Source organism: Gigantopelta aegis, chromosome 4 (assembly GCF_016097555.1).
Source record: "Gigantopelta aegis isolate Gae_Host chromosome 4, Gae_host_genome, whole genome shotgun sequence".
Lineage (NCBI taxonomy): Eukaryota > Metazoa > Mollusca > Gastropoda > Neomphalida > Peltospiridae > Gigantopelta > Gigantopelta aegis.
In genome coordinates, this window is record NC_054702.1 from 47,541,920 (window position 1) to 47,605,284 (window position 63,365).

The 63,365-nt window shown below is 35.9% G+C and overlaps 2 protein-coding genes across 2 annotated transcripts in view; both read right to left on the reverse strand.

The window, feature by feature from the left end:
- Nucleotides 1-1,215: 1,215 nt before the first annotated feature.
- On the reverse strand, nucleotides 1,216-34,030 carry LOC121370636 (RNA polymerase II-associated factor 1 homolog). Its single transcript, XM_041496003.1, has 13 exons — nucleotides 33,824-34,030; nucleotides 22,613-22,705; nucleotides 19,914-20,035; nucleotides 19,033-19,099; nucleotides 15,787-15,888; nucleotides 15,172-15,277; nucleotides 12,304-12,372; nucleotides 11,732-11,835; nucleotides 9,850-9,966; nucleotides 9,133-9,258; nucleotides 6,365-6,467; nucleotides 4,300-4,375; nucleotides 1,216-3,984 (listed from the first exon to the last, which is right to left on the reverse strand). Exons 1-13 carry the CDS (start codon nucleotides 33,889-33,891, stop codon nucleotides 3,623-3,625), a joined length of 1,515 nt encoding a protein of 504 aa, XP_041351937.1. The 5' UTR covers nucleotides 33,892-34,030; the 3' UTR covers nucleotides 1,216-3,622.
- A 22,760-nt stretch (nucleotides 34,031-56,790) lies between these two features.
- The window catches only part of LOC121370637, a 75,852-nt gene continuing 69,277 nt past the window's right edge, over nucleotides 56,791-63,365 (reverse strand). Inside the window, exons 8-9 of the mRNA XM_041496004.1 lie at nucleotides 62,947-63,147; nucleotides 56,791-57,918 (exon numbers count right to left, since the gene is read on the reverse strand). Of these exons, the coding sequence (XP_041351938.1) occupies nucleotides 57,757-57,918; nucleotides 62,947-63,147 (363 nt within the window). The 3' untranslated portion in view covers nucleotides 56,791-57,756. The remainder of the gene's footprint in view (nucleotides 57,919-62,946; nucleotides 63,148-63,365) is intronic.

Consider the following 63,365-nt stretch of genomic DNA (forward strand, 5'->3'; position numbering starts at 1 on the left):
TGCTGCATACAAAAAAGCTGCACTTGTACAGAAATTTATCCAGAATTGAGGATTTTGAATCATCTGTACAGTGTTTGAGATGTTTCCCCACATTCTATATCCAAACGGTATATGGTTTTTGCTGATGTTCTGAATGGGGGCCACCATTTTAAACTATTGAGCAACCCTAACCCTAGGACCAATGTCAGTACCCCGTCACCCACTTTTATCCATACGTATACAGTATGTAGAGCCAAGATGATTTCATCCAAAAAGAAGTTGTTTTACTGTGATAACAATTTGCTTGTCTGTGAAATAACACTTCTACATCTAGAGGACACTTCACAAAAATCTCTCCCCCCAACCTATATCTTGGCACTCATTTCAGAGAACAGTATGATCAACATAGATCAATTTGTAAAACATTTTTGTTTTACCTTCATAGGCTTACACTGCAGGATGAATAAAATCACAACTACTAGTTTAAAGAACAAAGAGTCATATTATTATGTCATATTTTCTTTCTCTCTTTGTGTGGAGTGAGTCTTTTTTTTTTTCTTTTTTCTTTAAAAGAATTGTGAAATGCAACTACTAAAGACAGATAAACCAGACACCAAGGGACCAAGTATTTTGTCCGGTGTTCAGAGGAGTTTGTATTGATATAAGGTCAGGTAATGCAGCCGAAGATGGCGAAATGACAATAAATGCAACAATTAATGGAGCCATAATGATTAATAACAGTGTGATCGTCCGGTTTTCTGAGGAACATTTACACTAAATAAACAGTTTGGGACTGAATTATTCGACCGGTGTTCACTTTAGAGAAGTTTCTGGTTTAGAGAAGTCAGCTTTATTGTTAAAAGATGCATAAATTACAGAACCATGAAGAGAGTCTGGTCCTGAGAGAATTCCGGTCCCGAGGGGTTTCACTGTACAAATAAAATGGGAGGTATCTCAATTAAATGGAATGTTGCCTAGTTTGTTCACTTGGAAAATTGGATTGTGATAATACAAAATAAAACTTCTGTGAGTATGCCTCGATACCCATAATTGGTTCAGCCCACATGTCAAATATCCTTCCTTAGCAAATCTATTTTCATAAAACTGAGAATTAAACAAGTGAATTAATGGGTCCGCTATCATCTCCATACCGAACACTTGGGACTTCGGCCACTAATATAGTGTGCATGCTGTTCCAGTGTAAACATTTTTATAAACACTCACTTCGAGAACAAAACATTTAAAGTTTTTTATTTTATTAATATTTACACCATATTGTGATGCAACAATGAACATGCTGAAATTAATGTTATTTTACAGACATTCAACATTAGTGATGATGCAAATGAAGGTGAAAACCATTAACATGACAGAGATGGACATGTATACAGTGTTGGCTCATTGTAAGAAAATCATACAAATTTTACACATGTAATAAATTGAGAAGTAGCAGCCATAGCTTTATTACAAGGAGAGGAATAAAGTACACCACGTAAGTCCACACATTTGTGAGCAATGGTTTCACGATGTCAAGTGGTTATACAGTTAAACCTGTTATTTCTTTGACGACATGGATCGACACTATAATACTAAACAAGATGGTGTCTTAATGTCAAATGTTCGTTTCTGGAATTGGAATTTGTCCATTATGGCAACTTGGACGTCTCATTACTAATTAGTAACTCGGTGACTTGAGACGATTTTAGGCAAAAAAGAAAAAGAAAAGACCACCATTTCGCTGAATAGATGGAGCCTGATGACCTAGAGTGCAACATAAAGTAGCTCCAGATTTAAGAAACTTCATAACGTTAACAATCACTCGTGTTCCTAAATCAACTGCATGTAGACGGCCACAGGCCAGGGTTGCCGGTGTATGCTAAAGACTGCAAGATGACTTTTTCTCTCATCCTTAGGTATATAGGACAGAGCTATCCCATGAAAGATAGTTACCCATATGGGCAGAGAGCAGTAAGGAAAGAAGAATGATCTTTCACAAAGGAAAGAAAAAAAAAATCGTCCCCTAAGTTTTGATGTCATAATCAGTGCTTCACTATAGGCTGATCAATTTAATGCGTGCAGTGGTTAATCGAGTGTCATGGTGGCAGTCATGTCAACAACTAACTTACGCCATCAGCGATATGTACTTCACAGCCATGACACAATGCTATCTCTTGTTCTCAACTTGCAAACTTATTTTCAATAACAGTATTGTTTGAAAATCTTCAATAAAATGATAAAATTGGTATTATAATGGGTAATAAATATAATACCCAACTCGCTACTCGGCAATACCGTTTATCTTACACAGGCTTGGAAAGGACAACATCAATTCATGAGTGCAAGATAAATGGTATTGCCTAGTAGCTTGTCGAGTATTCTCTAAATCTGTCGTGGGCATGATTGCAACTAACAAGTATGACGACTTTGGTAATATAAAAAGTGATATTAATGCAAGTTCGTGATCTAAGGTCACCACACAAGTTTTAGATTGATATTGTGTTATTAAAACCTTCATTATAAAAGCTGTCTTGTTAATTTGTGGTGTTATATTATATTTAACACATGAAACAAACACAGCAAATATAATAGTGTAGTTTATTTATGATAAAATAGTCTAATGAAAAAGTTACATTTTCAAACATTTCTGTTCATGTAAAATAAGAGATTATTTACCGAATGGATGAGAGAAACACTGCATCATATGGTCATGTGGGATAGAAAAAGTACACCCTCAGTGATAGAAATTTTGAATCAAGCCTTGTCCCAGGTCAAAATTTCCACCAGTTTTGTAATAGAACATACTTTTTGGGACAATCAAATTGTAAAGACAAGATGGAATTGCTTATCAATTTTTTAAACGCAATTTTAAATTATTAACTGCTTTAAAATATTGCAAAATGTTTAAAAACTTACACAAATGATACTTGCCCTTTCGTAAATTAATATTATTTTATTTATGTGAAAATATGTTAGTAAAAGTCAACATGAAGTTGAAACACCGCTTCACAAATATAAACTACAATCTTATCCATACGTATTGCCACAAAAATATTAACAGCAAACCATTTTGTGTGTGTGTGTATCTTGTATTACAATAAATCATGTTCAAAATAGACTACAAATACTGATAAATTTGCCATTTGCTTCACTCTCAAGTCAAGAGAAAGAAGAAATATGATGTCATACTGTTACTTACTATAAGCGTTTTCACTGAGTAAGGAGAATAGATAATTAGGTTTTTCATAAAACATAATAACATTTTTTACAGATACTCATATACTCTAGGTGTAGTATTAGAACATGGATAATATCACTGTGTTTGGTTGTTAACTATAAAGATTTAATAGTTAACAACGAAACACAGTAATAGTATCCACTAAACCCACCCATTTCATCTCTAAATTACTGAAATATGTTAACTATCTTTGTGCATTTAATTTGGTTTATTTTTTCTCAGATAAAACCATGAATTTCCAAACATATGCAATATATTCTGCTTCACTTTTATGTGTCTACTTACACTTGCTAAATTAACATCCACAAATCCAAGCACTTTCATTTACATTTCCCTAATAACAGCAGTTGTGAACACTGGCCAATGGAGGGTAAACCAGTTTTATTGCATTTGCAGAGTTTGGTTTGTTCAATCACTATCAGAACTGCTAGCCGCTCCGAAGATCTCCTCTTCTTCCTTCTTACGTTCCTTGTCTTCTGCCTCACTCTCACTGCCACTGTCTTCCTTCCCACTGCCCTTCTCACTGCCACTGCTGCTTCGACTCCTACTGCCACTTCTGCTTCTGCTGCCACTCCGACTCCGACTCCGACTTCGACTCCGACTCCGACTAGGAGAACGGCTTCCACTTGTTGAGCGACTCCGACTGCGTGATCTACTTCTGCTGCGTGAACGGCTTCGACTGCGACCACTCGCTCCAGACTTCACGCTGGCCTGGTCATCCTCCTGGTCACTCTTATCACCCTTGTCGCTAGGGGTCTTGAATTCTTGGTCTGAAAATAAGAGGTACCATTAAACAAACATTCCTTTTTCCATTTCTTTGTACAAGCCAAGTTACAAGACAGTACAACTTTACACCATTAAGACCCGACAACTCAAACAAGCACATTGCTGGGTTATGCAATGATCTGTAGCCTGGTGTTTTGCACTTAACGTTAAATTAATCTGATTTGAGAGGAACCAGTCAAAACACTTGTTATTGATTAGATGAAATGACTCCATTATAATAAATTAGTTTCACTTGACAAACTTTGTCATTTTGGTTCCTCTTAAAATTAACTTTGTAAAGTGAGCAATGTGTAAGAAACCTGAAGCAATGTTGTCAAACTGCATTTCTTCTTCCTCTTCTTCTTGTGTAGGTTCCAGCATCATTAGACGAGCATCCTGCAAAATACACACAATACAAACTTTCTTTATATCTACGATCACAATAAAACTAACAGTCAACACAGAATCTCTACGATCACAATAAAACTAACAGTCAACACAGACTTTTTTTATCTCTAAGATCACAATAAAACAGTCAACACAGACTTCCTTTATATCTACGATCACAATAAAACTAACGGTCAACATATGCTTTTTTTTATATTTCTATCCATCTGATATCATGATCAAAATAGAACAATACTCAACACAAACATAACTGCTTAACACAGTTTGATAATTTCTATCAAAATAAAGAACAACATTCAACATAAAAATAAGTCTGTACACTTCATTGTTCTGACAAAAACTAAATTTGGTATTTGCATTTGAAAGTATCCTAAATAGAAACCATACCCCCATAGAAAGCTATACCCCACTGAAAACACTACCACACTGAAAATTATACCCCATTGAAAACAGCCAATTTTACTTCCATGGTTGTTTTTAAACAAAAGCTACGAAGCATTAATTATCATATCTGTGTTGTGTTGACAAAATAAGCCTTACCAATCGGCAATTAAACAAATATTAAAATATGTTTGATCACATCGGTGAACACAAACTAAAAATATGTAAATTTAACAGGGAAAATAAAAAAGGAATAAAAATGGTTGATTTTAACTTCCATAACAAAAAAGAAAAGAAAGGAAGTTGCAACTGTTTTTAGTTTTCAAGACAGTAATATATGTTTATAATTAATGGATACACTACACTGTCAACAGTAAATACATTTCTAGATTATTTCAATACATTTTATGTCATTTCAAGTGTCAAATTACACTGAAACAGACGGTGTACATGTGTTAATTGCAACAAAACTACTGCTGAGAAAGGACAACGATTGTGACCAGATGCAAACTCTGGATCTTTTCTTTCAATTGGAGTTTAATATCTTGTAGCTTTCTCACCAAGAATAGTGTTATTGTTTACAACGGTTTTATCTCATGAACAGCTCAGCAGCTGTTATTGTGCAATGGCAGTTGATTTGTACCAGTATCATGTCAGTTTAATCGACAGGGAATATATTCTTATGGCAGACTTTATAATCATAGATGTCTCAAAGACCTACCATGTTGACTATACTTAGTTTTTACCATACATGTACTAGTATAAAATACTGATGCCAGAGCATATCCAGATTGAAAGCTATACAAATAGTGTATTCACCATTTTTATTACCATCTACTGTCCGAGAAACTAACCAACTGAGGGGGAACATTATGCAACTGAAGCAAATAAACACTTGTAAAAACACCAACAATAAATAGAGACTACTACAACAATAGATACCATTTATCTTACAAGTTGTTTTAAAATGTATCTATCAAGTGAAAGCTGATTTTTTAAATCATTGGATAGTATTGTTATTACATATATATGTGTTATTAGTACCGGGTATGTGTTATCAAAGTAACGAATGATGTTTTCACTATCAGGTGTGTAAGAAACATAATTTGTCCCAATAATAAAAACAGATGTTTCCAACTGAGAAAAATCACAGCATACACATTTAAAAAGATAGTTTTGGACTCAAAATGTGAGAACTAGTCCCTAATTGGGAAAAAATTTCTTTTCCCCAAGCCTGGCATAATCCATTCACATTTGTTTTGTTCAGAGATACCTGGGTTAATATATATAGATTAAATATAAATAATTTAAATGTTTTCAATGACATTTCTAACAAACAGTTACTTAACTTTTCTCCCAACTACCTGCAACATCCCAAATGTAATGTATGAGGAAACATTCCACAGATAGTGTGCAAAAAATGGACTTACTCTGATGCTTCAAATATTTAAAAATAAACACGTTTCTTTTGAGGTCAGTACAAATTTGATCTTTGCTCTGCGTAGATGAAATGAAAGAAGATTTAACAGTCGTCTTTCAGGCTGCATCTTTAATAAATTGTTCTTTGAGAAAGGTGTAAATAAAGAGAAAACATACCTGTGCACTGATCTCCTTCTCATTGAGATCACGGTGCTTTATCACCAGTCTCGATTTAGCTACTTGACCGCCTCCTGTCTTTCTTCTTTTGCTTAGACGCACTCTAAAAATAGAACATAGACCCTGCAAGTGATTTACATATTGCAGTATCCGAGTAGCAGGCTTTTGTACTATGCTGATTGAAGATGGATATTTCAAGATGCAATAAATCACAGTATCCATCCCAGGATAACTAGCTAGCTGCCAATCATTAACAAAATATCTGGAACAGGATTTTACAGATATGCTAAATAGAGGATTCGTTACAAGTGTCTTTTAATATGTAAAATATCAACCGAGTCAATGTTAATCAGTACTTATCAAGGCTCCACAGGGGTGTAACGATATACTTGAATAATCGGTGAACAGCGATCTGTATCGTAGTTACATTTGTCACTTACTGAACCGAATACATGTATGTAATGGGTCATTCCGTGTCAAATCACCCAATGGGTTTAACCCCACCTCCTCTGATTTGGTTTCTAGGGAGATTTTGTCTGACAAAGCTTAATTTTCAAAGATGAGCTCAATTGGACCAGCGGTTTGGGTGCTACAGCCCACCCCTTTTGGCAAAAATCACGAAAATTGGGCGAGTCGGGCCCTATATTTGAACGTCCATAAATAAGTAACCACTGGTCGGGAATGGCATCTCTGGAATGGAAATTGCCCAAGGATTCCAAATCTGCCAAATCGTGACCTTAAAATGAAAATTGGTCAAAATTATAGCCCAACATGTTTTCTACAAAATATAACAGAACTAAAGGTGTAGTCCACAAAAGCAAATTGAAAAAACGTTTTCAATGCAATTTAACTTCAATTTAGTTAGTACTACTTACCCCGTTAAGGATAATTCCTACTAACTATGAGCAGACATTGAATGTTACTGAAATTTGGCACACACATACTATTGACCATATTGAACAATAATTAAATTTGGAAATTAAAAAACTTTGAGCCATGCCCATATTCACGATTTATGGCAAATTTGTGAATATAGCAAATATTGGAATGTTCTAAGTATATACCCCAAGCCTCAACTATAGATGATATACACTATAATTACAAAATGTAGGCCCCTAACTGATCAGTTTCCATGTGTTATAATGAATGCACTCATTCTATGGAAACCTAGTCCATAGATACTGTTCTACAGTTAACTCCAGGTAGAAGTTTCTGAACCCCTTAAACCCAAAGTGTGAACCCGAAACAAGCACATGTTCATCAAGTTAAAACGATGGTGAAAATTCTGGGGTGTTTTTATTTCAAATTCACAACTTTCTGAGGCTGCTTCCAAACATGTAAGTGTACATATACTATTCTAAAACACTTGTGATACTTTAGATTGTAACTCATGCAATAAATCAGTCCTTGGTGTACTGTAACTAATTAAAACATTTTCAAATTTGTTTGTGTCCTGTCATTGATAGACTTGATACATGTAGTTTATATAGTAAGCCAAGTATTTGGAACCTTCAGAACTGAAGATTTTTTTTTCAGATCCATGGAACTGCCATGCAAAACCAAGGACTAAAACTCTACATGTTGTGAGCTCAGATATATATGACAAATGTGTTAATACTCCAAACAAGTAGTTCCTGGCAAAAAGTTCTGCTGTGAATATGTAATTAAAATTACACATGTTCAACATGATATTGAAATCGAGCCAGATATCATTGTTGAGGAGAAATATGACGAGAGATTGTGCATCAGTTCAGATGTCAATGCTGCATTAGTATGTCTAGATTATTGATAGAAGGGTGGATTCCCAAACTTGGAACTTACATTTTTGGAAGCAGCCTCAGAAAGTTGTGAATTTGAAATAAAAACACCCCAGATGTCATGTCATGTCATAGGGTTTTACGTGCACATTCAGAACAAGCTGTGGTAGCGCACACCTTTTGTGTATTTTTAATGAAATACAAGTGCCCCGAAACTGGTGGAAATGCACCAAAAGTGTTTGGTCTACCATGCCTTGCCAAATTTCTAGGGAAATCACTAGATATGTATCGTATTCGCCACTATGTGTATTTATTACACTCCTAAGACTCTGCCAAGACAAATACCGATTAACTGACAAGGTTGATATTTTACATATTAAAACAAGAGTACTGGTGAGGTACATGATACACCCATCAGGATTTTGATGCAAATCCATAGATATTAATTAATATGTTACAGGTATAGAATATAGACAAATTATTTGATTTATTTTTTATCACAGTGACCTAGTAATAGTATGCGACACACCACCATCCCAAGTTGTTTCTACATGTGAGGTTTGATGGTCCTGTATGCATATGTATGCAAGATTTTGTCTGGAGAAGGATTTACTGTTATGTGCAGTAGACCATGAAAAGTAGGTTACAGTGACCTAGTAATAGTACGCGACATCTCAAGTTGTTCCTACATGTGAGGTTTGATGGTCATGTATTCATCTGTATCCAAGATATGGTCCAGATAAGAAAAAGTTAACAGATGAACGCCATACCATAATACGACCCATCATAGACGAGTATATAAAAATTAATAGCAAATTCTAGTTATCCTATAACATTTGGCATGACATCACTAATGATAGGTTTAACGCTGAAACATCGCTTCTTTTGTTACGTCACTGGGAGAATATTGCAGGAGATATCACAAATTATAGTGCCATCGATATCTCCTACAAAAGCCTTCAATGGATGATAAACTGTAATATACATTGAATGAGATTTAAAAACAAGCACCTTGTTTCCAGTTCATCATAGTAAACACCTTTGTCTCGAATCACAAAGAAATATGTCTCTTCATATCCTTTGGAAAGTTTGTTCTTTACATTCCAGTTATACTCCCTTGCCAACATATAATCATACCTGCAAGGAAAACATTGTTAAACACTTAGCATACAGGTATATACAACACAAACTTTTAATACATTCATACATGAAACAAGTAAAATTATTGTTTTATAGTAGCCTTATCCATGTTTGTAACTGCATGATAAACATAATATGTTATAATTTAGGGGCCATCACAATTATTAGCAACATTTTCACAAACTAGGTTAATGTCAGTGTACCCTTTTAACTAAAAAAATTTTTTTATAAAAATATTCTTTAGAAAATCAATATTTTTGATGTGAGTTTTTAGGTGGGAAAGGGGGTTTCAAAAAACCCAAATTAAAATGTAAAAAAATAGAGTAAGGTTTATACACACATGCAAATGTTGTTAACTGTGAATGGCTCCTTACAAATCACACAAATCACATTGTTAAAACAGCATTAAAAATAATAAAAAGGATATTATGCTACTGTTAATATCAAATTTATGTCCTTTATGAAATAATTATCAGTGATGAAATGGAAGCTTGTTCAATATCTAATGGTTATGCTTTGGTATCTGCTTTTTTTTCAGGAATAAATAATTAGGTGATGATAATATAAATAAAATCTGAGTTGACCTACTCTTCATCTGGGACATAATCAACGTCTTCCTCTGTATCTCGTTTCCTCTTGCCGAGAGTTTCATCAGTCGGCAGGAAATATGCCACAAACTGTTCTCCACTTTCATCAACTGCACCTCTGAAGTAAAGAGAAGTTTGGGGAAATGCTGAAATACTTTATTAAATTGTTTGGTGGTCTGAATGCATGGGCGGATCCAAGGGGGGGGGGACCAGGGGGACGCGTCCCCCCCAAAATTGTTCAAGTGCCCTCAAAAATGTTCAAGTGCCCTTTTTGTTTGTAGAATTTTTTTTTTTTTAAGTAAACAATAATTATATTGTAGATAAATGAAATCAAGATTTTCGTGTACATGCGCAAGCTTGCAGATATGTGTCTGTGTTATTGAGTCTCAATGGGGCCCCATTGAGGTTCTAACGCGAGTGACGCCAATTTACTTCATTATTGCTAGTATATTATGACGTAGAACTGTAGGAATTCATATTAATTGTAAATATCAAAACTTGTAGTAAGGTGCCCTTTTGACGAGTCAATGTGCCCTTCTTTTTTGGTCCCCCCCTAAAAATATTTCCTGGATCCGCCCATGGAATGAATGAATGAATGAATAGAATGTTTAATAACACCTCAGTGCAAAGATATATCAGCTATTGGGTATCAAGAGATCTACAAGAATATATGCCTTTGTAAGTCATAATTGTATTTTGTGAGTAGTAAGTACGAAGAGAAATTATTTTAAAGCTTTTTCATATTGTACTACAGGGTTCGTACACCTTTTTCAAGTTGATTTTTCATGATCTTTTCATGACCCAAACAACATCGTTTAAATTTTAAAAATGAACTTGTACATCATGTACATGCAGATATTTGTATTAAAAACAGTAATATCACTGCTAAAATTATTTTAGGCCCAAAACAAACCCAAACAAAGCCACAATTTTTGGTATATTTTGATGTCTGGGTCTGTAACTGTTACATGTTTTCAATATATATTAACTGTGCTCATATCTTTTGATATAGTTTTTTCGGTAAACACCACCAATAATTTTCAGCATCCTACTTTGGTTAATATATATCTTTCCTGTTGTTTATTAAAAAAACAAATCATTAAAATATGGCTCACACAGGCTGCAGCTGCCATTCTGGCAATGTGAAAATATAGTGCATGTTCTATGTCGTCTGTTGCCAGATCTATAGTTCACATCAGTACATATTCGATTTAGTGTGCTTCATTTTTGACTGGTACCATATTTGCCACACCCAGACACAGTTTTGGTTTGTTTTGGGACTTAGGCAGCAAAGAACAGTTTACTGTTTTTCAGTTGTATGCATTACATGTGTAATGTAATGCCATAAAAGCATTACAATACCAGTCGTACAACCAATGCATTACGCTTGCAACATAATGCTATAATAACAAAACAAATACCAGTCAACTGACTAATGGTAACCGGAACCAGTTCAGGACTTGTGCTTCTAGACAATGATCAGATTTACTGATTTAACAATTATACATTTTATTAAAAGGTTATCTTCAGGTGACTTTTTTTTTTAGGGTGGAGTGAGAGGCAGAAACAATATTATTTTCCATGACTTTCCATGAATTGTTTTGAAAATCAGTTTTCCAGACCTGGATTTTTAAATCTCAAATTCCATAACTTTCTAAGTTTTCCATGATGTGTGCAAACCCACTATATAATCAAAATAAATTTTTTTTTGAGCTAAACAATATTTTTAATGATCACCAATTGGTCCAAAACTGTCGGCACTTCTTTAGTTCCTGTACTATTTCATTAAAATTTAATACAATGCAATAAATCGGTTACAAACCAAGTTTAAATAAAAACCACCGGTATTAACAACTAAATTAGATTTAAAAATGGATCTTTACCGAATCATAGCTTGTGACATTTCCTCATGCTGAGCTGGCAAAGGTCTTCCCTTAGGGGCTGGATCAGAATCAAACAAAACTTGGGCAAATGGATGCTTCCACAGCTACAAAAATAATGTAAATATACAATTCCATGTAATTAAATTTCTTGCCTACCATAAACTGGATTATCATCTAATTACATTGTTTTGTGTGCTATAAAATACATGACTAATTTATTTTTAAAAATTAAAAATTCATTATAATTAAAAACATTTTTAACATGGGGATAGAATTTAAAATCCACATGTAAAATGAAAATGATTTTTTTAAATAAACAAGACAATACATACCATAGCCGGTGATGTATCAATAATGTAATACTGGTTGGGACTGGAAAAACAGTCCAATTAAGGCAATCGAACCCGTGACCCTTTTCACACTGCTCAATCACAGAGCAATATCCCACCCATATTTATAAACAAGTGACATGTTATATACAGAATTAAAAAAACAGATTATAGTTAGCAATTTAATACAATTTCAAAATGTGTAAGTAAAACAGAGATTTTCAACAATGAAATATAACCAACCTCAAAGTCAGGAAACAAAGGCAACACTTCAACTGGTGTGACATTTTGCTTACTGTAGTGTTTCATGATCTAAATAGAAATGTAACAAATAATCATCTTCAAGAATAAGTAGTAATGAAGTAATAAATAAACTAGGCTTCTACTGAACTATCATACCAAAACAACACCAATTACAGTGCAGTGACAGCTCAAATCACTTTTAAATTAAAATATTTTTGTTTAAAGGAAAACAATCATTTGTTGACACCTCAACACATTAAGTGGCAACATTTGTGACCAACAGAAAAGATTGATGCCTTCAAACTACTTATTGCGATTAATAACAAGGACGTTTCATATGCAATTTACCCCTGGAAACCAAGACATGACATGACTTTTAACAGGCCTTCAGATTTCACCGTAACCATCATTTCTGGTACTGTGTTGGTAAAATCACGAAACCGAAATTTCGTTTCCCATGATTATTATATTGAGTACAACTATTCAACAAAAATAATATAAACAGTTTCCGATGGTTTCCATGATCATAAGGCATGGAACCGAAAAAATTTCTCATAAAGTTTGAAATCCTGTGGCCTGTTTTAATATTTGCTGGTTGAAATGGGAAATAACCTAATGGAATCCACCGTGGGGGGATTGATCCTATGTCCTACATGTATGTGAGCAATCTACCAATGAGCTATCGGTACATCCTGCTGCAAACACATGCAGCTATTACTTCACTAGGAATAGCATGGATAACCGGACTTTGCTGATACTGTTAACAGAAGCACCCACAACCCTCTACTAAAGAGTGAAGCCATTTAATTATAGTCATTTCTTATCATGGATAACCGGACTTTGCTGATACTGTTAACAGAAGCACCCACAACCCTCTACTAAAGAGTGAAGCCATTTAATTATAGTCATTTCTTATCATGGATAACCGGACTTTGCTGATACTGTTAACAGAAGCACCCACAACCCTCTACTAAAGACTGAAGCCATTTAATTATAGTCATTTCTTATCATGGATAACCGGACTTTGCTGATACTGTTAACAGAAGCACCCACAACCCTCTACTAAAGAGTGAAGCCATTTAATTATAGTCATTTCTTATCATGGATAACCGGACTTTGCTGATACTGTTAACAGAAGCACCCACAACCCTCTACTAAAGACTGAAGCTATTTAATTATAGTCATTTCTTATCATGGATAACCGGACTTTGCTGATACTGTTAACAGAAGCACCCACAACCCTCTACTAAAGAGTGAAGCCATTTAATTATAGTCATTTCTTATCATGGATAACCGGACTTTGCTGATACTGTTAACAGAAGCACCCACAACCCTCTACTAAAGAGTGAAGCCATTTAATTATAGTCATTTCTTATCATGGATAACCGGACTTTGCTGATACTGTTAACAGAAGCACCCACAACCCTCTACTAAAGACTGAAGCTATTTAATTATAGTCATTTCTTATCATGGATAACCGGACTTTGCTGATACTGTTAACAGAAGCACCCACAACCCTCTACTAAAGAGTGAAGCCATTTAATTATAGTCATTTCTTATCATGGATAACCGGACTTTGCTGATACTGTTAACAGAAGCACCCACAACCCTCTACTAAAGAGTGAAGCCATTTAATTATAGTCATTTCTTATCATGGATAAATGAGTGAAATCAAACACCACATTATCAAAGCATCTTTGTATAAGATCAAGACTCCTGGAAATATGAAAACCATGACTACAAAATATGGGATGTCCCAGAACTGATCACATGGGGAAGGGGGGTGGGGGAGAGGACATGAGACACCTTACTATGTAAAACAATTACGGTTTATATAAATATTTATTGAAGAATTCACTATTTGATAATACTGTTCTGGTAATATTCACATGTTGACATCTTTCCACCCTACCCCACATTCCAGTCATTGTCTTTCCAACAAGTGAACATCACTGGTGGCAATCCATACCATATACCTACCATTCCCTGAAAGCAGTGTTGTGACATAAGTGGGTCCATTATTTCTCAAACTAGATGGTAACTATCTTCTCAAGTGCCATTATTTAAATTCATGGAATGGTGAAAGTACTGGGTCTAAAAGTGAGTGTGCAATGAAGCTGCTAAAACAATGTAACAGACCGTAATAGTCTGTGTTTGTTGATTATTACAAACAATGTAACAGACTGTAATAGTCTGTGTTTGTTGATTATTACAAACAATGTAACAGACCGTAATAGTCTGTGTTTGTTGATTATTACAAACAATGTAACAGACCGTAATAGTCTGTGTTTGTTGATTATTACAACCCTTAATGCATGTTCAATGAAGTTGCTAAAACAATGTAACAGACCGTAATAGTCTGTGTTTGTTGATTATTACAACTCTTAATGAATGTTTAATGAAGTTGCTAAAACAATGTAATAGACCGTAATAGTCTGTGTTTGTTGATTATTACAAACAATGTAACAGACCGTAATAGTCTGTGTTTGTTGATTATTACAACCCTTTGATGGAAAACAAACATTTGTGATGGGGTAAGGATGCTTGGTACTAACTTATCACTGAAGAAGACCAGAACTGATCACTTGTAAAGGAGGTTATCATATTCTAATCATCTTATGCTTGGTGGGTGTGCTGCAGGTTTTTTCTTTGAATGGTTGGTTTAAATAATATTTATTTTGTGAATGATAGAATTAGAAATTTAAATAAATGGCTGCCTACCATACCCATGAGATCCATTCTCAAACAGATCTTACTATTCATCACAATTTGGGGAAAGGACTAGATCAAGAGGCACTGTTCATACAGGAAAAAACCCTGCTTAAGTATCCCACAAAGAAAAAAACACGAAAAAGAAAAAGATCTCACTTGGATGTCAGCCTTTTTGAATGTGTTCTCGATTGCACAGATCTGTGTGTCTCGGTCCTTGTAGACATCTTCTTCTTTCATATTCTGCTTCATCTTAAAGCCAACTCTTTTGGAGAAAACAAACACAGTATGTAATATGTGACAAACAACAAGTACTGCTAGAAATAAAACCAGAACCATATTACAAGAAATGTGATTACTGAAAGACCTGAACTGTCAAGACAAGGCAGAATTATTAATGAAAAACACACAAAGATATTTGTAGATTCATGCCACTTCTCTTATTATCTTATCAATTATTGAAAATGTATTAAAAGTAATTTTGATACATTTTGAAATGACAAGTTGTGAGGTAAACGGGCACAAGTGTAATACTTAATTTCTTTACTATCCTCAAAAAACATGTTTAAATTTTTTTTAAATGTTTTTTCCAACTTTAGTTACTATATATTTGTGCTTACAATTTTAACTTATATGTTATGGAGCAATAACCGTTGGTAGTGTTAATTTCACAGCTTAGGCGTTTAGGTTTTCACCATGAAACAACCAATAAGACGTCTTTAAATCTACCTCTAACATATTGATGTTTACTTGTGACATATGTTTACTGCTTACTTGATCTCAGTGCGGTCAGATTTCTGCTGGAACCTGTTGTATTCAGTGGAAATATACTCGGTTTTTCTCAGCCAGGACACATTAGCCCTGTGGTGGCGGGATCTGGAAGGAAAGGTATCATACATGTGAAAAATGATATTCAGTTATTACATGTTTAAAAGGTAAACACCACTGGCTACTGGTATTTCCTGAAAACAATGGAGTTTTCTCCAGGTGGATTTTAGCTGCCCACCCCATGTCACCATGGTGACACAAACTGGCTCACCATCCTAACAACAATATGTTTACTAACAATTCAATAAATGTGTTATTACATCAAAAGTTATTTAAATTGTTATAAATATATGTACTAATGAAACCATAGGTGAAGTAAAAAACCACAACAACAATATATTTCATCTCTGAATGACATTATTTAGGTAAATTACACTTTGGGTTGCTATACACCCTTGGATGACAATACATACATTATATATATATATATAGAATATCAGGTTACTACATATTGATATTGTGGTTATTTGGTGAGGTTTAGATAAAGGTGTAACAGGCGAGTTTCAGCGAACCTGTTACACCGTTATTGAACTGAGCCAAATAACCACGATATCAAAACATAGTAACCTGATATTTTTTTTATCATGCAACCCCTTTCAAGCTATATTTTTGTAATATGTTTCAGTCAAAGGCGGTATAGAAACTATTAGTTTTATCGTGTAGAAACTACTACCAGAAATCGGACAATAGCAGGTGCCCGAAAGCATCTTGGGAATGGCATAGCCAGCCTAAAAGTTATGTTTCCAAATTTTAAATAAAATACTTTGATTATATTTCAGTCTGTTGTGTTACAACATTACAATTTTTATACCTTCTTCTGTGAAAATAAACTCAAGTTTATGTGTGACCTGAAGAAGATCTACATCACTGGCTGTTAGTGACTGTGATGTCAGATGCTGTTCCAATGTAAACATTCTTTGCAGGAAGCTACTTGCTTTTTTGTTTCAAAATGTTTAATTCAAATGCTGGCTAGTTCCGAATGGGAGCAAATAATGGAGAATTGAAAAATAAGAGGTAATTTGATGTTACAGGAAGTGTAAATGTTACATTTATTTATGCAGTTCAACAATTATTGCTGTAAATGGATGTTTGAAAAATGAGTAAACAATCTACCTCAAAATTGAGCAAACATCCGTCATGCACACAACTCATTTCCCAGTGACACGATAACACTTCGAATTATCAGGTAGGGGTTATCAGGTCAATAGGAAGCATAGTTGCATGAGTATTTAATATGTATTTTTAATTGATGAAAACGACCTGTTAATTAAAAATATGTTGCAACAGACTCAGGATAGTCTTCTTAAAGGAGTGTCAACTCCAACAAGAGCCTTATGTGCTGGAAAGATGCATACCCGGGCCACCAACACATACTGACACTTTCACAAATGAAAAACACGTAATTTTAGAGTTAATAAAAACCCATGATTATTCCTGCTAACTGGGGGCAGCCATTTTGTTTCATTTTTGTGACGACCGGTGGTATAGCTTGGGGCGAAGTGACGTCAGCTCTGTCCATCACAGTGTAAACAAACGCTCTAATTTACGACAAGGTGCTTCGCTTTCATCAACCTGACTTGTAAAACAACATAAATGACTTGATAATATAATAAATTATTTAACAAAATATATTTGAATTTGCATCAATATAACGAAATGGAGTTATAGTATTTTTCTTTCTTTTTTTAAATCTAAAGAAAAAATGCATATTATTAGGCTTTTTGGTAGGGTACGTTCGAGCAAAAATGACCACTCACAATACCCAAGTGAAACTTTTCTTTTCTTTGGGGCGATGTAATTGGTCAATTTTGTGATTTTATATGGGAAAGTCTACTTAATCAAGGGTTTTACACAATTACTTACAGTAATAAAGCAGGAAGGCTGATAAGTCCATTACGATATCCGTGCGGTTATCACACAATACCTTGTGATCTTAATAAAAGAGGCACGTCTTTTTAGGGTGTCTAGACACAGTGTCTGGGGACTGTCTAAATATACACCTGCCAATCAGGAACCACAGGTACAGGCCATGGAAAGAAAAGACCAATTAACCAAGAAAACACTCCGATTATTATTTTAGTACATGGATTAATTTATGTACAAAATATAATGCAGTTATTTCAACACTTTGACAATGGTCGTTTATTTTGTATTGAAATATAATATATAATTGTTGCTGGCTTACTGGGATGGCTATTATTATAGAACATTGCGATGCATTCGCAATAATCAGGTATGTTTTGTTTCTTTAGGTCGAAGACTAATTCCTGACGTGACACGTTAGGTATTACGTAACCACCAGATCGCCAGAGGGCGTGTATTCACTGGGATGGTACAAAATGGCTGCACCCGATATATATAATAGCCGTCACATTTAACCGTTTTATTAATTAACTATACGATTTACTTGTTGATATTAAGCAATAATGTGCATTATATATTGTTGAATATGCATACCAGGCCAAATGCCTTAATTGTCCCCTCCTTTAATATATTAATATATGGTTCATAAACTAATCATTAACTTAACATTAGATTCCATAAGCGAAAGATTCGGCTAAATAAATATACCTGTATATTATTCCAGTAATGGCTAGTGAAATGAGACATTTAATAGTGTGACAAGTCATGGCATCTAGAATTTTTATAAAATCCACTAGCGATGGAATCAGTGATTAATTTTTGTTACTAGCCACAATTTAAAATTCACTAGCCCTACTTTACTTTAAGTTAATAAAATGCTACTGAATAATAGTAATGATCAGATATGACACCTAAAGAGGGTTATAAAGCTTAAAAACACTAACATCATGACTTGGAGTGGGGCCAGGATATTCATATTTACAAAATAGACTTAACTGTAACATTTGACCTCTTTTTGTTTTCTTCACTAGCCATCGGGCATGGCAATAGTAGCTATTTACTAGCCCAACACTGAATATCACTAGCCATGGGAGTGGGGCTACCATAATCTAGAAGCCCTGAATAAGTTAAATGCTTTTCTTCATGTCTGATAGCCAGGTGGTGGCAGCTGGTGTCTTTTCTCACTCTACATGTCTACCTAGTCTCAATGACCACGTTAAGACACCAGGTATAACCACTCACTAATGAAGGTGCTGGGATGCATTAAACAGATATTCCTTTCCTTTTCACCACTGAGCTACATATCACATGGATTTCCGTCAAACAAACCTTATGGAATCCTGCGGTGTGCTGTGGTCTTCTTCAAGCAGTTTCTCATCCTCAGGATCTGGATATGCTACAAACCAAGATTTCTTAATAAATGTGTGAATCACAGCACAAAGTCAACTATGACATGGCTTACAAATATATCTTCAAAACAAGGTTTTCAAGCACATTTTCATGCTTAATTTTTAATGTCAGAAACTGCTTAGCAAAGTTTGCATAAACAGATTAATAATATATATATTTATTACCCCAGCAGTCACTCATAAAAAGAAACATATTTTACATATTTTCTCAGTGAGAAATATTCTGCATTGGTCTAACGAACAATACTATTGGGACAATTTGATGCTTACAAACCAATGACCGTGTCGGTACTAAATATGACATCATTACTATTTGGCAAGCACACAAAATGACGTCATGTAGTTGAACAAGTTTGCGTTTACGGCTCTGTTTCTTGGTGTTAAATTTATAACAAAATGTCATTTTAATGCATTTCATTATAGATTTTGTAGCAGAATAAAAAGAACTTTTGTTTTTAAAAATTATCTATGAACGTGAATAAATTACAAAGTTATAGTAATTCTCAGAACAGTGCATAAAGTAGTATACATCGTTTCTATATGTGTTGGCCTTCATGCATGTGTGTAAAAAATAAAGGCTTTTACAGAAAAAAATAGCTGAGGTAATAAATAGAATAACAAACTCGGTACCAGTTATTATCAAATTTATGTCCCTCATGAAATTATTTTTGGTGTGGGTTTTTAGTGTAAATTTTAGCACTTTTTTGTTACTGTGACAACCATAACATAAATGAAAAGTTACAAAGGAAAATAACTTCATGTCATCTAGATTGTGCATTTTTAAATCATAAAACCAATTACCATTCAGATCAATCTTGTATGTATCAGGGTTAATGAGGTCAATAGTGACACCGAGGTCAGGCTCTGTCAAGAGGTCATATTTGTATGACCTTTCCAATGATGTAGGTTTGTACTGAATAAATCTGGAAAAACAAACACATGGTGAACTGAGATGACATCTAGCAGTCTATTAGGAGACAGAAATACACAAGTAACCAGGCCCTAATCTAGCAGTCTACTAGGAGACAGAAACAAACAAGTAACCAGGCCCTAATCTAGCAGTCTACTAGGAGACAGAAACACACAAGTAACCAGGCCCTAATCTAGAAGTCTATTAGGAGACAGAAACAAACAAGTAACCAGGCCCTAATCTAGAAGTCTATTAGGAGACAGAAACAAACAAGTAACCAGGCCTTAATCTAGCAGTCTATTAGGAGACAGAAACACACAAGTAACCAGGCCCTAATCTAGCAGTCTACTAGGAGACAGAAACAAACAAGTAACCAGGCCCTAATCTAGCAGTCTACTAGGAGACAGAAACAAACAAGTAACCAGGCCCTAATCTAGCAGTCTACTAGGAGACAGAAACAAACAAGTAACCAGGCCCTAATCTAGAAGTCTATTAGGAGACAGAAACAAACAAGTAACCAGGCCTTAATCTAGCAGTCTACTAATCTAGTAACCAGGCCCTAATCTAGAAGTCTATTAGGAGACAGAAACAAACAAGTAACCAGGCCCTAATCTAGAAGTCTATTAGGAGACAGAAACAAACAAGTAACCAGGCCTCAATCTAGCAGTCTATTAGGAGACAGAAACACACAAGTAACCAGGCCCTAATCTAGCAGTCTACTAGGAGACAGAAACAAACAAGTAACCAGGCCCTAATCTAGCAGTCTACTAGGAGACAGAAACAAACAAGTAACCAGGCCCTAATCTAGCAGTCTACTAGGAGACAGAAACAAACAAGTAACCAGGCCCTAATCTAGACGTCTATTAGGAGACAGAAACAAACAAGTAACCAGGCCTTAATCTAGCAGTCTATTAGGAGACAGAAACACACAAGTAACCAGGCCCTAGGAGACAGAAACAAACAAGTAACCAGGCCCTAATCTAGAAGTCTATTAGGAGACAGAAACAAACAAGTAACCAGGCCTTAATCTAGCAGTCTACTACGAAGACAGAAACACACAAGTAACCAGGCCCTAATCTAGCAGTCTACTAGGAGACAGAAATAACCAACTAACCAGGCCCTAATCTAGCAGTCTATTAGGAGACAGAAACAAACAATTAACCAGGCCCTAATCTAGTAGTCTACTACGAGACAGAAACAAATAAATACTAGTAACCAGGCCCTAATCTAGCAGTCTATTAGGAGACAGAAACAAACGAGTAACCAGGCCCTAATTTAGCAGTCTACTACGAGACAGAAACAAAGAAGTAACCAGGCCCTAATCTAGCAGTCTACTACGAGACAGAAACACACAACTAATCAGGTACTACGAGACAGAAACAAACAAGTAACCAGGCCCTAATCTAGCAGTCTACTACGAGACAGAAACACACAAATAACCAGGCCCTAACCTAGTAGTCTATTAGGAGACAGAAACACACAAATAATCAGGTTCGTAATCCAGCAGTCTACTACGAGACCGAAACAAACAAGTAACCCGGCCCTAATCTAGAGGTCTACTACGAGACAGAAACACACAAATAATCAGGTTCATAATCTAGCAGTCTACTACGAGACAGAAACAAACAAGTAACCAGGCCCTAATCTAGCAGTCTACTACGAGACAGAAACAAACAAGTAACCAAGACCTAATCTAGCTGACCAATGGACCTTTTTTTCATCGGAAGTCAGCTCACTGAGTTATTAGCAGTATTGAGAAGTCAGCTCACTGAGTTATTAGCAGTATTGAGAAGTCAGCTCACTGAGTTATTAGCAGTATTGAGAAGTCAGCTCACTGAGTTATTAGCAGTATTGAGAAGTCAGCTCACTGAGTTATTAGCAGTATTGAGAAGTCAGCTCACTGAGTTATTAGCAGTATTGAGAAGTCAGCTCACTGAGTTATTAGCAGTATTGAGAAGTCAAATTTGCTGTAATATGTTGGACCTACTCCAATTAAGAAACAAAAATCACATGAAAGATGTCAAAGATATTGATTTGTTTATTCTCATACGTCACTAAACACAATGTCGGTCTTTTGTTTTACTGTGTAGCGAGAATATATATCAACACACGTTGAATCATTTGCAATGATCAGTCAAGTGTCATTTGGTTCCTTGCCAGATTTATTTCAGTAATAACATAAAATACTAACTATTACTTCTATTTTAACATAACAACAACAGCACATTAATTATCAGTTACATAATACTATCATATTTTAATGAAAATATTCATTTGTTTTACACAAAATGGCTTAGCGGAAGTAGTTTTTAAAAATGAAATATTACGATTCGATCAGAGTAAAATCAATACCTTTCTGAATGAACGCAGAAACATTATAAAATGTGACAATAAATGTTTACTTCGCTTATTTTATCAAACGTCTTCCCGTTCTCCTGGCAAGGGAGAAGTTACTTCTCGTTTTTCAATTCTAAATTAGGGCTTGAATAATATAACACAAAATATTTTTCTGTTTAACTACATGTACAAGACTTTGTTTACTTCATGCAAATTTGTTTCTGATTTAAAGCCACCAATAACTGTACTGTACCTGTTTGATTCAAATGGATAGGTGATGAACTTGGGATCAAATGGAATATCTGGCAGTGTGTTGCTGTATTTCACTCGTGCAATCAGCTCGGATCTAAATAGAATTAAATGATCAAATGTTTAATGACAACCCAGCATGAAAAAATATTGAAGCCAAAACAATGGTATGGAAAAGTCCTTAAAGGTAGACTAAACTCCAACAAGAGCCTTATGTGTTGGAAAGATGCATACCCGGACCACCAACACATACTGACACTTTAACAAATGAAAAACGGGTAATTTTAGAATTAATAAAAAAAACTTGATTATTCCTGCTAACTGGGGGCAGCCATTTTGTTTCTTTTTTGTGCCGTCCAGTGGTATAGCTTGGGGCGAAGTGATGTCAGCTCAGGTCCAACTTCTCTATTATGCACAGTGTAAACTAATGCTCTAATTTACGACAAGGCGCTTCGCTTTCATCAACCTGACTTGTAAAACAACATAAATGACTTGATAGTATAATAAAACTATTTAACTAAATATATTTCAATTTGCATCAGTATAACGAAATGAAGTTATAGTATTTTTTTCTTTTAAAAAATCCAAAGAAAAAATGCATATTATTAGGCCTATTGGTAGGATACGTTCGAGCAAAAACGACCACTCACGATACCCAGGTGATAATTTTCTTTTCTCTGGGACTACGTAATTGGTCAGTTTTGTGATTTTAGATGGGAAAGTCTACTTAATCAAGAGTTTTACAGAATTACTTACAGTAATAAAGCTGGTAAAATCCATTACGATTTGAGGTTATCACACAATACCCTGTGATCTTAATAAAAAGACGCGCGTCTTTTTAGTGTGTCTAGACACAGTGTCTAGGGACCGTCTAAATATACACCTGCCAATCAAGAACCACAGGTACAGGCCACGGAAAGAAAATACCAATTAAACAAGAAAACACTCCGACTATTATTTCAGTATGTGGGTTAATTTATATACAAAATATAATACAGTTATTTCAACACTTTGACAATGGTGGTTTATTTTATATTGAAAAATAAACCATATATACACGTTGCTGTGATACTGGGATAAATATTATTACAGAACATTGTGATCAGGTATGTTTTGTTTCTTCAGTTTGAAGACTAATTCCTGACGTGACACGTTAGGTATTACGTAACCACCAGCTCGCCAGAGGGTGTATTCATTGGGATGGTACAAAATGGCTGCACCCGTTATATATAATAGCCGTCACATTTAACCGTTTTATTAACTATACGATTATACTTGTTGATATTAAGCAATAATGTGCATTATGTATCGTTGAATATGCACACCAGTCCAAAAGCCTTGCTTTAGCATTCCTTTAATTAATTGGTGAATACACATCAATATTTTTTTAGTAACCCTGGAATTAAATATGACATCTGCTTTAGTACTGACATGCAGAAGGATGTAATTGCTATTAAAAATTTACTTAGCTAAACCATTAGTGTTTAAATGCTGAAACTAGACAAATTTTTAAGGGTTCCCTTTTGATGAGTTGGGAAAAAATAACATTTAAAATATAAACAAGCATTCTGTGAGTACTACTAAAGCAAAGCATGTTCCCTATTGGACCCAACAATTTTTTTTTTTTTTGCATCTCCCAAGTTCAAGGGGCATAACTATGAAAAATGGGTAAATTGCCATGAAAGTTACACTTGATCTATAACAGTACACAATAAAGTCTACATCAAAGGGCTTTCAAATCGGGTAGCACCTGTCGTGTCACAGTCGTGTGGATAATCTCTCATTTCAGCTCATTAAAAACATTCATCTATTGGGTGTATATTACCAAATCAAATCCCATAGACGACAATAGTAACATATTATGTGGATAAAACTCCTACCTGAAGCGTATCAATCGACATAAACACCACAGATATAAATGCTACCACCCCTCACCCTTAAAGTGAATCAGAAAAAATTGGGGGTCAAGCTGCTCATTTCTGAGATAACGGGTAGCGTCTATGACTACCCTAGTTCCACACAAAATTTTACATGTACCCCATACATGTTTCAAGCACAAGGCTACTTGACACAGTGGTACTAGATGAAATAAAATTGCATACATTGTTTGCCCAGATGAAACTTTTTTTTTTTTTTTTTTTTACAACCAACACACTCACATTTATCACCAATCACAGGACTTGTGGTGTTCACTTCTCCAGACCTTCGTTTTTGAAAAACCCAGGGGTGCTAAAAATCGCACTCCTCAAAATGCTTATGGGGGGGGGTGTATGTGTGTGTGTGTGTGTGTGTGTGTGTGTGTGTGAATCACACACCTCAAAATGCAGAGGGGGAAATCGCACCCCTCAAAATAATCAGAATTAGAGGCAAGAAACAAAAACAAACAAACGTAAATTTAATTTTAAAATATACATGCTTTACACTCGGTAAATTGGAATTACTGAGTTGAAATTAAATCGATGTGTTTGTTTCAGGTGCCCATTAACCAAGGTCAATCTTCTTGGCTTTAAATCATGTGGCAGTATCGTGAAACCGAAAGTAGAAATGTCTGGAATACGTCGCTATGCTATTAACAAAAACAAAAACTGCTTTACTAAATTTGTTTGTTGTCGGTGTACGCGTTTACTGTGATATCAACATGTATAAACATTATACACATCATTGAATTATTGGACCTATTATTTTTTCTGCACGTGATCAAAACGACGACAGTGTAAAATAAATTTTGCGATCATTACCTGCATTGTACGAAATTAAACAAACAAAACCAACGAGATCTTAATAATAAGTGAACTCCTAGCTGATTGGCTCAGTGTAAAGATAACCAACCAATCATGTTTCAATTTATAAAATGTATTCTAGGAAGTTCATTGTGAACAGAATGGAAAGGTCTGTGGCGTTGTGGATTGGATTCAATAAACAATTAAAATGGCAGAGTTAAAAAAATACAAGTGTGATTTGTTCAATTTAGGAGCGCATTATTTCGCGCCCGTCACATTGAGTTGATAGGCGTGTTAGCGCTTGTGCCCGTCAAAAATGAAGGTCTGCTTCTCTATCAAAAGTTGGGTGCACCTCGACTTTGACCCAGCCAGAAATTATCTGGTTTTGTACTACCTATACTGATAAAAAAATTTCAAAAAGTGTCCAGCTATGTGTTTTTATGACAACCAGGATCTGGTGTATTCTGACATAAACTGACAACCTCACTAAAACTGTTGTTTCTACAGTGCAACTTAATATAATGTACACCTTCTTAAGGCATATACATGTATATTGCATATAGTTTTGTACAAATTCAATATGTCATAGTGAACAACAAAATGTTTTAAAATAAAACTCCTAAAGATATTTACTGTCAGTTGGGTGTGTGTACTCAGGTATATATGTAGAGACAACACAGATAGTCAAAGTACCTCTACCCCTTTAAAGAATTCCATTAAAACACATGCACTTGACTGACCCCTAGATTACGAAGACCTTAACAGGCACATCAAAGAAATACCAGTATTAAAAAAATATACTGTCTGAGGAAGGAAAAGGAGTGGGGCGATCTCACGGTCACAAAACATTACATGAGGGAGAGGGTATTGCCTTTTTAATTTATTATTTATTAGAAATGGTCAACTTTTGTAAGGTACAATGTAATAGATCACAACGTCTGATAAGGCTAACTCGTTTATACTGTTTATATGGTTATGAAAGAAAAAATTAAACTGAATTAAATAGTGGCTTCTGTAACATACACAAAGGAACTTGTTATGGAAATCAGCAAAGTTGGTAAAATTGTCTTGATTAGTTCATAACTGTTAGCCACCAAAGCTTACCTGTGGTCCCGAAAACTGCAAGAGTGTAACTTTCTACTTTCTTTAAAAACAGAAATGAAATTTAGACAAAGACAATTCAAAAGTAGATGGAATAATAAAAATGAAATTTAGACAAAGACAATTCAAAAGTAGATGGAATAATAAAAAGAAGGAAAAGAAATAATACGTCTATTATTTTTCTCTTTTTATTGTTAAAAAAAATCAAATAAAATTTCACTTAAATATTTGTATTTCAGCCAGAGGTTAATGAATGTACATCTGTTATCTATATATGTATATATGTACAAACTATAGTAACAGTAATCATAGCCGACTATTTAAATGTTGTTTGTTTCAATATGACCATATGACTGGAACATGATTTGATGCACAGTACTCTGTGGCATTTTGACCAATTAGAGCGATCAGGGTCAAATTATTTTTAATCTTGGAACTCTGGCTGCACACACATGCCGGTCTACTTTACGTGTTACCATTTATGATGGTGTCTAAAATTATGTGTTTTTTAGATTATCTTTATAATGACATCCCACATTTGGAATAAAATGCTTTGTAATGACAGATTTTGTCTGAGTTTGTATATTTTTGATCAACATTGGGACCATTCTAGATCAATAACGTAACGCTGACTTGACATAGATGTCAGAGCTGTTCATAGCTGGTAGTGGTAGGTCAAATGGCGTGTTACAAAATGTTGAGGGAGGGAGACTGGTTGCATAATTGTTGAATTAAAATGTCAATGTCAGATATCTGAAAATAATAATAATTTTTTTTTTTTTATGTGACCCCCTACTGTGGGATAACATTTTTCTGTTGTTGTTTTTATTTCCATCTTCATCGAGTGAATTGATTGCATTGATATTACCAGTTGATAAAAAGTAGTTTCGTTTTTGTAAAGGCGGTGTATATATTATTTGGCACCCAAGATAAATTATTTTAATAATAAACACTACCACTTCCATTTTTTGAAAGTGGTGATATATCCCCCCTCCCCCAAAAACAACAAAACAAAACTAACAAAAAACAATTAAATAAAAATAAACGTTTGTAATATTTTATGAGGAATTACTGAATAAACAAATGACAGTAAGTAAAAATCATCATTTATGACCAATTGAGGTTAAAATATCAGACATGTGTTAGTGGACACAAAAGAGAGAATGACCGTTCTGATTACGTGACAAATTTAGCGCCATATAAGTAGTTTTTTCAGTCGGAGATTAACGAAACGATAAAAATAATATGTTTTGATGTGCTCAAATAAAATATAACTTAATGTGTGTATCAAACATACAAATGGATACTGGTATGGGACACAACAGAGGCTGTTAAAAAAGCGTCAAATTACGGTACGGTAACTGCCATAAGCCACTGAAGTTTTTTTGTCAGTTGTGCTTTTGTACACAATGTGGCTAGTTTCCTTTGATGTCCAGTATGCAGACTGATCGATTTTTTTCAGTGTGAAAAAAGTGTGCATTTTGAAATAGTGGAGCTGGGTGCTGTAAATTATAACAAAATGCCGAAAAATAAAGAGGGCACAGAAAAACAAATGGGGCTGCCAAACGTGAAAAGAGGCGGCAGAACACGAAAGCGAGGAGGCAAAATGCAGTGAGAACGTATATTATACAACAACACAGGGTATGCGCAATGACTAAATATAGTTCCATTGCGTAGTACTAACTAAACGCCCATTAACTCCAACAAGGACCCAAACGTCTGTGTTAAATACTGGCAGATAATGTTCATAGACGTTTATACATTTTGCCGTCGGTGAGGAGCTTTACCAACGGCCGTAATTTTTATTCAGCGGCACAACGCCCCCAACCGACGGCAGTTTATATGTCGTTAAGTTCAAGCCCTGCTGTATTATAACCTTTGGATATGGTTCCTGTATGCAATAATAGAATCGCTGATACTGTACAAGGGAGAGAGAAAAAAATCTTACCTTTTTCAGTGTTGATCGATCGAGGCTTGGTTAGTTGATACATATGCAGTGGTTTTAAAGTTTGTGCTTGAGCAGTGTGATTAGAGTGCAGAAGTGATATGGGACGGAATTCGATAGGGGATGGAATTCGATAGTTTGGGATACTATCATACTTCAATCGGGATTTAGTGAGTATGGTATTGGTAGGTATGTGAGAATCGGCCCCAGGCATCGCATATATGCTTAGGTCAAATACCTGGTTTCTGGGTTGATCGCAGTGCAGCGGGCAGTGGGAATGCTGTACTTTCAAGTGCATTTTTTGGGTCGTGGGCGCAAGGCTGAAAATCTACACTTATACTGATGACGTAGTTTACATTTTCAGCAGTTGCCTCGTCTTCGATTTATTTCCATAAGATTCCTAGAAGTTTCACAAATCGTCTGTTAAAATTTCGGTATACATAACCAATAAAAAACGCCTCCAATTTACTGAAAAGCGAGTAAAGACTCTTTTCAAACTTATATAGACTGTAGTACGTGTTCTTTTCTACCTTTATGTGGATTTTCAAGACAATCCTGCATACAGCCACTGATTTATACCAGCAGCAGGATCGGGTGTCCAAGCCGTTGATGGGCTGTTTTGTTAACAAACCTTCGATAATCAACCTCAAAATAATGATGGTTAATCTCATTGGAATTCTTCAAATTGTAATCAGAATAGTTTATAAACAAGCTAAGATGACTTGGGATGCAGTTGATTCGTCCACTGGACAATTCGTCCATGGACGATTCGTCCACTGAGGAACTCGAGACGATTCGTCCACTACAAAAAATCAGTACCGGACGATTCGTCCACTGGGTTTTTATTTCGTCCATTATTACCCCATATTTTTTTTGCTGTGTCATAAATTTACAAAGGTGAAAATAAATTATATTGCATTAGATTACGCTTGGTTGATGTTTTTGTAACAATGCTCTGCAGACATAATTCTTTGGCGTTTCTATTTATTAGGTTATTGTTTGTTTCTATAAAGTACGCCTTTCACGCTACATGTCGTAGGATGTTTTTAGTAAATGTGCCCAGTAAAGATAATCTTTAGTCCTTCCCTTTCAACGTGGTAAGTGTACAGGTGTCCTCTATTGTGATATTGTGAAGTAATTAGCAATGCAGGCTCATTACTGCTTAAGCTTGTTTCACCAATTTGGATCCAGTAGCGTCTAAAACAACACGCCTTATTTCAAAGCTGCACCGCTAACTACCTGTATTGACGGAATGAATGAATGAATGAATGAATGTTTAACGACACCCCAGCACGAAAAATACATCGGCTATTGGGTGTCAAACTATGGTTTGTTGAATTGTTTTTTAATGTACATTTAATTAAATTGGAATTGAAGACAACACGTTTTTATTTTATTTCGAAGTTATTAGGCATAACGTGACGAGGGTGGGTACAGTGGATAGAATTTACGCCATTGAAGGAGAACATGACGGGGGGGGGGGGGGGGTAATAAAGTCTTCCGACGCTTGCATTACCCATTTACCACATTGTGTACGAGCGAGTGGACGAATCATCCGCATGATAATGAATACAAACAGTTAATAAAAACTGGATAGTAATGTTGAATTCTAACTCTATTTTACTTTTTTGGTTATAGTATACACAAAATAATGTTAAGAAACGATTACAATTATGTCCGGTGGACGAATCGTCTGTAGACGAATTGTCCAGTGGACGAATCGACTGGAAAGCGATGACTTTGATATGCATTTCATTGAAATCTGGGATTTAATAATGCCGATGGTTAATGATTTTGTCTGGCATGTTTTGTTCTAAAAGTGTGCACGCGACTGGAAATTAGGTCATGTGACCCAAATGCTGCCACCTGATTGGTCCAGACTGTTGTTTACATTGAAATTAGCCATGTGCTCAGTGTTTAATTTTCTACATATGGTTTATTTTCATCAGTTTTGATGTTCGTTTTAATATGTTTTGAATGTGATTATTCAAGTGAGAATAGACCCATCTGATAGAATGTTTTGATAGCTGTCTGCTGGTGCAGGTTTTGTTGAAATATTCCAAATGTTATGGGCATTTTTTAGAATGGGACTACCGCTAATTACCGGGTAATTAGGTAGGTAATTAATTAATTATTAGTGAATTAAAATGACTGATATTGTGATAAGATGATTTTAAGAGGCAATAACCCATCTGTATGGCATTTTGAAGTACATTTTTAAAGAAAATGGTCACAGTGTTTCTTTTGTTTTAAATGTAAATCCATTGACGAAAACCACCCTAAATTAGGCGACTTCAAAATACCATAGCACCCTCAATATTTATCCTATCATCACAATAGAGGTATTTCGCATTCCTATTGCGCATGCGCGCAAAGAGTAACGTCCCTTGACAAAATAGACTGAAACTAGTCTATTTACAAATTGGGGGGCGTGACAGACAGGTTGTTATGGGTGACTTGAGTAGCTTCGTAGGAGACTTTTAAACTTTGGCAACTAACATGTACATATTTCGAATTAGATGGTATAATGGCCGTAGAAAACGGTCCGCTGAAATTTACAGCGGAATGGTTCAAATTAAAGGGACATTCCTGAGTTTGCTGCATTGTAAGATGTTTCCGACTAAAAAATATTTCTACGATTAAATTTACATATTAAATATATTTTCTTGTTTAGAATACCAGTGTCTGTATATTCAATGTGTTTCTGATCGTCTTAATATTTGTAAGAAGCCCAGACTGGATTTTGTCTTCAAATAACTACGTACATAAGAAAAAACAATATTTTAGGAAATAAGATGAAATTTAACATAGTACAAATATTAGAACGATCAGAAACACGTTTAATATACAGCCACTGATATTTTATGCAGAAAAATATATTTGATATGTAATTACAATAGTTAAAAAGTCTCTGTTAGTCGATAACATCTTAAAAATTGCAGCAAACTCGGGAATGTCCCTTTAAAAAGCAGTGCAACAACTTGGACAAAGTCTCTGCGACTCGTACCCGAGGGTTTTGATAACGCCAGATTAAAAGACACTCTCGTAAAAAGTATAAACAAAACAGTTGACAGATTCCATAGGTTATGGCATCGACAGGTTATGGCATCGATCGATATATATATTTGATTGAGAGAGAGAGAGAGAGAGAGAGAGAGAGAGAGAGAGAGAGAGAGAGAGAGAGAGAGAGAGAGAGAGAGAGAGAGAGAGAGAGAGAGTACACACACATATATATATATATATATATACACAGTCAAACCTGTCTTAAGCGGCCACACAAGGGAGTAGATAAACGTGGCCGATTAAGACAGGTGGCCGCTGAGTACAGGTTGCCACATATATAGTCTTTAAAACATTTGTTGTTGTTTCTTGTTTTACCGTCTGTACTGCTAATTAACAGATTTGTGCTTCATAGTTGACTATAAATCAACTTTTGACATGTTGTCTCCTTCAGAAATAATGCAAATAGAATATATTAAATTAACCGTTCTCGACAATTTTGTTTTCTTTTTCCATTTAATTATTTAATTCCGACTTCATGCGATGTATTGTTATAGTAAGTGAATCTACAAATGTCAAGCGTAGCCTGCCCAGAGGCAATTAGACGCATGTCAGATTCATACTTCCTTAATTGATACACAGTGGAGATGTCGGGACTGAATGGGTACTAGTATTCCTGAAGGTGTGAAGATCAGTTATTTGCTGCACCTTATCGCTGTTGTTAAAATATCCCTTTTATATAAGAGTAAAACTTTACTGTGGCCGCTTAATGCAGGTATTTTAGCGATTTGGGATCCGATTTAGGTGGCCGCTGACAGGTGACCGCTTATTAGAGGTGCATTTACATTATAAATCGTTTGGGAGGAAAAAAATGGCCGCTTAAGGCAGGTGACCGCTGAGTACAGGTGGCCGCTAGGACAGGTTTGACTATATATATATATATATATATATATATATATATATATATATATATATATATATATATATTATATATATATATATATATATATATATATATATATATATATATATCAGAAGGTGTTTTGTTGCATTTTTCTTAGTGTCTATCTAATTGGGAAAAGTTAAAAAAAGGAATTGATTTTATGCTGTTACATGTATATCCATAAAGTGGGAATTTAAAAAAAGGGGGATCTGAGGGGGGGTTGAAGGTAGGCGCCGTTCTGTTTACCCATACACACATTTTTATACAGTGTCAACATGAACGCATTGGGTATTATACAAAATATTTATTTTCTTTACTGTTAATGTGTTTTCCACCATATCTAAGTATATAAAATACTACACAGACCTGTGTAGGAACGTCCTGTACACAGCCGTCATCACTCTATATATATTCATATATCATTATTATTATTATTTAAGGAGTGTCTGTTATTTCTTTTACGTTCATCGGGGTATGAACAAAATATATATATTCTGTTGAGTATTGTCCGAAATATACATATATTTTCTGTATATACAAAATATATATTTATTTATTTTATTTACTGTTTACTACCATATCTAAGTAGAGAATACTAGACCGCCCTGTATAGGAACGTTCTGTACATAGCTGTCCTGACTATATATTTTTTTTTTATATTTACACACGCCACGTTATATATTTTATTGAGTATAATTCGAAATATACATATATTTGCTTTATATACAAAATATATATTTATTTTCTTTACTGTTAATGTGTTTTCCACCATATCTAAGTATACTAGACCGCCCTGTGTAGGAACGTCCTGTACAGAAGTGGTACGGTTTTGGTCCCTTATGCGTTCACTGGCTTCCCTCCTACAAAATGTCCCGAACAAACCCTCGTACTTAGAGTAACATTAAAATCGTTTTCTACGTGAAACGATTACCCACAAACGTTTCCGATAGCCATTGGCTGAATATCGATGGAAGGATAACGAATTTCCCGGACATATGTGATTGGAACAGTTAATAATTGAACAATGGTCGTGGCCTCCCATTGCTTTTGCCCCCCAATTTGCTGATAGGTCTATTTTGGCGAGATCTCGCGGTTTGCGTCCTCGAGTAACTCCGCAACGGGCACATGCGCAGTGGAATGTGAAAGAGGTCTATTCAAAGACCATTTTAAATGTCTTTTCTAGCTATTTCCAATGATACCAATTGCACTGCAATCACCTGAATATGATATATTTTTTCTCACATACCTAGCTATTGGTAGGTTATACATTTTTGGTTTGTGTGTCCACTTGTTGCACTATTTCGGTTGAGAAACGGTCAAAACATGGTGCCACAAGTTTTCAGTACCAGCTATATATAGGGTATGTAACAAGAACCGTACTTAGTAAGAACCACTACTACGTCCCTCCGGACTACATCAGTAGGCCTACATGATGATGGGGGGAAAAACGTCGTCATCAGGCATTTAATTTGAAAGGAGTTAATCATGTCTCAATCTAAACATTACCTTTTCTCTCCCGGTCTGCTCCTTTTATCTCGGTCATCTCTTAGACCCGTTTGAATTGTTGGCGGCATTTTCACAATCAAAATAGAAATAACAATTAAATAAGATACTTAACTAACTAAAAACAAACATTTTGTCAGAGTATACAAGTCGGAAACGGAAGTTCTAATTTCTTCTTGAAATTTCTCCTTTAGTGATGCACCGGGGACCAGACAACTCGGACCGGGGGACAACTCGGCCCAGACATCTCGGCCACGGGGCCGAGTTATTAGACTGATAGACGGGGCATGCTGTGACACATTATATGCGTGTTAAGTATGATAGTTGGCCATGTCGTAGTGTCGAAGTATTGTACTATATGGTCACCATTAAGAATGACAATCGTGCATGTCGTAGTGTCAGATGGGTTTCTAGAAGTATTGTACTATAGAAATAACGCAAAAGACATCATTTGCCAAATACCCACATTTATTACATTAAATACATACGCACATATGTACGCAAAACCCCAACAGAACACATATACATAAATAGTTATAATAAAGAAATAAAACACCGTGACGGAACATGCTCTTAATTTTGTTTTCGCCTGTGGCGATATTAATTGTTTTAGAGGGCCGTGTACAGTTCCAATATGCACTTAAGCCCAGTTGGCCAGTAGTTACGTAATACCTCCGCGAGTGCGGTTTTTACAACCGTGATTTGGCGACTAGGCGTCAGGAAGTCTAGGCTTGTAAGAGAAAAATACCGTTTGGTTACTGTGTAAATATACACATCATAGTATTCGGTTCCGCGTCCTGTCTCCGGACCAGTCTGGGATTTATAATAAATAGCTTAAGTTTTAGAGATATCGGGGAGAAACAAAAGGAAGGCTCCAGGGGATTGCTGTCCGTCCGGACTGGTAATTATATATTTTCTGCTCTGTGTATAACCTTGATGTGATTGATGTGACTTTAAATATTTTAATACTGTATTATACCAATATTATTTAGACGGTGCTGCCGGTCATCTGACGCAGTATACTGTAGGCTCACCGTTCTGATATATATATATATATATATATATATATATATATATATATATATATATATATATATATATATATATATATAAAGCTTATCCAGTCATCCTAGAGGACCTAGGTAAACTGTAGGTTATTGTCTTTATTGTGATAGGTACCAGTATTAATTCTGTGTTACAAGGTTATTGAACGAGTAGTAAGGGTTAATTAAAAATTAACCAGTTAGGAATAGAGTTGTAATTTCTTTATTAATTAAGTTCTCCTGGAAGCGTTTCTCAATTATCACACGTGTGAGTGTTGTGTCACGGTGAAGTGATTAGCATATTGTGTAAACTAGACACCTAGAGATTAACTAATTAAGTGATCAGTTCTGGGTTGTTATTATTTGTTGTTGTTAATTAACTACTGCGGCAGTACATTTGTCAGCGTAGGTTAATACAGATTCCAAAGTGTATTGTGTTTTTGTTGTGTTTTCTAGTGAACTAAATGTGCTATATTATATATACTTTATATAAGATCTTATTTCTGATCATACCTAGACGAGCCAGCGGGTATAACTGCCTGTTACAGAGAGATCTAATAGATATACAGTTAGGAGAGATATTTGGACAATCGTGTTTCATTCAGTTACGGGTATTATAGGATCCCCGTGACAAACACCAATCACCAAAAGAACATAGAAATAAAACGTCCAACAAAAGATAAAAGTCAGTGTTGTTACAACGATAAATAACTTTTGTATGTTTTTTCTGGGATCATCTCCAATGTTTAGGTCACCGACTGTAGAACAAAAACAAATTATTCGAACAGCGGAAACTATCTTCAAAGATAAATGGATCAGCAATTTATCAATTTAACAAAAAACAAATTCTTTTATTTCTGTGAGAATACTTTAATTTAAAAAACAACACTTGTTCAACAATATTGTTCAACAATAGACAAGACTGTCCAATTGCCGAGTTGTCTCACGGTGGGTCGGGTTGTCTCAGAACTCTGGGCCGAGCTGTCTCGACGTGGGCCGAGTTGTCTGGGCCGAGTTGTCCTCCGGGCCGAGTTGTCTGGCATTCGACGCACCACTGCCACACTGAATAGAGTCGAAAACAATCGGACAGTTTGGAATGCCTGCCAGCTGGCCATTTCTTTCTTTCTTTATGCTTATTTTCGTGCTTATATCCAATTAAGCTTTAAGCCCGCAGCCCTGGGCACACGTCTGAATTATAATTTATATGCACTGTTTGTGTAGCGGTTAGTGACAGATGTCGGCATGGAGTTGTTAAAGAAGCCCAACATGTATTATCTGTAATTATCTGAACATTATATAAACTGCATGTTCCCTGCTGAAAACCAATAAGGCCAAATAATTAACACCCCCCCCCCCCCCCAAATCGCAAATTAATATCATGATTTTATTGCATATTCATCAAATGACATGTGACATATTTTGACAATTCATTAACATTATATGTTCAATGATTCAATAGTTCAATAAGACCTCTTGGTGACACGGATGTTGTGTCCAACACCACTGAGAAAGTCTGGTATAGATTTGGAGCCATTGGCACGGTCCTGACACAGGGTCTTCAGTCTCTTCTGGAGAGGTACTTGACCATGGTTGATGCACTTCCTCGAAGGGTTCCCAACGGCATCTTGCTGGAATACAGTGCATACAGTGGGTTCCTCACGCTGGAACCACTGGATAACCTTCCAGACTGAAGGGTGGTGATGTCCTACCATATTGAACAACTTAATGTTCCACCCTTCACAGATGTTGTTTGTACGATGGCATTCGGTTAGAGTGGTGCCATGGACATTCCATTTACGAGGTGGATAGAGTGGCGGAGTACGTCGAAGTCAGAGATTGGTGTTCCCATCATCCTGGAGCCAATCATACGGAAGCTGCGACTGACGTACGTCTGATCAAAGTAGGAGACCAGATCCATGGCTGCTGGTGGTGCGTTGTCCTTGACGTGCGTTATACCCTCGGGAACCTCGTCAACTGGTAGGAATGCTAAACCATCCAGCTTACCGCAGAACAATCGAAAGTCCTCATTCTCGTTGTACTCATTGACCAGTCCAAGCCTCTGGATCTTACACCAGGTGCTCTGAGTCAGATAGAAAAAAACACCCCCTGCACTACACATCCCTACCGATCACACCTGCTACTGCTCTGAGTACACCCTCCTCAAAGTCCGTTACCACGGTTTGTACATCCATCTCAAGTCCATATTCTTCACTTGTCAACAACGGCCTGGAAGAGTTCATCCTACATAGAACGAGATTTGTTCTGTAGAAGCGCGCAGACGCATGTCGTGCCTAATTGAGACATTAAAGACATCTCACTGGAAATAGGTCATTGACTCAACGGTAATAAAGAACTGAATTGGTAGGTCAATTAGGAACTTGTTTCTTTTATAGTAATATGGAACAGGGACTTGTGATCTAGACTGACATAATTATATCATACAGATTATCAGTTAGGGATTTATTCACTTATAATTATTGGGTGAAGAGGTGCATATTTCTTTTTTTATGGGATACATTATAAACTTATTATTGCTAAAAAAACCAATTACTTTATTAATATATTTTTGGGGACATTTAACATGCATTATTATTGCAAAATGAATATATATGGGGTGTTTCTTGCTGTTACTTTTTTTCCTGTTTCCTTTTTTCCTGTTTCCTTCTTTCCTGCATTCGGGGGTGGGGATGGTAATGGGGACAATGCCCGCCAATCACCCCTCTTATTCCCCCCTGACATGTTTTATATGTACCTGTCGGCACATAACACGACTCGTTGACAATATGGGTTCCTGCTCCTAATATGGGTGTCCTCCACAATATAAAATAGTGACTACCGAATTAATTTTTATTTCTCAATTGTTAAAAGTTAGACATTTTATTCTCAATTCAGGATGGAGTCGACATTTCCCGACATTCACCCACATGATAGTATCCTATCTGTAGCGTTATTTTCTGTGAAAATTAACAACATCACTCAGTGTTTAAAAACTTGGTGTTGATTGCTCGTTATTTGTCAATGATTTTCAGATTTGCTACAGATCGTCCAATATAAATATCACTGAACGTCAGTTGCAGCTTTGTTTGAATAAACTTCATCAATGGGCAACTGACAATGGCTTTAGGTTCTCAAAGTCAAAGACTGTTTGTATGCATATCTGCCAGAAAAGAGGTCTCCACTTAGATCCAGGGTTGTTTTTGGACAAAAATCTTATTCCAGTTGTGCAGGACACCAAATTTCTGGGGGTTATATTTGACAAGAAGCTATCTTGTGCCCCATCTTAAATATTATGTTAAAGAGAAGGGCTTAAATGCTCTTAATATTTTAATAGTTACTGGTAATACATAATGAGGAGCAGACCGAAAGGATATGCTCCGTCTGTATCAATGTTTAGTTAGATCAAAACTTGACTATGGGTGCATTGTGTATGGGTATTACTTGCAGATGCTAGATCCTGTAGGCTACACAACCAGGGTCTTAGGCTTTGTCTTGGTGCTTTTAGAACATCTCTGGTATAGAGCTTGCACGTTGATACACACGAACCTTGTTTGGGTGCTAGACGTGCAAAACTTTCTCTGCAGTATGCCATTAAGATTAAATCATTATTGAAACATCCTATACATAATGCGGTGTTTGGTAACAAATATATGAAGTTGTTTCATACAATGCCAAATGCTATTCTTACATATTTTGGTCTTCGCATTAAACGTTGGTTGTTTTTTTGTCGATTTCTAACATTGATTTAACAGACACTTGGGAAACTCCTTTATATTTTGTTTTACCATCTTGGTGTATTGTTTCACCTAAAATTGTGTTTGTTCTTGGGCATCTGAAGAAAGATCGTACAGATGCTGTTGTATATAAACAATTTTACATGAAAATTCAAGACATGTACCGTGATTACATTCCTGTTTATACAGATGGATCACGCGATGGGAAGGCTGTGGCTTGTGCTACAGTTTTTATAATTTCCATGAAACTGACTGACTCGGCATCAATCTTTAGTACTGAAGTTTTGGCAGCCATTAAAGTCTTGGAGGAAATAAAGGATTATCATCCAAGTTTATCATCCAGTGTAAACAGAATCTACTTTTGCGTTTCTTTCTTTCTTTCTTCTTTTTTTTTTAATTTTTTTTTTTTTAAATTGAAGAGTATATAGTGTGGGAGCCAAGTGATATTCAATTGTTGCGAGAGTTCCAAAAGGTTTGAGGTGGTTGAGGTATAGAGGGGCCCCAACTGACCACAGAAACCCAATTTTTAAGTAAATCTAGTGCGGGAATAAATAGGGGACGCTGCTGAAATTACCCCCAAAATGGGATTTAATTGTTCTGAAAGTTTCATCCAAAATTCCTTTGCTACTTGTTAGAGGACATCTCACTAAGCCCAAATCCACAACTTAAGAAAAAATATTTTGCGGGAAAGGCTACTTAAGAAAGACTCTAATTAGTGCTAATTACGAATTTAATTGTTGTGAAAGTTCCATCCTTGGAACCAAATGTTAAATGTAGAGTATGCTCACCCGATTCAAAATTACCAATTTAAGAACAAAATATTGCGGGAAAGATAAGAAAATGAGATAATTTCATCATTTCGTAACTACATTATGAAGCATGTCGTATGGTATGCTGATGCCAACATAATACGCATTAGTTAAAAACATGCAATTGTATATAGGTCATCAGCCATTTGACCGATCAACCTGATCTTTATAATGATGAATTGATCTTAACTAGAGATCTTTGTTTTCAATAACCGGAACCGCTGCTTATCGAAGATGGCCACTATTGCCAGCCATATTGACTATGGTTTCCTGTGGATTACTCAAGAATGCTGACCCATCAGCCGTAATTTTTTGTGGTTGACTGCTTTCAACTAGACGGATGGCGATTTCGATAGTGCCACCACTCACAAAAGATGGCCACCACATGTCAGCCATATTGAATTTGGTTTCCACTGGACAACTCAGGACTGCTTTAACTGATTGACCTGAAAGTTTTGTTGTGGATTATACTCAACTCCGGAAAAGTTACTTTTGCTAATCTGCATGTATTCCCCCTCGTTTAAAATGTCCATAGCATAGAATAGGGGCATATGTAGCTAAAATAGGTCCCGTGGGAATTTCATGTTAATTTTTGGAACCAATATGCTACTTATAATCACTATTGTATACAGATTCAGAAAAAAATATGGTTCCAGTTTTTCTGATGAATATCAAGGTCATTTTGAGGTCACCAAAGGTCACCACTATAAATCTGTTCAAGGCACTAAGTAAAACAAGGTGTCACTATATATTGTCTTTAAAATATTGGCATGTAGCATGTTAAAAGAAAGAAAACCATGTAAACTACACTAAAACATGCATACATATTTGTTTTATTGTTGTTGATATAGTAATTTTAAGGTGTGTGTGTGTGTGTGTGTGCGTGTGCGTGCGCGTGTGCGTGTGCGTGTGTGAAATATTCTAACTGCCGGTACCAGATGTCATATTTGATCAAATTCACCACCAAGTTTGCACAGTTTCTGTTAAAAAACGGATATTTAGTTTCTGTCAAAAAGTGGGTAGGGGATGCACACACCTTTCAGCTAGTGTGTTCAAAGTGGGCATTGACTAAAGCGCAAGTAAGTTTGCTGGGAGATGTGCGCCATCTTGTCACTGTAAAATGGGGTTTTCAGATGACTAATGGGAGACCATCCATAAAGGGTTTTTTCAAAATCGGGGATTGTTTTATCACCCCTGCTCCATGTACACCTTTTGTATATTTGATCATTACCCCCCCCCCCCCCCACCGCATGGGCTGCATCCATCTGACACCAATAAAATAATACATTTTACAATGTACCCCTCCCCATGTAATGCCCAACCCCCCCCCCCTCCCCTTTCAGGAAAAATGTACTTTTAGATGGCCCCTTGTTGCAAGGCAAAATATATTAAAGATTTTTTTAAAAGAGTTACTAACAAATAGTTTTCGACCATACAGCCTGTCACAATACAGCAAATACTAGTATCTCATAAAAGTGGTTACACACCTTGTACGGCCAGGATCTGGTTGTGTAACATACTGACATGTCTCTGCATAACAGAACAGCCATGAAACATTTCAACACCATTTCTTGCAGCGACATAAATGTAATTTTTGACATGCATTAATGACCTACAGTAGAATTGTGCACACTGACGTCTATCTCTCCGTAGGGGCAGGATCTAACTCAGTCGGTAGAGCGTTCACCTGAGGTGCTCGAGTCTAAGGATTGAATCCCTTAGGTGAACCAAAGCTCTGATTTTTTTCTATCTCAACCATTGCTTGGCACATCAAAGGAAAAGTATAGCGGTTTCCTCTTAGATTATATGACCAAATGTTTGACATCCACTAGCCAGTCGTTGAACAAAACAAACTAACTTTCTAGCTCTATTTTACTCCAACGCAGAACCAGGAAAACTGTCCATTGTGTGTATTTGGAATTTAGAATGTCCTTCACTGACAGCATCACCTACTTAAAGCAAAATGTGTCTGTATTTGACAAGAAATATAATAAAGCCTGGAACAGTCTTCCTTCAAGACAGAATCGATGCTGTTGTTCTCTGGATTTATTATAAACTAAAAGTCATTTGAAGAAAAGATTATTCATCTTGAAACGATCTGAAAAACAAGCCATTCCTTCATAAATATATCATACTTGTCATTGCCCATCTTAATAAGTCTGTTCATCATATCATTGAAAACTTGGACTTCAATGCCTCATCTACTTGCTGCTTTCTTTAAATGTATTTTCCATATCTCCCAATCTGATATTTCTCAGAAATGTCTTCTGAGTGTATTTCGTCTGTTCATGGTGTCTGGGATATTTCAACGTTTAATCGATCTTCATAGATGACTCCAGCTCTACTACCACCTTTCATAGAAGCATTATTCTCCTCATGTTCCTGGTCAGTAGCAACAGCAAAGAATGGTTATCATGGGTTTTTTATTGTGAAGCACCCTGCCAAAATTCAGCATATACATCAACATTTTATTCATTAAGTGTCGCCAAATCTTGCAAATGCACTGAAAGTCACATAGTTTGTGTTGTTTCAAGAAACCAATAATAATAAAATACATAAATACAAAATGAAGTTTGCTTTTCAAATGCTCAAAGAAAGAGCATTATTTTTATTTTTAACTGCAGAACTGGAAAACAAAATTGGAACAGAGTACATGATTCAGCTCTGTGATTGCAGCAGTCTTTGACTGATGAAGTATAAATCATACATGTCTTCTACTGTAGTAGGGTGGGGATACGTCACATTAGTGGTTTCTGGGAAAGGAATCTTTCGATCCTGATGAGGCAACGCCAGCCTATATATACTAGGACATCCACTAATTCACTACCATCAAGAATATAGATCTGCTACCACTTTGAGTGCTGCCATCTTCATATGAAGGCATCCGAAAAACACAATTAAGTGATATTCACTATGACTTAATAGACATATGCATTCAATACGTTTGTCATTGGCATACAAAGGGTGGTCCAGGATAATTATGAATATTTGGTTGGGATTCAGAATGCGAACTTCCGTTTTCACTACACACATTGAGTGATGAATAGGCAGCGTTACAAAAACAGGAATACATAAGAAATGATAGTCACATTCCTCTCAGGGATGGTACTCCCTGGTTGATGGTTATCGTGGAATATAGCCACGAAATAATCTCACCTTCGTCAAAACCATACCATTGAAAAATTATTCCTGGTACATTGACTCATATGACCTACGAGATTCATGCCCGCAATATGTGCATTGGGCATATGTACTAACCAGTGTAATGTTAATCCTGCGAATGTTTGCAGCATTATTAAATATGTAAGTCACTTTCCCCAAAGAGATAAGAAATAACCCTTCTCTTCTTCTTCTTCTGTGTTCAAACACTGTGGGTTACGGCTCTTAATTTAGATCAGAATTTGTATGTTTCTGATGAACTGTGTGGTGTTGATCAGTTCACGTTTGGTTCCCCATAGCTTGTCTCTAAAGTGCATCAGTATTGGCCAAGAGGTGTTCTCCAATAAATAGTGTTTGGTGGCATTAATTCTGATGCTGCCCTTGAAATACTAGTCTTAGTATAAACTATATAAATCGTTAATGTTAGCTATTAAAAAAAACCACCCATGAAATTGTCATTAAGCTGTAAACTACAAGATGTGAACGGACTTATATATGTAAATCTGTATTATTAAGTGTGTAAATAGCAATAAATACTCGTATATTCAATTCGGACACCTACACTGGCTTTCATGGTAGACAAAGTGGCCATTTTGAGAAATGGCTGCCACAACAATCACCAAATAAATCTCCAATGTTCCTATTTCAACAATATGTCCTAAAATGCAAAATGGCATGTTTCTATCATCAAAGACACGCATTTGTCCTTGATGGTGATGAGTCGGATGATGATGTTAATATTGAGCGAAACCTTTTAGTTGAAAATTGCACACATAATATTTAAGGGCAGGTAATATAGTATGCTCACTATAATACAAATGTCGTATATTCCCTTAATTTACCCAAGAAACAGAGATAATTTAGGCATATATAAATTATATACCGGGTAATATAAACTAAATCCGCATAGGTTTTTAGAAGGAAAAACTATATTTAATTAAAAGTGGCTATTAACATGTTTTATGACTCTGTATACCATATTCATACATAATATTGACTTATCTGTACAATACTCACCAAAAGCTATCCATTGATATACTACATGTCCATGTTCTAAAGAAAGAAAGAAAAAACCTTTCACATTGATGCTATAAGTCATTATCTTGTCTTTCCCGCAATATTTTTTTCTTAAATTTGGTAATTCTGAATCGGGTGAGCATACTCTACATTTAACATTTGGTTCCAAGGATGGAACTTTCACAACAATTAAATCCCTAATTAGCACTAATTAGAGTCTTTCTTAAGTAGCCTTTCCCGCAAAATATTTTTTCTTAAGTAGTGGATTTGGGCTCAGTGACATGGCCTCTACCAAATAGCAAAGGAATTTCGGATGGAACTTTCACAACAATTAAATCCCTAATTAGCATTTTACCTCTTCTTAAGTGCACTTTCCGGCAATATTTTTTGAATCGGGTGATTCTGAATCGGGTGAGAACAGAATAGAACAGAACTTTATTACACCCAGGCTGTTAGGCAACGGCATGTGGGAAAACATGAATAATTACATAATATAATATGTGACAAGACAGGACAGGGTTTACAGGAGAACATTAAATAGTAAATAATATAGTATATGAATAGTTAAATTATATAAATACATATAAACAATAGTTTATAATATTAGGTATAGTAGAATAATTGAAGTTCATTATATAATTTGTTATACATGTACTAGTATATTTCGATTTATTAAAATAGGGATATCTGTGATATAATAATAAAGCATATTTAACTCGAGTGAGCATACTCTACATTTTACATTTGGTTCCAAGGATGGAACTTTCACAACAATTAAATCCTTAATTAGCACCAATTAGAGTCTTTCTTAAGTAGCCTTTCCCGCAAAATATTTTTTTCTTAAATTGTGGATTTGGGCTCAGTGAGATGTCTCTAACAAGTAGCAAAGGAATTTTCACAACAATTAAATCCCATTTTGGGGGTAGGCCTAATTTCAGTAGCGCCCCCTATTTATTCCCGCACTCGATTTACTTAAGAATTGGGTTTCTGTGGTCAGTTGGGGCTCCTCTACACCTCAACCACCTCAAACCTTTTGGAACTCTCGCAACCAGTACGAAGCGTGTGCTTCAAAGGCAACACACGACCAAGAGAAGACATGCCTCCCTGCTCAAAGTTAAAACATACTTTGAATTATTCATTTACTAACAAATAGACTGGTCAAAATAATAAGTCATCTTATTACGATTTTATACACAAGTTAAAATCAATTTTTACTGCGCATCATAGCTACCATCATAGTGCCGACAACTTAAAGGTTTAATATTTTGAGCTCAAAGATATTACGGACAACTGAATGAATTATTTACTCTAGCGGTGTGTGTGTGTGTGTGTGTGTGTGTGTGTGTGTGTGTGTGTGTGTGTGTGTGTGTGTGTGTGTGTGTGTGTATAAATGCATCTGACAGTTTTTGGTTTGATTTTTTAATTAAAAAAATTGAAATGAATCTAAAGTGAATTTACAGACGGCGCAAAAAAAAAAGTATTTCCGGAAACCGACACTAGGCCCTACCTACATGCATGCAAATAATGGTATATGTATGCATATATATCTGTGTCAATTAGAACCAACTCTCCCATTTCTATTCACTGATTTTGTGTCTATATACCATGTCAAACATCAAATATAATTTAAGTAAAATATCTATACTGGCTATCTTTGATTAATTTTCTTGGATATTTGAAGTCATTCGTGTAAATATTTATGATGTGGAATAAGGCTAGACTTTAATATAAGCAATAGCCAGTTCGCAATCTCATTTCTAGTTAAAGAAAATAAATATTATTTTAAGTAGCTAAATAAATGTCAATGTCTGATGACTCGACTATCATCAAAGTAAGGGGCCATTCAAATATTACGTAACGCTTGGGGGGGGGGGGGATGCAAGTCCAAGCGTTATGTGGCGTTACAAGGGATAGGGGGGGGGGGGGTATTGAACAGCGTTACGTAACACAATTTTGTTTTCTCTTAAACGCGCCTGCCATGACAACAATATATAATGTAGGTTTTTAGAGGTAAATGTAAACCCAACATTTTTCTTTGTCAACCATGATGGTGATCAATTAAAATGGCGCAAGTGAAAACCCGCGGTTTTTTTCCCATCGTACAGCAAAACGTCACTTTAATACGTCATCGTAGTACACATGGGTATAAATGAACATTGCCACGTTGCTTTGTGTGTTGGGGGGGGGGGGGGGGGGGGGGGTATCCCCGAGCGTTACGTAATATTTTGGGTGTGTATGGTCTAGCGTTATGGGGCGTTACAAGGGGGTGGGTGGGTGTCTAATTTTGACAAAAATAGCGTTACGTAATATTTGAACGGCCCCTAAAGGGGCACACACACACACACACACACAGAGAGAGAGAGAGAGAGAGAGAGAGAGAGAGAGAGAGAGAGAGAGAGAGAGAGAGAGAGAGAGAGAGAGAGAGAGACTTTATATGTATGTATGTATACATGTATGTATGTATGTATGTATGTATGTATGTATGTATGTATGTATGTATGACTGTCTGTCTGTCTGTCTGTATGTATGTATGTATATATGTATCTATCTATTTGTCTATCTGCGTGTGTGTGTTTGTATGTATGTATATCGAACCTGTATATAACGGCCACTCAAGGGACCTGGCAAAAGTGGCCGTTAAGGACAGGTGGCTGTTATATACAGGTAAAGGAAAATACATATGAAATAATTTACTATAAAAAAAAAACCCATTACTAAACTGGAATGCATAAAGTATTACGCGGTCTCGTGGTATATATTCTTGCGCAAAATAAACTCGTGCAATAAATAGCGAAAACAACGTATGTGAAGATCTGTATATTTATTACAGACCTTCTTTTATGTTTTACAAAAAAAAACGGTTTTTAATTTAACGTCATAACAACACTTTATTAAATCTGTGATCAAAACTCCTTTCATGGATTCATTTAACGTTAAGAATCATACTCTGCGGCAGCCTTGTGTAATGTTTCAAATACGATAAAGATAAAGATAAAGATAAAACTTTATTGCATATAAACATTCCACATACGGAACTGGATGCGAAACATATGCATAAACAAGAAACAAACAAACATCATACTATTCTAATGACTAAATAAGGACTAATTATGGGCAATACATGTATAATCGTGAACAAATTTGCATACCGCACCAGCACAGGCTGGATTTTGGTTTTGCATAATATATATACATTTTTCTTGCATACTCATACTTGTAAATAGGTAATTATGGAAAGTTAGATATGCATATAATTTGACACGTTGACTATTATATTTCTTATATATTGTGATATGATGGTATTCATCTTCAATTACATTGCAGTGGTCACATAAACGTTCTTCCACTGGAATGAAGGGTTTTGTATGGCGCCCAGTCTTTATTTTTAATTTGTGGTCACTGAGACGAAATTTAGTAAAAGTTTTACGGTGTTCTGGATGTATACAGTCTAATAAATATGGCTCTAGTTGAATATTGTGTTTATACAATTTGTACGTTCGCATCTTATTACTGGATCCATCTCTTTTGGCTGGAGCAATAAGGTTTGCTTTTAAAATATTGTGATACTTAATTATATTTATAAGATGAATGGGATAATTGACAGTGCTTCGTTTTTGATTCAACTCACCAATGTAATAATATAATTTGTGAAGCCAACCAATATTTTTCTTTTCAAGGCTTGTGCATTCAGAGAAAGCATGTTGTAAAATAATGTTGTCCGTAGTTTGCATATGGGAGTAAAAATGTAACATTCTTTTTACCACAGACACCAGGAGTGGGTACAAACCTAGCTCAGCTCTAGAGGCCCAATTATGGGTAGGCTACGACTATTAACCTGCAGTGTTGATTTACAGAATTTTAAAAGCACTCTCTCTGGCAGGAAAGTTTCCAAATGTTTTAATGATATGAACTGGGCACCCCAAACCTCACTGGCATATAAAAGGACAGGCACAACAAGAGAATTAAATAACAGGCATGAAATGTCTACTGGAAGGTTAACATTTGAGAAGTCTTTCTGCATTTAGTAAAAACAAACTAGTCCTTTGCTCCAAAGTGATCGGGAACATTCTTTAAAATTTCCATTTTGAGTAAAGTCAACCCCTAAATATGTATACTTTGTTACAACTGGGACTTTATTGCCCGAAAGATGCCAAGTAAGCTTATTTGTTGTACTTTGGCCACCAAGAATAACAATTTTTGTTTTATTTAAATGAATAGTAAGATTATTGTCATTACAATATATATCTAGTTGATCAAGGAGCTGACGTCATTTGTAAATCATATATGACGTAAGTAAGTAAAAGACACTAAGTGCAGTGAAAAGAAAAAAGAAAAAGGGAATTCCCCATTTAAAAGTTCCGGTCCTATTAAATTACTGCACGACACGCAAAAGACTGCAGGTAAGAAATCATTCTACATTAACAAAAGGTTGAACAAACATCCTGGCATATTGTCGTAATTGCCTGTCTGAAATCACACACCTTGCAATGCACTACCTGTCAGTGTCGATAGGTGGAATATACATATTTATCATCCATTAAAGGCATTTGTAGGAGATATCGCTGGCACTATAATTTGCGAGATCTCCTTCTAATCTTGATTGGTCAAATTTTAATCACAAGACAATGTTTTGTTACGTCACTGTGTTTGTTTCAGCGCTAAACCTACCATTAGTGACGTCACACCACTGCCGTTCTGCTAGTTAACGAGTCTACCGCTAACATTCAACCCACATTACTGACACTGTTTACAACTGTCGCAAATGAAAAGAATGATAATGGATGATAAAAAGAATAACCAATCGTGTCTTGTGATATCATAATTTATCAGCACTCGTTGATAAAAGTATAAAATCCTCGGCAAGCCTCGGGTTTCATACTTTTATCAACGAGTGCTGATAAATTATAATATCACAAAACACTCGGGGAGTAGGCCTATCCTCTCTATACGTTCAATGCAAGCCTTACTTCAACCGATAACAAGTCGCCTTGCAAATTATATTATTTACCATATCATAGAGATATAAGATGCAAATATGATTAACGACGTGTTGTTTCGAAGTTCTGTATTTATTACATGTCCAAAACCTGAGTGAGTGCTCCGCAAGGCTCAATGGGTAGGTGTAAACCACTTGCACCGACCAGTGATCCATAACTGGTTCAACAAAGGCCATGGTTTATGCTATCCTGCCTGTGGGAAGCGCAAATAAAAGATCCCTTGCTGCTAATCGGAAAGCGTAGCCCATGTAGTGGCGACAGCGGGTTTCCTCTCAAAATCTGTGTGGTCCTTAACCATATGTCTGACGCCATATAACCGTAAATAAAATGTGTTGAGTGCGTCGTTAAATAACACATTTCTTTCTTTCTATTTCCAACTTTGAAGATCATCGAACCGATTACTTGTATGAATTCAGTCGAACGTTCAGTGGCGGAAAATACCGATCTTAGTCGATAGTAAAAGGGGAATAACTCTTAAGTTGTTATCGAACTTCTCAACATATTGTTTTCCGTTTTGGTGTGTTAACTGATGTATTGACGCATTGGCAAGAGTTCCGATCGTTCCAGCATGTAGGGTTAGGGTTAGTTCTCCTTAGAGCTATGTAAATGCTCGGGCGATCTGAACTCTTTCCAAAGATTTTACCGAGATTTGTAACACAATTAAAACAAAGTTTTAGGTGTTACATTAGTCACTAGTCCGAGTAGGCTACTCTGACTATACGAGAGCAAGACGGACATTTGGACAGTTATACGCTCTCATTACTGTTAGAGACCAAGCTGTGTAATGTTTTGGCAATCGCTGCCCACCACACAGTAGTCAAAATATTTCCACAATAATACCACAACAATCCTATGTTTGACGTCAAATACCTTTATATCGATCGTTTTCGAGTTAATTGATTTTTTAAAATTCCATATATTAAAGACTAATATACATTCAGCTAAACTTCGCGACACTCAGTCGCAAGAATTACAAAGCTCGCTGACCTATATCGTGACGTAGGTCACGTGATCGCCCACTAGGCGATTCCGCCTTGCACAAAGTTACAGGGGCCGTCTCATACCAAGCGACGTTACAACATGGATTAGTTTCGTTTTGTGTTTCTGCGATGGAATGTGCGTGCTGTAAAGAACATTTCCAGCATAAGTTTTGTTTTTTAATACTCACTTTTTATTAAGAGCATGTGAACGCTTAACAATTTTGCTTTTACTTACGTGAGTAAATTTACTCATGAGCTAATTTATAAATGGGAGTAAATTTTGTGCATGCGTTTGGGACTTTAGTAGCAGTAGCAGTTTCAGCAACAGTAGCAGGAATAACAGCAGTAGCAGAAGACGTAGTAGCTATATATATATATATATATATTTAGTAAGTTTAGTTTGCAACGTGTGATCGATTTTCTAAAATACATTTCCCTATTGTAGTCTACGTCAGCTGAAAGACGTACACGTCATACAATAATAATATACAAGTAAGAAAACATTGTATATGACTACTATTATATCAAAGAAGGTATTCATTTCAATCAAAAGTATACATAAATTCGACTTCATGGTTTTACGAGCAAAAGTCATTCACTTCTTGTTTACGAGTGTATGTATTTACGTTTTCCAGACAACTAACAAGGATATGGTCTTTAATGCTACCTAAATTATTGGTAATTATCTAATTGATAACAGTAATGCGTGTAGCTGATTTGGAGTAGTAATTTACCTGCTAACTAATCTGCAGTGCTACATGCACCGTGACATTATTTTCAGAGCAGTACCTAGCCTAAACTAACTAGGGATGGGCTGTAAAATAAAAACAAGTGTGTTTACTACTGCTCCTAAGCGATAACGCGATTTCACATCAACTTGTATACTTTATTAGCTTTAAGCCTTCCGGCTCATAGCATTACATTTTATATACAAACCATTAACATTTGACAAGTGGTGCATAATTGGAGGATGGACAATTAAATATGCTGAGAACGTAAACACAAGTAAACTATTAAGATTTGACAAAAATAGAACTTACAGAACTATTGGACCAACAGAAGTGCATCAATATTCGTGTCAACGAAAACCCAAAATCCGGACGACTAAGTTTACCACGGAATTCTACACAACGGAACTTCCCAAGCGACACGGTCTGTCAAAACGGTAAGTGGTTATTTGGCAAAAGAAATTGTGAATGTCATGCAAATCTATGTCCATTACAAATATTGTTTAAAATTTTCTTTTCTAAATGCTAACTCAAATGTACATGTACTTATTTCAATACCTGTCAATTGTTATTATTAATTTTCAATAACAAGTAAATTAAATTTAAATGTAAGCTTGACATTCATGTAGCCAAAAACCATGTATGCGTTTATACAGACGACAACATCATCACCGACTGTGACTGGATTCGAACTGAAGACGCCCATCTACAATTGCCTCAGACAACGTGAACGCTAACCAACTGACTCAACGAAATTACGGTACAAGCGAAAAACATGCGTATTTGTGCTACAACATTTGGAACACGGAACGTGTATTTGTTTAGACGAGGGAGAACTATCACAGTCGATTATGCAATAACTTAGACTTTAGTTACTTAGGGGCTAGCAATCAGACCAATTAGTTTAAAACTAAATCACTGCAATCAAGACACTGCGGACTTTTAATTGATGCCCCCAGCTTATACACGGTCTGCCAACAATTAAGTTTTACTTATTACATCGGCAGTAAATTATTATAATTTATCACGTGATACAATTCACAAAGAGGTCTTACTCTGGGTATGTGCGTAGGGAAATGCTATTGACGGAAAATAAATACCCAAGGAACATTAAGACGTAAACATTTTAGCCGAGTCTTACAAAAGAAAAAAACAGAAAGAGAAAAGAATATAGAGACACAGAAAAAGAGAGGAGGTGAGACCTAGGGGCGGGGGTGGGTTGGGGGTGGGGGTGGGTGGGGGTTGACCCTTGAGGTCTCAGTCGCAGTGTCAACTCTATCGTTCACTTAAGAGCTTAGACAATATATATTTTATCTGTATCACCATGTTGGTAATTTATTAATCATGTTTCATGTTTGGAAAATAGAATACAAGACTTACATCACCAACTTAAAGACTTCTGTTACTTCGTTAAAAAAAAATCACGCTGTGTTACTATAATAAAGCTAACCTTGTCTTCATCACACTTGTCTTGGTGAAACGCGAACCTGACTATTAAATCAAAATCAACCGTCACACTGATGGGGAATCACGTTACTTTAAAATTCAGTAAGTAAACTACCAAATGTATGTGAGGATTGTTTTGGAAGAAATAGAGGGTTCATTTCGACTCAACTGTAGTTGGAAAATTTACAATGCGAAATGTGTGACGGTTCGTTAAAAAAAACTAGGCTCCCACTGAATTCTTGTACACACTTTGCATAAATAAAATAAAGACTGGTAGGTTATACTGAAATGATCAAAATGATAATAATGAAAGTGTTCATCCATTGATACGACTTTTCCAACTATTGATTAAGAAATCAACTTTAACCACTGTGTTTTTCTACAGGCGAAACACCTGACAGAGATTTACGGGATAAGTCACAATCTTGTAAAAACATGCTTGTGGTTTTACCATCTGCCTAATAAGTATGTCTTGTTAAAACATGCTTGTGGTTTTATCATCTGCCTAATAAGTACATGTATGCCTTGTTAAAATATGCTTGATGTTTTATCATCTGCCTAATAAGTACATGTATGCCTTGTTGAAATATGCTCGATGTTTTATCATGTGCCTAATAAGTACATGTATGCCTTGTTGAAATATGCTCGATGTTTTATCATCTGCCTAATAAGTACATGTATGCCTTGTTAAAATATGCTCGATGTTTTATCATCTGCATAATAAGTACATGTATGCCTTGTTAAAATATGCTCGATGTTTTATCATCTGCATAATAAGTACATGTATGCCTTGTTAAAATATGCTCGATGTTTTATCATCTGCATAATAAGTACATGTATGCCTTGTTGAAATATGCTCGATGTTTTATCATCTGCATAATAAGTACATGTATGCCTTGTTAAAACTGGTAGATGTACGTACTTGAACACACTTTTATCATGCATATTTCACAATTCAATCTGCCTAATAAATGTGTCTTCCTTGAACTCCATAGGTGCATTCATGTAAAAACTACCTCTTAATTAAAATAATAAATCGTTTTATTTTTTAAATTGGAACTTTGTTTTTGTGCTTATGTCTAATTAAAGTTCAAGTACGCCGTTATAGATTCACACTTTTGGGGTTAAGGGTTAGTGAGATAAAGTTGGTCTAGTTATTCTAGATCCACACTTGTCAAGGGCAGAGGGGATAAGGGTTAGTGAGAGAAAAGTCGGTCTAGTGGTTATAGATCCACACTTGTCGAGGTCAGAGGGGATAAGGGTTAGTGTGAGAAAAGTCGGTCTAGTGGTTCTAGATCCACACTTGTCGAGGTCAGAGGGGATAAGGGTTAGTGAGAGAAAAGTCGGTCTAGTTGTTCTAGATCCACACTTGGCGAGGTCAGAGGGGTTAAGAGTTAGTGAGAGAATAATAGTTTCTGGCATGAGTTCATTTGTAGATGTTTTTTTGACACGAGAATTGATTTTCTTAGACGAGTGTCAGAAAAACCATCTACATAAGAACGAGTGCCAGACACGTCGGTCTAGTGGTTCTACATCCACACTTGTCGAGGGCAGGGCTTGATTGTTAGTAAGATAAAGGTCGGTTTAGTGGAGTCGCCACTGGGACTCAAACCATGTGCCTTCCAGCCTTTAGCCCGATGGTTTAACCACTACACCTCCGAGGCTAGTTTAGAAAGTACGTAAAGGTAATGGATTTAGTACGGGTTCAAAACTTATTAAATATGTAAATGATTATATATATTATATAAATATTCTTTCACATGTATACTAAAATAAAATAAAAACTCAAACAAACAACAACATATTCATAATCTTCAAAAAGGACATTCTGTTGCTGAAATACAGTCAGTTAGGTCACAGCAGTAGCCAGTTGAAAAACGCCTCTTTTGGCCGTTGCCCAAATGTTTAAGAGGTCGACCCCTTCTAATTGGTTTTATTGTTGTATTCCCTGAAGGTACGAACATAGGCACCGATGTAAGCTCACCGAAAACTTACCACGGATACTTCCAGGATGGCCCTCAACTAAAATAATTCCTAGTTTTCCATGGTAATTTCACGTTATTTCATTTACTAAAGGTTATCGGATCGACGCTACCCTTCGTGCGAGCCAACTTTTTATTCTTAAATGAATGGCAATTCAGTAGTATATTTCATTAATTCCACATCACCAATTCGTATCATGATCCATACAATTTGCCATAGGCGTACGGCCTCCCAGTTTTGAAGGGAGCAGGCTGGCTTTTGCCAAAATTAAACGAAAATGCACGGATCTACATAGCAACATGTATTCATATTAGCATTGCTGCCAAATGAATCACGACGCATTTTGTCATGGATTACGACCAATTTTGAGGGTAGAATGATGGAAATACATAGTAAAAAGGTCTCAGGTTAGCACATTTTGCCCGAATATCTGTATCATTTTTTGCCAGAAGTTGTGGTTTTGCTGCAGCACTGGGGGGGGGGGGGGGGGGGGGGGGGCAGTTGCCTGCCCCTTGCCTCCGTCTCGTACGTTTATGCACTTTGCAAAACATTTAAAATCAGCATTGATTGTGATGATAATGATGTCGATGATGACTATAATGATGACGATTATGATGATAATGATGATGACAAAATGATAATAAACAATAACACAATACGAATGTATTATTTATTGTTTTAAAATAAAAGCAATTTCAATGCATTAACGAATATATAACAGTTTGCAACATTTGAAGTCAACCAACAGTTTTGATACAAAACATTTACAACTTAGCTTCTGCGTATTAATTTAATAGTATAATATAAGATCAATGTCATAGCGAAACACGTGCGAAGGACATACACTAATACGTATATTGTATTCGATCTACAAAGGTGATAGCAAATACATGGAACGAGGAAACAAAAACTGGATATATATGGGTACTGGGTAGTGTATCCCACACCAATATTTACAAGTGTACAGATTTAGTCTTAAGGTGCGTTCTCAGAATACGATTTTGAAAACGCAGTCTTGGGAGTGGCAACCCTGCTAAGATGGAGAAGGGAGGACGTATTGTTCTGGGCAACATTGCCTGTCCACCTACTGATGAAGCGTTTGATAGCTTAGGAGTGGCAGTCCTCACACGACAGAGAAGGGATGACGTATTGTTTTGTACAGTGCCTGTCCGCCTACTGATGAAGCGTTTGACAGCTTAGGAGTGGCAGTCCTCACACGACAGAGAAGGGAGGACGTATTGTTTTGTACAGTGCCTGTCCGCCTACTGATGAAGCGTTTGACAGCTTAGGAGTGGCAGTCCTCACACGACAGAGAAGTGAGGACGTATTGTTTTGTACAGTGCCTGTCCGCCTACTGATGAAGCGTTTGACAGCTTAGGAGTGGCAGTCCTCACACGACAGAGAAGGGAGGACGTATTGTTTTGTACAGTGCCTGTCCGCCTACTGATGAAGCGTTTGACAGCTTAGGAGTGGCAGTCTTCATAAGACAGAGAAGGGAGGACGTATCCATTTGTGTCTATAACAAATAACGTTAAAATTGATATCAAAACATTATTACGTTTTGAAGACATACCAATTCGCAAAACATCTTTCGAAAAACAAATCTCGGTGTAAATAAAAAGGTTTCTTTACATCAAATTGCATAGGTTAAACCTCCTAGTTTGATACAAGATGAAGGCATCTGATGGACCAGCCAAGGTGAAACACCTCAATTCTGCCTTTAGTTTCTGTGTACAGCATCATCGACTATTTTAGGTGATACTGAATAGTTTGGCTATTTCAGCATTTTGTCCTTACGCCTGTATTAGAAATGAGCTTTAATCTCTATAATTTGATGATAATTTGTAAAGAAACTTTTTTATTTCCACAAATATTTCTTGGAATTTTTTTTTATGAGAATGAGTTTAAAAGTTAACAAGTTGTTAATTTTATTTCAATTTTGTTCGTGCTTAAATTAATTTTAAGAGTCAAGCAAGCTGTTCTGGGGAAAAACACCTTATGTAACAGACGTTAATGGTTACTTGTTACTGAGCGAGACAGGTGTGTAGTGTAGGGGTTACTGGGCAAACACCTTATGTAACAGACGCTAATGGTTACTTGTTACTGAGCGAGACAGGTGTGTAGTGTAGTGGTTACTGGGCAAACACCTTATGTAACAGACGTTAATGGTTACTTGTTATTGAGCGAGATATATAGTGGTTACAGAATTGAGCTTGTGTGCTGGTTGGGAGCCGATATTAGGATATATACAAGCACACTAATAATAAACACGCACGGGACTTAAACGTAATACCAGAGGATGGCTTAACAGAGTTCTGAGCCATCAAGCCTCTTCCACAAGTTGTCATAGAACATTTTCCTCACCAACACTCCACTAATCAGACTGCGATCTATACATTGCACATTGCTAACACGCCTTTATAATGTTAACCAACCAGGGATAATAGCAAAGTTAAAAACAAAATTCAATATCATTAGTAATATTTCGAAATCGATTTAGTAACGCAAATTAATAATTTCTGACTTGAAATACCAATAACGTACTATACGTTCAAAATGGGGCAATGTGTGAACACAATGTTGCAAAAGTTCATCCCCCTGAAATCAGTGTCATACCTAAAGTGGATTAGGGAAAGGGCACAATTGCTTCCTCCCTAAATATAAAAAAGTGCCGTTTTAAAATAAAAGTGCCCTTTTTCACTTCATAGAGAAGACTATGCATTACTGTACCCCCAATTATTTTAGACTAGATACGCCTCTGGAAATAATAGAGAACAATGATTGATTGTGACATTTAATTAGAATTATTTGTGGTTAATGCAAGAATACAATATGTTCATTGACAACAGTGTTTTGAAAACGCGTATAAAATACGAACGTGCAGCATGAATTATACAAATTTCAGCATTAACCCGCCACAAAGGTATGTATAACATCTAACAGTAAACAAAATTTAAAATAACAACAATTAATGTATTATATATATATATATATATATAATATATATATATATATATATATATATATATATATATATATCTGTGTGTGTGTGTGTGTGTGTGTGTGTGTGTGTGCGTGTGTATGCATGTATGGACACTAGGACGAACGGACGGACGGACATACACATGCGCGTACAGATATGCGTATGTATTTATGTGTGCTGTATATGTTCAGACACGTATACTTTAAGCGCAAAAACGTGCGTTTGTTCATGTATTTAGCAAGAGTTTGTTGTTTTCATCATTAGAGGTGTAAATTATTGCCCAGTAGGGCCGTACTTAGCGGCATGTAGGGAAAAGTGCCATTTTTGTTTAAAGGTGCCCTGTTCGTCTTGTCGGAAAAGATCGTATATATTAATTTGCCTTAATTACTTTGTTTTACTGCCTACTTGCCACCGAAATAGGTTACATTATTGATAGACGACGAAACATTACTTAAACATGATTAACCAGTGGCTATTAAGTCTCCCAGGTATATCAGTTGCATCATTATATCCCTTACGTACTATCAAGACCAATCAAATGATGATTATTATAACCATAAAATTCCGGTTATTATATACCCTTTCTATTTCAGCTAACGTGCGATGTGCCGGTCATTATGAATGTATTCTTATGAATGTATTCTATTATGGATACGCATTCTATTCCAGTTAGTATGCAAATTCTCTATCGGATATTACGTCTTCTATTCTAGATACAGCTTCGGCATTTGATTAGTAGACGTTGGTGTCTGTGCGTCAAGCGAGAACTGTTTTCTGACTAGTACTGAAGTTATCTGTGGTTCTGAGTCTGAGACGGTTCTTTGTTCAGAACGAGCGTGTGTGCTGGTGAATGTAAAGACTTTTCTGACTGGTACTGAAGTTATCTGTGGTTCTGAGTCTGAGACGGTTCTTTGTTCAGAACGAGCGTGTGTGCTGGTGAATGTAAAGACTTTTCTGACTGGTACTGAAGTTATCTGTGGTTCTGAGTCTGAGACGGTTCTTTGTTCAGAACGAGAGTGTGTGCTGGTGAATGTAAATAATTTTCTGACTGGTACTGAAGTTATCTGTGGTTCTGAGTCTGAGACGGTTCTTCTGGAACTGGATCCACTCTGTTAGTCTTGGTGGAATAAATGCAGACGACAACGCTAATAATCATAACGATGAAAGCCACTACTGTCATCCCGACTAGACCTCCACAGGCGACACGCATTAGTCGAGTAACCTGTAACGTAAATAAATAAATAAATAATAGTTACCTCTAACTATGTAGACTACTCAGTTTAGTACAAATGTTCCTAACAATTTTTAAAATGTCCCTAGGACAGCTTCTTGGATTAACACATTTCACGGAGTACCTATTTTGAAAACCTAGTTAAGCCCTTAGTCTGGCTACTAGGAAACACGCTTCTTTATCATTTATTTTCACTTTGTTGTGGTTATATCATGTATCAAAAGAATAACAAACAGATTACACACGTCTGTAAAACGTTGTCCTACAGAAAGTGTGATTTCCTGATATATTGTACAGTGATTTCCGAGAGGCGAATGTATCCAAAAACATCAGTTTGTACTTTCTTGAGAAACGAAACACTTACTGAAATATCTACATCGTCACAAGAGACATTGATCTGTTACTTTATAGATATATTGAAACAATCGTGTAGTTCTGTATTATAATCGTCACAAGAGACACTGGTCTGTTACTTTATAGGTATATTGAAACAATCGTGTAGTTCTGTATTATACTCGTCACAAGAGACACTGATCTGTTACTTTATAGGTATATTGAAACAATCGTGTAGTTCTGTATTATACTCGTCACAAGAGACACTGATCTGTTACTTTATAGGTATATTGAAACAATCGTGTAGTTCTGTATTATACTCGTCACAAGAGATACTGATCTGTTACTTTATAGGTATATTGAAACAATCGTGTAGTTCTGTATTATAATCGTCACAAGAGACACTGATCTGTTACTTTATAGGTATATTGAAACAATCGTGTAGTTCTGTATTATAATCGTCACAAGAGACACTGATCTGTTACTTTATAGGTATATTGAAACAATCGTGTAGTTCTGTATTATAATCGTCACAAGAGACAGTGATCTGTTACTTTATAGGTATATTGAAACAATCGTGTAGTTCTGTATTATAATCGTCACAAGAGACAGTGTTCTGTTACTTTATAGATATATTGAAACAATCGTGTAGTTCTGTATTATACTCGTCACAAGAGACAGTGATCTGTTACTTTATAGGTATATTGAAACAATCGTGTAGTTCTGTATTATAATCGTCACAAGAGACACTGATCTGTTACTTTATAGATATATTGAAACAATCGTGTAGTTCTGTATTATAATCGATCCTAAAGTAAAACAAATGATAAAATACAATTTTGCAGGTTAATTATGAAATAAATGTTAAATGTTACAAAACAATAACTGTAGACATGTAAAGTAGCCATATTTTTACCAATGGGATAAACTCTGCGAATGATCAATGGCTTGTATCCATGTACATGGGTACGGCATTTTAATATATTGTGATCACACACGATTTCACGTAGACAAAATGCTACACTATCTGTGTGAGATCACTGTACAGTAAAACGTGACCAGCCATGAATGCAAGCCTCTCAGATTTATTCCACTGGTACGAGAATGACTACTTGAGATGTCTACATACTAGTAGATATTGTTTGGTAAAATTTAACATATATTTCATAATTAAACTATTAAATTAATATACATGTATTAAGATCTCATATGATGATTTACGTGTTTCAGTAAGAGTTAGCTGTCTAAGCAAGTACAACCATAACTCTTCGGATATGAACTCCTCTCGGAAAACACTGTATGAAAAAATCACACATATCTTAAAGAGACATTTCTGAGTTTGCTGCATTGTAAGATGTTTCCGACTAATAAAATATTTGTACGATTAAACTTACATATTAAATATATTTTCTTGTTTAGAATATCAGTGTCTGTATATGCAATGTGTTTCTGGTCGTCTTAATATTTGTAAGAATCCCAAACTGGATTTTGTCTTGAAATAATTTCGTACGAACGAAAAAATAATATTTGAGGAAATAAAATGAAATTTAACCTACTACAAATATTAGATCTATCAGAAACACGTTTAATATGCAGCCACTAATATTTTATGCAGACAAATATATTTGCTATGTAATTACAATCGTTAAAATGTCCCTGTTAGTCGATAACATCTTAAACACTGCAGCAAACTCGGGAATGTCCCTTTAACAGTTCGCTAGCAATGAATTTAGCAATAAATAATTTCTGTGACGGCGTTAATTATAGGATACACATTTATTTTGTAAAACAAAATTCGTAGGGATCAAGAAGTAGCTCCTAAGGTGCTATTCTGCTCTCCCAATCAGTACTCCACGACTGGTACTTCAAAGGTCATGGTATGCACTATCCTGTCTATAGGAAAGTGCTTATGAAACAGTCCTTTCAGTTTAATCGGTAGAAGTAGCGGTAGTCGACCATACTGAAGTCCTAATCAAAACTATACTCAACTACGTATTTGCTTATTGTATATGATTGATGAAAATCCAGAGAATGGAAACCTGAAAGCCGTATTACCGTTATGATGACAACATACACACAACCGACACGATAAACATCAAACAGTTGCCTTTTATAGACGAAAATTAGCATTTCTTTCAAATCACATTGAAACAGTTAGCCAGACAGAGCAGAAAAAACGTTTGCTAGATTGGTTTATGCCTTGGTGTTAAAACAAATGACGACATTGGGAACCAGACAAAAAGTTCGCGAACGTTAGCGTCATTCATTGTTGCTGAACACGGGGCTGAGTTCAACTAGACCGAGCAGGAAACATTTCGCTATACTGGTTTATGAACTTAACGTTAAACCAAATGACCACACTTGGGACCAGTCAAATAGTTCGCGAACGTTAGCGTCCCTTGCTGTCGCTGAACACGGGCCTGGTATTTGTAATCACACCTATTATCTGGTTAAAACCATATCAATAGTAGTACAGTCTGTTTGAAATGATGTCTGTAGATTATTTGTCTGTGGTTAAATCGTCAAAATTATGATTTTTCATCCATAAAACGGTTTGACAGTTGTCATACCTGTTGTTTGTATGTAGTAATAAGTAATTAAAATGCTAATATAGTTTTCACTCTTTGTTTTTAGGGACTTTCGTGAATCATATGCATTAAGTAAAACATGGCTGGGTGTAATTTTTATTAAAACGTTAAGACACCAAACGTACGTTGTCTAAATCGAAACTGCCAGATGGTTTTACGTTCCTAGAGGAAATAGAATTAGCAAACTTTGTAATACTGATATTGGAGATGAATATTATTATTTATTAAATTGTAAAAATGATAATATTGAAAAAATTAGAAAAAAATATATAAAACAATATTACAGAATTAAACCTAGCGTTATTAAAATAAAACGTATGCTGTCATTATGTAATGAACCATTATTAAAATATTATCTAGTCTTATGAACTGACGTTTCTCCGCACATTTTGATTACATATTTTGTGTTCTGTGTTAACTATAGATACTTCTATGTTGACGCCTGTTCTTGTCATGTATGTTAATTATGTATTTGAAGTGTCCTCTGAGTGTTGTTTAATAAATCTTGAAATCTAATTTCTAATAATTTATGTGTACGTATTGGAATTATAGAGGTATAGGAAGTATCAATGATGTGAAAGATAATATATCTACCATTGCATATATATAATATTTGTCTATGATTTTAATATATTCAAAAGGCTTAGTCACTCATAAGTAAAAACCTGTTACAAGTTTGCAGATTTCCCGTGCCATTTGCTTATATGCCGAATTCATTGCTGTGTTATCCGACTAAATATGGAAATTAACACACCACCCGAGACATGATCGTGTGAAATAAATTAAATATTTAGAAAGAGCGTTATATCATCGTGATAGTAATTGCTTCGCGGATAAAACGAAATTAAAATCTATCGGGCACATTTGAAAGGTACCAAAAACCGTCATCCTTTTTTTCACGTTGGAATATACATTATAGGAATACGTCTTGACCAATGTAAATGGTTTGTTATTGAGAGCGAGCGTAGCCAGAGACTGACCTTTGTGTATGAGTTGACGTGGATCGACTGGTCGCCACTCCACGTAATGCCTATTGATTGATAACTACCGCACTTATACCTGTCAGGAACCCAAGACGATACCATGTTAACAACACTTAATTCCCGAATTCCATTCAAAGATTTATTAAACAATCATTTCTATAGATTCGGAGACTCATTTAGCCTACACTGTCTGTGACCCTACTCCCCCCCCCCCCCCCCCCCCCCCCCCCCCCACACACACACTCACATACTTCCCATAGCAGATTACATTTAGTAAACTGATGGATTGATGCATCATTATTTTGACAACATGGCTCTTGTCCGTCTAAGCGATAATTATTGCATGCATTCAGCAGACAGAATAATAGTGTATCACTGCTGTGAGGTATATATGTACAATTCCCTCCTCTCATACCAAAGGACACGATGGTTTATCTTGGCTATTTAAAACAACCCTGATGTTATAGTGTACTTTAGAATTGACCCCTTTAACCCTTTACAAAAGGTAGCTAATGTAATCCAGTGGAAGGAGAGAAGATGGAACGATATAAAACCTCAGTCTGTGGCATTGTTGTTGAACCATTTACAACAGAGCATCCAGTTTAGTTTTCTTCCACGAGACGCCGCCTTGCTAACAAATACGGGTTTCGCCATACTGACTTCTGGTGATAGGCTAGTGATACAAGTATATGTGACGTAGTGCTTGATTTAAATCGCAATCCCAGCTCCCACCCATGGCCAGCGTCAGTGGCGGATGGGGGAAGGGGGGTGGGCCGGATACTTAACCGACTTCTCTCTCACTAACCACCAACAACTAGCCACTGGTAATGAAAACACGTGGGTTTGTTCCATTTAAAAACACACCCAGCAGTTTTCTACTCATTATATATGATTAATGTTGCTAATATCAACCATTGAAGGTTGAATAAAATGTGTACTCTCTCTCTCTCTCTCTCTCTCTCTCTCTCTCTCTCTCTCTCTCTCTCTCTCTCTCTCTGCGTGTGTGTGCGCGTGTGCGTGTGCGTGCAAACCCCCCCCCCCAAAACAAAAAAAAACCCCAACAGCATAGTTTAAAAGATGCTGACTTGTCGTTAAAAATATGCCTTGCATAATACCTTGTAGTTAAAATAGTCCACCTCGTCATTTGTAATGACAATGCTTCGCTCCAGCCAGTACACGGGGATAGGTTGACCCAAGTACGTCACGTTCAAAGGGCGAGACTTCGGGGCGTCAGTGTTAGCGGCAGTCACTCCCACATTGAACTGGAATCGAAACCTCTTCTGCCACATTCTACCTGTATGTGCTTCAACGTCGACCTAAAATAGAAAACAGTTGTTTAAAAGTTTTTTGTTTTTTAAAGACACCAATACAGCACATTGATTTATTAATCATCGGCTACTGGATGTCAAACATTAATTTTGTTGACACTTCTGACATGTAGTTTTTTTTATCCATTGGCAACAAAGAATCTTTTATAATATGCACTTTCCCAGAACAGGACAACACATACCACGGCCTTTCGTTGAACAAAGGT

Bases quoted from the DNA above. Each gene is read 5' to 3' on its own strand.
- LOC121370636 (XM_041496003.1), bottom strand. From the start codon at position 33,891: ATGCCGCCAACAATTCAAACGGGTCTAAGAGATGACCGAGATAAAAGG. The intron at 4,376-6,364 runs GTATGTTTTCTC...TGTATTTTGCAG, and splicing joins AGAAGGAGATCAGTGCACAG to GATGCTCGTCTAATGATGCT. The intron at 3,985-4,299 runs GTTTCTTACACA...TCTTATTTTCAG, and splicing joins GTTTGACAACATTGCTTCAG to ACCAAGAATTCAAGACCCCT.